This window comes from Adiantum capillus-veneris, chromosome 8 (assembly GCF_014529385.1).
Source record: "Adiantum capillus-veneris isolate H3 chromosome 8, ASM1452938v2, whole genome shotgun sequence".
In the NCBI taxonomy this organism is placed as follows: domain Eukaryota; kingdom Viridiplantae; phylum Streptophyta; class Polypodiopsida; order Polypodiales; family Pteridaceae; genus Adiantum; species Adiantum capillus-veneris.
This window is the reverse complement of record NC_140938.1, coordinates 16372593-16444681: the sequence shown is the minus strand read 5'-3', so window position 1 is coordinate 16444681 and position 72089 is coordinate 16372593. Positions and strand designations below refer to the sequence as shown.

The following is a 72089-nucleotide window of genomic DNA, read 5'->3' as shown; positions in this document are numbered from 1 at the left end:
ATGGACAGTACTAAAGGCGCGCATAGAGACATGCACACCGGTTGTGCCTCTCTACGCGCGCCTATAGTATAGAGAGAGAGAGAGAGAGAGAGAGAGAGAGAGAGAGAGAGAGAGAGAGAGAGAGAGGCTCTTTGTGTTTGTTTGTGTGTGTGTGTGTGTCTGTGTGTTTGTGAGTGTGTGTGTGTCTCTGTGTGTGTCTGTGTGTGTATGTGTATGTTATATTTGTGTCTCTGTGTGTTTGTGTGTATGTTATATTTGTTTGTCTGTGTGTGTGTGTGTGTGTGTGTGTGTGTGTGTGTGTGTGTGATCAAAATGCACTTTGTAGAATTGTAACAATGGGTGTGTGTGCTCACTCTTATAGACCCGAAATTATGATCTCTAAGGCTAAGATGATGAAGAAAAAACCTATGTGATAGATGGAGGCCTTTTTAGAGATTTTTTGACATTTTCCTCTCAAAAAGCTCTCTAAAAGAGGAAAAAAGGGGCTTTTTACTAACGGCACGCGATGAGGCATTCCAAAATTTTGGAATGCCCCCTCGCGCGCCGTTAGTAAAATGTTCTTTTAGGGGTTTTTGACATTCTTTGCCTCTTTGGATGTTGGAGCTAAGCAATGGACATTCATTTCTAGGATATTTGGGCGTTCCGGACGCATTGACAGTATCAAAAGTTTCAAAATCTTCCACCACTTGATAGTTTTGTAACTTTTTGAATTCTAGTGATGACGTAAGCCGTATCAAATGCACCGCATCTACCTTCTGAAAAAGGTGCTCGCATTAAATGAAAGAGAGTGATCGTCTTCAAGGACCACTAGATTATTAAATGAGGAGAGGGACACCTTTTATATTTTTGTTAATATCAATCTATTTTTCTACGTAATGTAGGCTCTTCTCTCATTGGAGGAGCTTATTTTCCTCTCTCTTCCAAAAGGCCCTCCAAAAGACCTCCGAAATCTCCTAATGTTGCAAGGAAGGGGATGGACTCCCAGGGATTGATAACCATCTTGTCTACTCCAGTGGCTTGTACCATTACTCTTGCCGAGCTTCTTAGAATAAGACTTCACATGTGGACTACAATAGGAAAATGTCTAGAAAAACTTGGGATAAAGGATCCAAATTCGCAAATGCAGGAAGGAATCAAAGAATTAGAGAAACAACTAAACATGAAACCAGTACCCTTAAACAAGCTAGGAGAATATTGTGAAGGGAAAGATGGCAATACCATGCTCCCAGTTGAATTATAAGGTGTCACCACCATGGAAATTCTTGACAGTGGAGCTGGTGTAGCCATCACGACCAAGGATGTATGGAAGAAATGGGGGAAACCATCCTTGAGAACCACCAAGATGAAGTTGCAACTTGATGATGGTTATATGGAGGGACCCATAGGGCTCCTAGAAAAGGTAATTTTTACCTCTTGCAGAATTGAGTTATGAGCATACCTTTGCAATAGTGGACTTTGGCAAGAAGAATAACTACGACATAATACTTGAACGACCATTCATGTGACAATTAAAGATGGTCAAAGATGGGATATAATCATATATACTCAGACACATGGAAACCACTACGAGAGTAAACTTTAAAGACCATAGCTACAAAGATGTGGACCAAAGCCCGGTAGAGGAATTTGATTCTGCTACATTAGTAGGGTTGGAACTTCCAGCCTGGCTAGGTAAACCAAAGGAGTTATGGATGTGTGGGGCATCCAATTGTGGAAGCCTAAAATGGGAGGAATATATTCTAGAAAGAGTTATTGAGGATACGTAGTACATACCAGAACCTTTCCCAGAAGAGTCCTTGGAACCTTTAGAATGGACGCATATTCTAACAACATTAGCTGGAATGCTGTTACGGAGGTATCGACTACTAAGTTTTGCGACCAGGACGGTTATGATGTGTTTCCATACTACATGGTTGATTTAATAGACGTGACAAGGATAAACGAGTCTCAAGACAACCAAGAAAAACTAAACACAAGGAAGAGGTGAATGGGGAGTTGTTCTATGATTCTCTAGAGCATCTTGAACAAGATGACAATGCAAATAATGAATACTCTAACAACCACAATGAGCAAGAGGAAATGATACCAAATGTGAGCTTTTACAAATTTCCAAATCAAAAACCTAGACGTCAAGCACACTACAGGAAAAAGAAGGTAGCACACAAAGCAAGAGATAACCCAAGGCCTAAAATGAGGAACAATTTTTTTAAAAAATCTCTGGTAAAAGCTAAAGATTGTATTAAAAACAAAATATCATGCCAATTCTCTCGAGATCGAGACTCTAGGACAAGAGACATCACTAGGGACGTGAGAAAACAAACTTAGAAGTTGAATTCGGAAACTAAAAAAAAAAAAAAAGAGGAAACAAGACCGAAAAAAATAGGAGAACCAAAGTGGACCAAAGTTGTGCATAAAAAGAAGTACCAAGAGCTCAAGAAAACTTTGAGGGAAGTGTGGACAACTGAAACGGAAAGCGGAGGAGATGAAAAAGTCAAAAGTGACAACCATATGATTGTACCCTCCCATTACAAGAAATTCACTATTCAAGACCGGGGATAGTATTGACACATCCCAGATGAGAACGATAAGAGAAGGAGTCGTATGGTGGACCAAAGGATGCAAGGAAGATAGACCTAGTTGGACCTGGGGAGGAATTGCAACCCGTCTATATAGCAACCGATCAGAGTCAAGAAGAGGAAGAGGAGCTCGCCAACCTTCTTCGAGAATATAAGGATGTGTTTGCATGGTCCTAAAGGGAGTGGATCCTACAATATGTTATCATATGATCCCTTTAAAACCTGACGTGAAGCCTAGCAGACAAAGGCCATACACATACAATGACACCTTTGCTAAGCATATCAAGGAAGAAATCAATAAGCTAAAGGAAGCAGAGTTCATCTATGAGATAGAACGCACCAATTGGGTATCTCCAATTGTTGTGGTACCCAAAAAGAATGGTAAAGTCCGAGTGTGTGTCAATCTCAAAAAGTCAATGCAACCACGATAAGGGATAATTATCCCTCACGGATCACGGATCACGTCCTTGAACGAGTGTCAAGCAGACAACCAACTTGCAATTGCACCTGAGGACCAATATAAAACGGCATTTGCCACAGAATGGGACATATTTTCATATCAATTCATGCCATTTGAGTTGACGAATGCACCTGCAACATTTCAAAGATTGATGGCACATGCTTTCAAAGAATACTTGAGGATCTTCCTGGAAATCTATATGGATGACCTATGTGTACACTCTCTCCTAAGAGAGGAACATACAGAACACCTCAAAAAAGTATTTGGGAAATGCAAGACGTGTAGAATTTGTTTTAATCCAAAAAAGTGTGTTTTTATGGTCAAACAAGGATGAATCCTAGGACATATTGTCTCAAAAAATGGTATATCCATGGATTTGGATAAGATAAAAGTGATTATTGAAATGCCTAAACCAACCAATGCAAAGCAAGTACAGTGTTTTATGGGACACTGTGGTTATTATAGGAGGTTCATACACATGTGTGCAATCATCACCCAACCTCTGTATAGACTTATAATGATCTTTGAATGGTTGGATGAGTGTGAGAAATCATTTAAGAAATTAAAAGATGCCCTCATACCCGCTCCAATGCTAAAAGCACCTAATTGGAAAAAATATTTCACGTTCATATTGATGCGTCTGCATTTGCTATAGGATGTATTTTGGCTCAACCAGGAGGAGATGAAACTATGAATTTCCCAGTCTGCTATTCTAACCGACAATTCAACAGTGCTGAAAAGAACTACACCACCACTAAAAGAGAGAGGCTTGGAATGATTTATGCTGTTAAGAAATTTTGGCATTATCTCCTCTTAAATAGGTTTGTGTTTTTCATGGACCATTAAGCCCTCTTATACCTTGTCTACCAACCATGCAATACAGGGCGAATCTTAAGACGGTTCATCATATTGCTTGAGTTTGACTTTACTATAGTGGTTAAAAAGGGGAAGATGCATCTTTGAGAAGATCATCTTTCTAGATTGCCAAATGGAGAGGCTCTAGAGGGAGTGGATGATGATCTCCCAGATGCATATCTCTTCAATATAGAAATGGTACCTAAGTGGTCCCAAGAGATTGTAAGCCTACTATCACAAGATGTATAATTCAACAATACTGACCAAGATCAGAAAACGATGAACGATTCAGCAAGCTAAGAACTTTCAGTTGATTGGCGGACCTTTATATAATCTACGCTCCGACGGTATCCTACGAGTATGCATAAACCCAGAGGAATATGAAGCCTATTTGAAAGCACATAATCAGGATTTGACATTTCATTGCTAATCCACAAAAACTTTCAAACGCTTGAGACAATTGGGAGTGTATTGTCCAACTATACACGTTGATACTCATGATTATATAACTAGTTGTGCCAAATGCAGATTAAGCCCACCATTGGAACATGCAACACTATTTCAAATAACAGTTACACCAGAATGTAGTCAATACATTGTTGACTTCTTGGAGACGCAAACATTTCTTGAAAATACCACTAGAGCACGGCAGAGACCCATAGAAATAGAAGCTCGTGACTTCACTTTGATTGAAAATCATCTTTATAAATGAAAAAAGGATAACCAACTTAGGATGTGCGCGATAGAAAGCATGTACATTCCAATCCTGGAACAAGCACATGACGGAATAATTGGAGGCCATTTCTCAGGGGAAAAGACAACAAAAATTGTCCTCACCTCTGGAATATGGTGTCCAAAATTACATATGGATGCAAACAAATATACAAGACATTGTGACTCTTGTCAACACACCAAAGTGGCAATAAAATAGGATGAGATGCCCTTACAGCCAATGATGGGAGCTAGAGCTTTTGCTAAGTGGTAAATAGACTTTGTGGGACCAATTTCAACCCCCGCTTACAAGACACATGCCCAGTACATCATTGTGGCCAGGATTATCTCACTAAATGGGTCGAAGATAAAGCTACACAAAAAGCTGATGCCAAGACTACTGCACAATTTCTATATGAAAATGTCTTTGTTAGATGTGGTCCACCTATAGGAATTGTCAGTGATTGGGGCACACATTTTATAAATGAGATGGTTGAAAATCTTTTTGAGGAGTTCATGGCAGTTCATAATAAGTCTGCTCCGTACCATCCACAAGCTAATGGGCAAGCATAAGCTATGAATAAGACTCTATTTACAATCTTAACCAAAATAGTCTCAGAGTCAAGAACTGATTGGGATCAAAAGTAACATTTGACACTACGGGATTATAGAATTGCTTATAAAACCTCGATTGGAACAACACCGTACAATATGGTGTTCAATCTTAATGCTATATTGCCTATGGAATTCCTAATCCCAACACTAAAAGTAGCCAAACAACTAGAGTGGACTGACCATGAAATGTCTTCATGAATAGATGACTTTGAAAATCTAGATACATATCTAGGTAACAAGAGAGCATGCTCAAGAGTTATAGCGATGGCTCATGCATTCACTCGGGGGAGCTGGGTGGACATACCCTTGCTAGTGATCTGTGGGAGGTGATTCTGGCTCTGCTACACTGTGCGATTGGAGACTTCTGAGACGAGTTTCTAATTTTTACCTATTTTTAAAGAAAAAATTCACTTATTTTTGTTGTTTTTCTCTATTTTTTGTTGCATTTCTTATTTTCCTTTTAAAAAAATAAAAAAACAAAAAGCAAGAAAAATTATAAGAAAAATAGGATACAAGTACGAAGAATCTATGGTGTGGCACGAACTTCCAAAAGTCTAATTGAAGGTCATTTTTTCAAGATTCAAAATGATAATAGCTCGACTAGATGAGGACCAAACTTGACTTGTAGATTTATGGCATCAAAGCTACCAAATTCTGTGAAGAAGTCTCACCAAATACTCTACATGCAAAGTGATGGAAGCAAAGAGGCTTTTGGACATTGAAAGCATAAAAATCGCTAAAAGTCATCCAAATGTCATCACACTTCAGAACACAGCTTCTACATGGATTTTGCATCATGTCTTGCATCGTACATAGTCCCAAGCTTTACCCTATAGCCCAAGACAATAGTCAAAGCTTCATTCACACGACAAATGGCTAATAGCACAACAATAACAACATCGAATAGTTGGAGTGACACATCGAGTGTGTCTCAAGGGAGTATACATTCATGTGGGATTAGTCACATAACTAAAAAATCGTTTTTTCTTTTTTTTTGGCCTTATTCTTGTTGAATAACAATCAGATCTTGTTTTAGCCAATATTTTATCCTAACCTCAAAACTAATGCCTACAAAGTCCCAAATATATTGGACTTATCCAATGCTAACATTAGGGAAAATATGAACCCCAAAAGGGCCCTATAAGGTCAAAAATTCTTTTGAAATATACTCTCTATAACAATGAGAATAGGTGTGTGGCCACGGTCCCACCATTTTTTTGCATTTTTTGAATCGCCATAACAACCTAAGCATATTAACTTCAAATTTGTTGGACAATAGTGCATTTGGATTGCATTACCGAGATCTTTCCATAGACATGTTACATGATATATTTTTTAGGTACGTAAGTATGGGCTATCCATGCCCCCTCTTTTATGTCCTATTGTTGATTGAAATCTGATTGGTTGCTCTTAGAAGGCCCTTTTGGGGTTCATATTTTCATAATGATAACCTACTTTTTTCACCTACTAGAAGTCTAAAACTGGTAAACTCTTGTAGGGAAGGTCACATTTATGGTACGAATGGTCCAATACCCTTAAAAAATCATGGGGAACATGTCCACAAAGTTGCAAGTTAATTAGAGCTAAGATGTCCAAGCTAAGAGAAAAAAAATGAATTTTTTTCCCACCAAAGCTGATCACAAGCCCAACCTGGGTTTCAACTTGATAGCCACTTTGGCTAGAGCCTATAAGCCCTTTACGAGGTCAAAATTTACAAGAGGCTTAGAACTTGTGGTACAAAGCTCAAAGATTCTACACAACTACTATTGAGATCTTAGTATCTAGCCAATCCACTCAGGAATTTCATCATTTTTGTACTAGAGCCTATTCTTATAGTGTACATCAAGACCATGAGGTCCAAATCCAGAAAAAACTTCTATCCATCATAGATTTTTTTTGAATCTTACATGAATGAAATTTGTGCATTCTGCATGGATCATATAGTCATTTCAAGATAGCCAAAGAATCAACAAGCTAAATGGATGCATGAAAGCATAAAAAAAAGAAGGAATAGCTTTGAAAATATGCTAAAAATGCTATTGTGATGTGATGGTTATACAAGAGCTATGCAGAATGACACAGGAAGGAATGCTCAAGAAGTGGAGCCACAAGAAAAACTCTAGAGCAGTTACCGGCCTTCACTATCCTCAAGGGAACATAGAAATCTTGACAAGGGACTCTTAAATTTTAGACCTTGGATCATGAAAGGACGATATGAAATAGGAAGGGGGGGGGGGGGGGGGGGGGGTGTTGAAAGATTCCAACAAAAGATGCGTGCATTCTCCATTGAGGAATTGTTACGAGACTATTCTTAGATATTTACATGGATAACTTATGCATGCATTCTCTATTGAGCAATTGTTACGAGATTGGGCACCCTCTTGTTGTATGTGGTTGACTATAGATAGGATAGCTGGCATGTAATGCTTAATTACTATGTTGTCTTTTTATTTTTACTAATAGTGAGTTGATGCTATGTAGATTAGAACTCTAGGAGTTAAGAAGAAGGCGCCAGTGATAAATAATTCTCTCGGCCTTTCTCATTTGCATGTTGTTATAGTTAATTTTGCCAATAAGACAGTATAGCTTCCTTTTAAATAATCAATGAGATGTAGTTGATGCGTAGATAAATTCTTCTTCAAAGCATCAAGAGTATCGATGAGTAAGTCATCTTGTCAAGCGATAGGAGAGGCTTTGTGGCAAGGTGGTATGTGTCTAAATAGAGAGTGCATTGGTTGTTTTTCTAAGAACGTGGAATTTGAGGCTTTATCAATCTTGAGAAGTTTTTGGTGGGACTCCCCAAAATCACCGAACCAACCCCTCCACACACACACATACCTCATGGTTGACAGCTCCAAAAATCTTTCATGCAACACCAAAGTTGGTCGCCCAAGCCTTACTACACTTTTTCTTTTCTATGTCATCGCATGATACGGCCCCTACAAATGGGTACAAATTAGTTTTCTTCACACTCCATAGCCTTTCTTTCTCTACTCACTCTTGAATTCAACCCAAATTAATTTTTACACGTTTACACACTAAAAGAGGAAGGTGGCCATAAAGTGCTTCAACAAGCAATGGCCATAAAATCTTGAACATTGGTTGCTGCCTTTAACCCCTTTCAATTTAAATCCTTATGGAATAATTAATAAGCTCGTGCAACATCCTTTCTTTTGTTTTCGCCTTTAAGGACATAAGCCATAGAATTTAACATTTTCCCACATACAAGGTGTTGACTGGATATTATATGCTAAGTCTAAATATTGTTGGGTCTGAATTTGGAATGCTAACTATGAATATTACTGACTCTGAATATTTCTAACTCTGAATATTGTTGACTCTGAATATTACTGAGTCTGATATTTGGTCAGTCAGATATTTGCTAAGTCTAATTATTTGCTGACTTTGATTATTCATGAGTTTGATGTTTGCTGAGTCGATTATTTGCTCAGTCAAAACATTGTTGGGTCGGAATATTGCTAGGTATGAATATTTGCTGGGTCGAAATATTGTTAGGCCGGATTTCTGCTAGGTCGGATTTTGATGAGTCTGATATTCTATGCCAAGAACATTTTTGGGTTGGACAATTATAACCATCAGTTGGTACTTGTATTTGGACAAGTTCTGAGTAGAGGAATGCGAGAGAAGCCTTAGCCATGATGTTCTTTGCTCTATCTGATCTTTTCTCTATGTTCAGTTTGTTGACTCTGAAGTTATCTGAATGTGTCAACACCATATTAGAGAGTTTGAGACTTTAGAGACAATTTGGGAATCACCAATGTCTTAAAGATTTGGCCATATGGACAAATATCAAAATGTTTTTTAGTCCAACTTCTTTCACAAGGTAGTACTTGAAAAGATCTTCAAGCCATGCTCTCAAAACTTTGGCTAAGATTTGTCCATGTGGTCAAATCTTAACCTCGTTTTAAAGTGGGAATTGGGAAATTCCCAAATTCACTAATATGGTGTTTGTCTTTTGTTGAGTCTAATCATGGAGTGAGTATCTATTATCTATTTGAGAGCATGTGTGTGTGAGAGAGATTCTTGTGTTGCTGAGCCCCAATACATTTGGCGATCTCGTTGGGCCATTGAAGGTTTCGCCAACACATTTGGTGAACCTACTGCAATTGTTTGTGTGTTGTGTATGACATTCTTGTCTTGTTGATTACCTATTGTAATGGTATGTTTTGTGGGTTTGATTACCTTCTGTGTTAGCATTCAAGGTCGGTGTTTGTGTTTCACAAGAGTGATGATGCTATGAAAGAACCTATCCTGAAAGAGGAATTGTTAGACCAAGGAGCAAAAATTCAGGAGCAGCAGATCATTTTTTATTAGAAGCGTTCCTGCAGATCTAAAATTCAGATTTTGCTGCTATAAGTGCTGCATATTTAGGTTGCACAGATTCAACAAGGTGCTGTAGATTTAGCAAGGTGCTATAGATTTGGCAAGGTACTGCAGATTCAGGCTATGCAAAATGGCAAAAATTTGTATGATTTTGCAGAGCAAAAGAACAATTCATGAAATCAGACAGAGAAATATGATGTTGAATCTGATCTTGATAATCAGATCTGTCAAAGCAAACAAGCTCAAGAATGGTATCTTTTACTGATTTTTTCCAAACTTATAAATACATCACTAAACTAAAATATCCCAAGCAACCAATTAAATGGGCTATGCAAATCCCAGTACAACATCAATGGCTCTTTGTTTAGCAAATTTAATGGGTCTCGGATTTGTGTGGTGCACAGATCTTGAGGGCTAAACATGATTGTTGTATTTTAATGAAGTAAATGTTATGGGGTGTAAAAAGGAACAAGGAGAAATGTGAGGTTTGCATGAGTAAGAAGCATGAGGTGGATGATTGTCAAGGTCTAGTTGATGAGTTCTCAAAGAGAGATGCTTGTAAGAAGTGGTGCATGGTGGATTTGTGCACAAAACTTCATAACATTAGCCGCAAATTGCAAAAGGCAACTTCCTATAACAAAATGGAAAGAGCCTTAGAGAAGTTAGATGATTTTGAAGATGACTTGGAAAATGGATATGAATGGCTAGATGATCATAAAGGGGATAGGAAAAATTCAACTTTTGTTGAGAGATGTGTGTTTTAAAGCTGATGAGATAGTAGAAGTAGATTCTTACAGGATGGACTATCAGATATGGATGGTGGACTATCATAATTCATGATTTTATGTGCTACAAATTTTTGGAGTTGCAAACTTGGCAAAGAAGAATACATTACAGGATGTTCAGGTGGACTTAAAGATTGGATTAGGTGGAATGTTCCTTTGACAAGACGATGATATTATTTTGAAAAATATGGAGGATGCTCTGATTTTGGAAATATGGAGTTGGAAAATTTTCAATGGAATGACAGAAAGTTCACAATGCAAAAAGGTAGCAATACATCAGATCCTTAAAAAATGGAAAGTCAATCAGTTGCAGTAGTGGGTATCTCATAAATCTATAGAGGAGCATTTTGTAAATGGAAAGGCAGTAGAATTTCAAAAAGGATGTTCCGTTGGAGTTTGTGTGGAAGTTTTTCACCAAGTTGAAATTGTTTCCTATACTTCATCTTTGGAGTAGAGGATTTCTCATTCAACTTTGGTTCCATAAGTTCATTTTGTATGATCTAATTTGGATGTATTTGTATTTGAGAGGTTCCCTACCTTGGCATGTTGTCAAAAGTGGACAACAATGATATGGGATTGCACATGTAAGGTGGAAAAACATTCAAATTTTGAAGAGACGTCAGAACAAGGACATGTTGTTGCAAAGGACAATGGAATGGCTGTCAAGATGTCTGCAGATGTGCAAGAGTGCATTGATATGCAACGAATTCATCTAGAGAGTTAAATGCAGCAGCATACACAGGTTGTGCAAGAAATTCCAACATCAGAGTGAAGTGGCAAAAGTTAAAATTTCACTTGGCATGTTTAAGGAGTGGATGCAAACATTGGAGGCCAAAGTACAACTTGAGTTGGAGCAACTAGATAGTAAGAACAAAGAGTTGCAGGTCCAAAATCGAAATCTTGACCAAAGGATTCAACCATTGTTGGAGCTAGAAAAATAGGCATTAGGTCACGAAGATGCATATGTAAATGGTGTTTTGATGTTTGAAGAAGATCTTTCAATTGTAAAGCAGAAAATGGTAGAGAGCATGCAAGAAGTTTGGAAGGTCATTGAGGTCCATGAGTATCAAGCCAAAGAATTGGGGAATGTTTGGGTGATGTTTAGTTTCTATCTATGATGTATTTTGTGTACCTTGGTTTAAGTACCAGTCACTACACTTTGCTTCATATGAAGATCCTAATATTGAGTTTGTCATAGTGCCCTAGCATTGAGTTTGTCATAGTGCTGTATGGTGTATTTGTATATCTTGGATTAGGTTTCAGGAAGTATACTTTATGCTATATATTAACTAGGGATTTTTGGGAAAATATGATAAGGCATTTGACTTTGATCAAGGGATGTGTGGATCGGGGTCGAATTTCTACGAAATCCACCATCGGGACGTGCCATGTGTTGACTGGATATTATATGCTAAGTCTGAATATTGTTGGGTCTGAATTTGGAATGCTAACTCTAAATTTTACTAAATCTGAATATTGCTAACTCTGAATATTACTGACTCCGAATATTGATGACTCTGAATATTACTTAGTCTGATATTTGGTCAGTCAGATATTTGCTAAGTTTGATTATTTGATGACTTTGATTATTGATGAGTCTGATGTTTGCTGAGTTGGGTTATTTGCTGAATTAGAACATTGCTGGGTCAGAATATTGCTAGGTCTAAATATTTGCTGGGTCGAAATATTGCTAGGTTGGATTTTGATGAGTCTGACATTCTATGCCAAGAACATCTTTGGGTTGGACAATTATAACCATCAAATGGTACTTGTATTTGGACAAGTTCTGACTAGGGGAATGTGAGAGAAACTTTAGCCATGGTGTTCTTTGCTCTATCTGATCTTTTCTCTATGTTCTATTTGTTTGCTGACTATGAATTTATTTGAATATGTCTTTTGTTGAGTCTAATCATGGAGTGAGTGTCTATTCTCTGTTTGAAAGCATGTGTGTGAGAGAGATTATTGTGTTGTTGAACCCCAACAAGGAAAACTTCTCTTGGCCGGCGACTTTGGGGAGTCTCACCAAAAACTTCTCAAGCATGACAAAGCCTCAAATTCCACGTTCTTAGGAAGACACACTCTTTATTCAGACAAACATACCACCCTGCCACAAAGACTCTCCCATCGCTTGACAAGATGACTTACTCATAGAAACTCTTGACGCTTTGAAGAAGATATATATATATATATATATATATATATATATATATATATATATATATATATATATATATATATATATATATATATATATATATATATATATATATATATATGCTTCAAAGGCCTATCACTAATTATTACAAGGGATCTGTCATAATAACTAATATCTAATTCTCCTAAATTATATTCTCATGTTAAACTGAACATTTAATATGGGGAAGTGCAAGGGGAGAAAAAGCTAGAATATTGGTTAAGCTGGCAGACCGGCCACAGTAGGGATCCAAAGGAGGGAAAATAGGGATCCAAAGGGGGGGCCATCTGCAAAAGAGCAATGTGCAACAATGGGCTCTAAAGACCCTAAGGTTCAACCCATTAAGAATTCCAAAATGCTAAGGTTCCAAAATTCAAATGTTGTGTCCAAAGGTAAAAGCTTATGAAAATTGGATGTTTTGTGTGTGTACAGAGTCTTCGATGAGTCCTACATAGGAGGGGGCGAGCCCTAGAAGTAGGGGATGAGAGAGAAACACACACACACACACACACACACACACACACACACACACTCACAAGCTTCCTTTACACAAAGGGAATGAGGGACACATGTCAGCTCCCTAGCCCAGATGCTCACAAGGTGTACTCAAATCCTATCGGATGTCCATGGAGGTGGACCAATGAGAATTAGGCTAGAGTAAATCTAGTTTAATAAATATGAAAGCACTTAATAAAAGAACCAATAAGAAATAAGCTCTCTAGAAGACTATTGGACAATCTCCCAAGGGGTCCAATGAGCATTCAATAGCCCAATGGTTTTCCTGATTCCTATTGGCCAGGAGACAAAGGGGGACACATGTTAGAAGGGCTATCACTTATGCTGCTTAATTTTCATTGGCTAATAAGCTGGGAGAGGTCCAATGGGGTGTCAACATGAGTAAAATGCAAGAGGGGTCAACCAAGAGAGAGAGGGGGCTGAATTTGTCGTCATTAATACACACACACACACTCACACAAGCTCATGTGTGAAACAAGAAGACTCTCTCTCTCCTTCTCAAGCTTTAATGGAAAGATTATCACCCACTCCAATCTTGTGAGAAGGGAGGCCTACACCAACAACTCTTGGCTTTGTGATGCAAATCCAACCAAGAGCCAAGCTTCAATGCATGCTCATACCCTTTACCATGCTAATTACTAAGCTATGCTATGCTAATATGATTGATTATGTGAGGAGATGTACATCTTTCTCGTAAGACTACTCCTTCCTCTCAATCTACTCTCATACCCCGCTAGCTCTCACCATCTTTGAAGGTGTGTGAGGTCTTGGGTCTGAGATCGTGAGGGAATTCATGTTGTGTTTTATAAGTGTCTTGCTTAGTGCTTGAAGCTTCCATCTTCATTGCACTAGCTAGTATTGAAGGAACACAAAGAATTGTATTGTAAAATGTCTCTCTTGATGGGAGAAACCTATAATACAAAGCCTTTTGGATGGGGGACCGGCTCCATGTAAATCTCGGTCCTCAATTATTGTCAATAGCTTAATTTCTCTCTCTTTTGAAGTATTTCTCATGCCTATCTAATAAGGTGTTATGATTTTTGTTGCTCTCTCCACCCAAGCAATCTTGTTATGCTCATTAAAAATCTATTCTAATGAAATGCTGACTATGTTCATGCTAATTTCTGCTACACACAAGTTACTAGGCCATTAAATGTTACATTGGTATCAGAGCACAAGGTTTCTCTTTTCTTGCTCAAGAAGGGAGGTTCTCAAGCTAGATATAAATGGTTGGTACTATTAATTGCAATTGACTAAGTAGAATAGGGATTTTTCAGCCTTGTAGTGCACTGCCTTCGTGCAGATAACGGGGCATCACCGTTAAGAGCTATGGTCTTAATAGCGTACTTCTAAGGGGCTTGCCTACAGCTAACCACTATTGAGCTATTAGAATCTTTTGACAGGAGCCGGTGCTCTTTTGGTGTTGAAAGACCCTCTCTTCTATTCCTTGCAATTAATGGTATTCGAGCCACGGGTACAGTAGCTTGAGTGCTTTTTCTAAAGGGGTAAAGAGGAGTAGCAACTAGCGCTTGAAGTGCCAAAGTACACCTAAAAAGTTTACACCTAAAAGTTTTTAGAATGGATGACAATAGTAAAGAGAGTGAAATTAATGTTGATAGGTTTGATTTTGCTAATGAGCAGGCTACTAATGATGCCCCTATGCTTGTTAACTACCTTGTTTCTAGGCTTCAACAAGCCATGGGAAATCCATCCCTCCAAAGTGAAGTGCAATGGCAGCTTCGTGCTCATTGGATTCTCAAAATTCCCCATCATGACGAGAGAGTACCTAGGAAGCCTCCTTGCAAGACTTCCAAAAGAGCCCTCTCTCCGATTCGAGAAGAAGAAGAGGATCCATACGAAGGGCTCAAAAATTTTCTTCTTGATGATGCATCTCCTTTTCAAAGGAGAACTCAAGATCACCCACCGAAGGAACGAAATAAGTGAGTCTCTTGCCACCTTGATGGAGATGGCTCCATGAAGACGGCGGGCTAAATGCTCTCCATCACCTCGTAAACGGAGAAGACCATCGCACACTTCTCCACACCATAATTCAAAGTGGGATGACAAAAAGCAAGAGAAGAAAAAGGCGAGAAAGAGGACACCCTCTTCTCCATCTTCTTCATCCTCTTCCTCTTATGAAGAAAGTGATGGTGCGGACAAAGAGAACCAAGCAAGCCTTGAAAATATTGTTTCATAATCTTTACCCAGTTCTTCCATACATCCTCATCCCATAGAATCTTGTGCCGATTCGTTTTGATAAAATCCCTTGTGAAGTATGTTCTCTGTGGTCTCAAAAACGGCCTGCAAAATTAGAAATTCCAACATTCATTATTATGACAAGACATGCCAGGATTGATCTTGATTTTCTTTAAATACGCTAACTTGTGAAGTTAAGGCTCAAACTTAAGTTCAAGCCTTGCTTGTTAGGTTAAATTGTTTGTTTATATTCCCACATACATCAATGCAAATTTTAAAATACATGGGAATATGTAAGTGAAGCTCAAACTATATATTTTGCATTCATATCATAGGTATCCACAAATCACCTCACTCCTTCTTTTGTTAATCCAAACTTCTTATTAACCTTTATTGTTGGGGTAGTATTTTTTGTCTTGAGTGGACATTCCAAGAGCATCTAGCATGAAGACTCGGTCTTCTACTATGATGTAATTGTTGGTACATTGGAAGCCTCCATTCCTAAAACAACAAAAAAATAACAATTTAAAAACTTAAACATGGAGCACAGGCTTTAAGCTAAACAATATACTGGCATGTGCAGGAAAGTCCCAAACTTATGTTTTGATCCAAAAGGTGTTGTTCTATACCCTTTCTAGCCATGGGGATTTCATGAGGGTAGCCTTGCAAGTTAGTGCTCACTAGCATATTCAGGTGAGGCTCAAACCTAAGTTTGACCCTAAAATTGACGCTCTATGCCCTTGGTAGCCAAAAGGATATCATGAGGCTAGCCATACATGTCAGTGATACACTAGCATATGGAAGGGAACTCAAAATTAATTTCAAGCTTAAAAGTGATGCTCTATGTCCTTGGTAGTCACAAGAATGTCATGAGGCTAGCGTTTAATGATACTTCTACACTCGCATATGCAATTAAGGCTTGAACTTAAGTACAAGCCTAAAGGTGTTATTTTCTACCCTTGATAGCCACAAGGATGTCATGAGGCAAGCCTTTCATCTTAGTGCCACACTAGCATATGTAGAAGAAGCTAAAACTTAAGTTTGATCTTGAAGGTGTTTTTCATGCCCTTGGTAGCCACAAGGATATCATACAGTTAGCTTGTGTGATAGTACTACACTAGCATATATAGACAAGCCTCTATGCCCTTGGTAGCCACAAGGATGTCATGAGGTTAGCCTTGCATGATAGTGCTACATCAACATATGCAAATGATCCTCTTTTTCCCTCAATAGCCACAAGGATGTCATGAGGCTAGCCTTGCACACTAATTCTTCACTAGCATATGCAATGCATTCTCAAACTTATGTTTGACAGTAAAGCAATCAATCTATGCCCTTGGTAGCCACAAGGATTTCATGAGACTAGCCTTGCATATAAACAAGGCTAGAGCTTAATTTTGATTTGCTTTCCCTTGGTAGCCACAAGGATATCATGAGGCTCCTCTTAGCTGCTAGACATACAGTACCATATGAAATTGAAGATCGAACTTAAGTTTGAGTCTAAAGGTATTGTTCTATGCCCTTGGTAGCAACAAGGATGTCATCAGACTAGCCTTGTACGATAGTGGTATTCTAGCATATGCAGGTGAGATTGAAACCTAAGTTTGAGCCTCTTTTCCTTGGTAGCCAAAAGAATATGATGAGACTAGCCTTTCACCCTACTGATACACTCGCATATGCAGTTGAGGCTTGAACTTAAGTTTGAGCCTAAAGGTGTTACTCTATGCGCTTGGCAGCCACAAGGATGTCATGAGTCTAGCTTTGCCTCTTAGTGCTATAGTAGCATATGTTGATGAGGCTCAAATTTATGTTTGAGCCTAAAGGTTTTGTTCTATGATCTTGGTAGCAACAAGTGCTACACTAGTATGTATGGTACGTAAGGCTCAAACTTAAATTTGAGCTTCTTGGTAGCCACAAGGATCTAATGAGGCTAGTCTATCATGGTAGTGCTACACTAGCATATGTTGTTGAGGCTAGAGATTAAGTTCAAGCCTCAACCTTGAAGGTGTTATTCTAATCCCTTGGTAGCTACAAAGTTTTCATGAGGCTAGCCTTGCACCCTATTGCTACCATAGCATATGCAAGCAAGGCTTGAACTTAAGTTTGAGCCTAAAGGTGTTGCTCTATGCCCTTGGTAGTTGTCTCAAGGATGTCATGAGACTAGCATTGCACTCTTGTGCTACACTAGCATATGCAATGGAGGCTCAAAATAAGTTCAAACCTAAAGTTTTAATCTATGCCCTTTGTTTCCACAAGGATGTCATAAAGCTAGCCATGATAATGTCATGAAGCTACTCTTGCATGTTAGTGCTACACTCGTGTATACAAGAAAGGCTTGAAATTTTAAGTTTGAACCTCCTGTCTTTGGTAGCCATAAGGCTTTCATGAGGCCCATCATATGCACTTGAGGTGTGAACTTAAGTTCAAGCTTAGAGGTGTTGTTCTATGTCCTTGGTAGTCACACAATGATGTCATGAGGCTAGCCTTGCACAACAGTGTTGTACTAGCATATGAAGGTGACATGCAAACATCTTGCTCTCCTTGGTAGCCACAAAGATATCATGAGTTTAGCCTTGCAGCTTACTAATAGACTAGCACATGTATTGAGTCTCAACCTTGAGCTCAAGCCTAAAAGTGTTATTCTATGTCCCTAGTAGCCTCAAGGATGTCACGAGGCTACCCTTGCACCCTAGTGCTACACTAGCATATGCCTGCCAGGCTCAAACTTAGGTTCAAGCCTAAAGGTGTTGTTCTATGCCCTTGGTCGCCACAAGAATCTCATTAGGCTCCCCTTGCATTGTAGGGATACACTAGCATATGTAGGCATGCTAGTGATACATTAGCATATGTCATGAGGCTTTCCTTGCATGGTAGTGATATACTAGCATATGTAGGGTAGGATCAAACTTAAGTTCGAGCCTCTTGCCATTGGTAGCCACAAGGATGTCATGATGATAGCCTTGCGTGATAGTACTATACTAGCATATGTAGGCAAGGCTTGAACTTGATTTTGAGCCTCTTGTCACTTGTCACCACAAGGATGTCATGAGGCTAGCCTTACATGGTAGTTCTTCATTAGCATATGCAACTAAGGATCCAACCTAATTTTGAGCATGAAGGTGTTACTCTACATGCCCTCTATAGCCATAAGGATTTCATGAGGTTAACCTTGCACACTAGTGCTACACAGACATATGCAAGTAGGGTTTGAACTTAAGTTTGAGCCTAAAGGTGTGGCTCTATGCCCTTGGTAGTAGCCTCAAGGATGTCATGAGGATAGCCTTGCATGTTAGTGGACCACTAGCATAGGAAGGAGAGGCTCAAATCTAAGTTGGATCCTCTTGCCATTGGTAGCCACAAGGATACCATGAGGCTACATCCTAGTGCTACACTAGCATATGTAGTTGAGGCTTGAACTTAAGTTTGAGCCTGAAGGTATTATTCTATGCCCATGGTAGCCACATGGATGTCATCAGGCTAGCCTTGCACCATAATGCTACATTAGAATATGTCGACGAGGCTAAAACTTAAGTTCAAGCCCAAATGTATTGTTCTATGATCCTAGTAAGAACAAGGATATCAAGAGGCTCACCTTGCATGGTAGTGCTACACTAGAATATGTAGGCAATGCTCAAAATGAAGTCAAGCCTCTTACCATTGGTAGTGACAAGTATTTCATGAGGCTAATCTTGCATGATAGTGCTACACTAGCATATGCAATTGAAGTTCGATTTAATTTTGAGCCTAAAGGTGTTATTCTATATCGTTGGTAGCCACAAGGATGTCATGAGGCTAGCCTTGCACTTTATAGCATATGCATGCGAGGATTAGACTTAAGTTTTAGCCTAAAGCGGTTGCTCTATGCCCTTGGTAGTAGCCTCAACAATGTCATGAGACTAACATTGCACCCTAGTGCTACACTAGCATATCCAATGTATGCTCAAACTTAAGTTCAAGCCTAGATGTGCTAATATGTGCCCTTGGTAGGCAGGAGGATGTCATGAATCTAGCCAGGAGGATATCATGAAGCTAGTCTTGCATGTTAGTGCTACACTAGCATACACATGTGAGGCTCAAACTTAAGTTCGAGTCTCTTGCCTTTGGTAGTCACAAGGATGTCATTATCACCTTCCTGAATGCTAGCCATACACTAGCATATGCTCTTAAGGGGCAAACTTAAGTTCAAACTTAAAGGTGTTGTTCTATGCCCTTGGTAGCCCACGGGAATTTCATGAGACTAGCCTTACAGAATAGTGTTGTATTAGCATATGCAGGGGACATTTGAGCTTCTTGTCCTCCTTGGTAGCCCACGGGGACATTTCATGAGACTAGCCTTACAGAATAGTGTTGTACCCTTGCACCCTACTAATACACAAGCATATGTAGTTTAGGCTCGAACTTGATTTTGAGCCTAAAGGTGTTATTCAATGCCTCTGGTAGCCACAAGGATGTCATGAGGCTAGCCTTGCAACCTACTAATACACAAGCATATGCAGTTTAGGCTCGAACTCAAGGTGTTATTCTATGTCTTTGGTAGCCACAAGGATGTCATGAGGCTAGCCTTGCACCCTAATGTTACACTACCATATGCGTATGAGGCTCAAACTTAAGTTCAAGCTTAAAGGTGTTGTTCTATGTCCTTGGTAGCCACAAGGATTTCATGAAGATGGCATTGCATGGTAGTGCTACACTAGCATTAGTAGGCAAGGCTCGAACTTAAGTTCGAGCCTTTTGCCATTGGTCCCCACAAGGGAAGCCTTGCATGGCTAGTGCTACACGACTATATGTAGTCAAGGCTCAAACGTAAGTCCGAGCCCGACGATGTTATTTTATATCCTTGATAGGCACAAAGATGTCATGAGGTTAAGTCAACCTTTTGCTAGCTGCAAGGAGTTCAAGAGACTAACCAAAGGTGAGAAGATGTTTGAGGGAAAATGTGCAAAAAAAGAGATAATCTTTCATGTTTCCTTGAGGAAATAAACATCGGTGTAACATGCATTTTGTGTTTTCCTAAAGCTCTAAATGGAGGTTCTTTTTTGCATGATGTACCCACATGCATGAAGGTTGGTGTTTGAATGATGTACGCTTATGCAAGAAGGTTGATGTTTGAATTATATATGCATATTTTTTGCTAAAAGCTTATTGTCTTGAATGTATGTGCACCAATGATGAACAAATGTATTTCAAGCTTCATTATTTTCGAGGCCGTATGTTGTTCTGTACTATAAATTCTTGAGGATAGTTGTTTGCATATAGGAACTAAACATTTCACCTACCCTTGGATGTCAAGCGTTCTTCTCTCGAAACATTGTGCTTGCATGCATATTTTCCCACCATGTGGCTAGCCTTTCCGTTCTATAAAAACAGTAAAAAAAGTTTACACAAAACTTACAAATGAAAACATACGTTTGTAGCCATCTGTATCCATGACGGCCTTGACGTTCAAATTTTGGTTCTCCAGCTTGAGCTCGAGGTTGAAGGTTGAGGTCCAAGTCCTAAAGCATGCATGCCTTATCTTGAACTCAGTGTTGAGTTCTAGGTTCAACTTGACTAAAGCTCGAACTTGACGTTGAGGTCCAATTGTCATGTTCCAATGCTTCAAGCGGGAGTCCAAAGCAAAGGCCAAGTGTGAATTTAAATGACTTCTATCCTAGCCTAAAGAAAACATAAAACAGAATGTATTAACGGGAAAACACACGTCACGCTGCAAAAAGTGCACTTTAATTTGAAATTCAAACATAACGCACGTCAAAGAAGACGGCAGGGGAATGGGGCATGCCGTCCCTAGATCCATGACTCTACAACTCCTAATGCGCAAGTATAGGTTGCGGCTCAACTCCCTCATAGCCATGATCTCCTCCTTCAGTCTCCCTCGTGCGCAAGTGTTGGAAACCTCCCTTTTTCCATACCCGTCTGCAGTAAGGGTGGGTGTTTTCTTCTCCTTCTTAAACAGAGCCATGAGGAGGGAGGAGCATGCATAAAACCACGGACAGCTGTAAAATCTAGGAACGGGATGTGCAAGCAGAAAGAATTCTTTGTTTGTTTGCTTTGCTTGGAGACAACCATACGTAGAGGGCATACTGATCTTGGACAAGCTGCTTCCTTTGCTCAATCTGCCGCCTTAGCTTACCTTGGAAATACCCTAACCGTTTTCACCCTTGAACCGTGCAGTCGGAAAATCTTGGCAGGTTGTCTGCATGGACCACATGACGCACGATAATAGAGGTTCATCCCATCGCTTGCACTTGTGCAATGCCCCAACACAGGTTTCCTCTCTCTAGCCATTGTTTCCCTACGCGCGCACAAAGGGAGCTGGGATTGTCGAAGTTGGACGGGGAGAAGGAGCTTATCTACAGACATCCACGCTACCATTAACATGAAGGAAGGGACTCTCAAAGCTGGACGAAGAGGGGGGAGCTACCTACCGTCATCCACGTCAGTAGTATGACGGGGCAGCTTGATAATACAATCTTGGCAGTCGAGACTAGATCGGGAGGAGGGTTCATTGAAGACCATATGTGCTTGTGGGTGCCGTGCAGGACTCTGATAGCTGGCTAAGAGCACTAGTACCATGCAGAAGAGATCTAATCAGGGTGAAGCTTCTCGTCAAAGTTTTTATTGGCTCAAGATCTTTGTCAACCTTGTTTGCCGGCCTTGTCGCCATCTCTTACGTGCACACGTGTTCTAAGTGGAACATGTCCCTTGGATTTACAGGGCTCTATGATGCTTCTCTCTCTCTCTCTCTCTCTCTCTCTCTCTCTCTCTCTCTCTCTCTCTCTCTCTCTAGCAACTAGAACTCAAGTTAGAGCTCCATGCCTTTATCAACCTAGCAACTCAAACTTAAGTTCGAGCCCCATGTCAATATCTACCTAGGAGCTCAAACTTATGTTTGAGCTCGAGGCCTTTATCTACCTAATCTACCTAGCATTTCGAACTTAAGTTTGAGCTCCATGTCTATATCTATCTATCAGCTCAGTTTAGCTCCATGCCTCAATCTAGCTTGAAGCCTAAGCTCCATGCCTTTTCTTCCTAGCAACTTGAGCTCCATCCCCATATCTACCTAGAAAAGGCCAAGGTTGTGGCATTAGGTAGTTTGAAATTAGATAGCTTAGTGGGTCATTCAAAGCCATTGCAATTTAAGTCATGTAAAAGTGATGGCATATCTTTTATATAGTCCAAAGTTCACTGTAAAAATATTAATTGGTTACCCGAAGTTGTATAGAGTTGTGAAAATGAAATCACCCAAGAAAACCCGAGATTCATGAAGGTGTCTCAAAAGTATTATCACCGTTTGACTACGTTAAACACAATGAGAAATTTGTGGAGGGATTAAAGAAGTATGTTAGTTGGTGGAAAGATCCCTGGTAGCAAGAGGAAGGAGACAAAAGTGAGTATGTTAGGTGGTCTCATAGGTGATTCAACCCGGTACTCATGTACTGGGAGAATCTTATGCAAGCTATGCAAACATCCGATGCAAGAGAACACACTTTCTTTGATGAATTTTTCTAAAGGAGTAAGTATATGTAAACAAGATCATTCTTTTAACCTTCCATTAAAAGATAATCAAGATGCAAGCCTTAATGTAATTGAGGGCCACTCTTACGGTCCAATGCACAAAAAAATTGTTGAGGAGCTCAACCCCACTCTGGATGTGGAAAAGGGAGACTGCGTAACCTTGTGATGAACATTATCCAACTTGGTTAGGAGTGACAACAACAGATTTTTATTAGAAAAATGAGTCAAAAAACTACCTACAAGTCAAGATATAATACTAGGTACCAATTTCAAAGGAAAAAAATGAAAGTGATGTGAAGGTTTACAAGGATTTTTTGGAACAAGTACTGATGAGAGAAAATAAATGATCCTCACTGCGGGGAAGAAAGTGAGTGCATCACTTGGGCATTGAAGACCAATGGCGCACGAATCATCCTTAAAAAATTTAAGATGCCAAACTAGGCAATAATCCTCAAGACCAAAATACAGTCAGACGGAACTTAATGAGCTGAGGCACCAAATTTAAACACAAATGAGGAGGAATGGTTGCTTAGCATTGACATTGTAGTTTTTAATCTTCTGACAATGTTTCAAGTTAGTAGACTCATAGCTAGACTCATTATCACATTATAATCTTTGAGAAATCTCATCAATATGAATGGTGTTCTTTTCATTTCAGTCACCCAAGCCTCTCTTGCAATGTACATTTCAATTGTTTTGGCAATGAAGGGTGTGTGGCTGGCAAACATTATTTTGGGTGCATGTGTATTTATAAACTATCGTGTGCAAACACACAGCTAGTGTATAGTAAGGTTGTTGACAACACACAATATTAGATCTTGTATAGAGTCATTGCATTCACTAAACATTATACCATAGCTAGCAACAACCTAGCACAAGGAAATCTCACCTCAACGCCATGTGACACAAAGAATTGTCCCAAATTTGTGCATTTTTCTCTATTTTCCTAAATATGTGTTTCCAGGTAATATTTCAAGTTCTAAGAGAGAATAAACTTTATGTTAATCGAAAGAAAAGTGAATTTTTCTTGCAAGAGATTCAATACATAGGTCATATTATCTCTCAAGATGGCATCCAAATGGATCCATCAAAGTTAGAGGTAATAAAAGGATGGCCTAAACCAAGGAATCTTCATGAACTAAGAAGCTTTATAGGTATGTGTGCATACTATAGACGCTTCATAAAAAAGTTCTCACATATTGTAAGACCATTACATGACCTAACAAAGAAAAACGTTAGGTATACATGGTCTGCCAAGGAGAACAATGCTTTCAAAAAGCTTATCTCTCAAGCTGTGCTTACACTACCAAATCTCTCAGAGCCATTTGAGGTCCAATGTGACGCTTGTGGTGATTGCCTTGGAGCTATTTTGCTCCAAGAAGGACATGCCATAGACTATGAAAGTCGAAGGCTCCACCATGTTGAGCAAGCTCTAGGCATATATGAAAAGGAACTCCTCGCAGCTCTGCATGCCTTAGACTCATGGAAGTACTATTTATTGGGGACTCCTTTCATTTTGCGAACGGATCACCAAAGTCTTAATTACTTCATGACGCAGACCAAGCTCTTCGACAAACAAAGGAGGTGGGCAAATTTCCTTTCGCAATTTCATTTTCATATTGCTCACATTGCTGGCAAGCATAATCAAGTAGCCGATGCACTCTCAAGACGGCCGAGACTGAACTTGGTTTCCATAGCAACTCACAATGATCTATCTTCTATGATAGATGAGTATGCTATTGATCCCGATTTTAGAGATGTGATTTCAGCCCTTGCATTAGGGAAGAAAGAGGAACCATTTACTTTACAAGATGGTTATCTTATCTATGGCAATAGACTATGCGTTACTAACTCACTACGTGAGAAAGTAATGTATGAATCTCATGCTCCTCCTTATGCGGGCCCTAGAGGGATTCGGTCTACCCTAAAGGGGATTGAAACATATTTCTATTGGCCTACCATGAAAGCAAACATACAAGAGTATGTTTCTAAATATGTGGTATGCCAAAAGACGAATTTTGATAGAGGCAAGCAACTTGGATTTCTTCAACCTTTGCCAATCCCTAATTCACCATGGGAGAGCCTATCCATGGATTTTGTCTTTGGATTGCCTAAGTCTATCCATGGGAATACAGGAATATGGATGATAGTAGAAAGTTTTAGTAAACAAGCTCATTTTATACCTGTCAAAAATACTATCAAAGCCCATCAAATGGCAACCCTCTTCTTATCACAAATCTTCAAGTACCATGGCTTGCCAAAGTCCATAGTGTCGGATAGAGATCCTAGAATGACCTGTAATTTTTGGAAGGGTCTCTTTGAGAATTTACAGACATGGCTAAACTTCTCTTTGGCCTATCACCCGCAAACGGATGGCCAAAGTGAAATAGCTAACCTAACAATTCTTGATCTACTAAAAGCCTATGTAACGGAAGTAGATCAAAGATCCCAATGGGAGAAGTACTTACCCTTAGTGGAGTATGCTTACAACAACACTGTACATACTTCCATGGAAAAATCACATTTTGAGGTAATTGAGGGAAGATCAAAAAGTCCCATGCTACTTAAGGTATACCAGAAGATCTTCGCTGCCTACAGACGAGTATAGCCGAGACATACAAGAATCTTTCCAAAAGTTTAAGGATGCTATCTCTATCTCACAGCAAAGGTAGAAGGTTGCTGCTGATAAGCACAGCACAACCCAAGCCTTTAAAGAAAATGATTGGGTCTGACTTAAATTTCCCAAGGCTCGATTAAGGCACACGACGGGCAAGAATCCTATGGGACACCAAAAGTACTATGCTAAGTTAGCAAAAAGGTACTATGGTCCCTTCTAGATTCTTGGACCAATCAATGAGATGGCCTATCAACTCAAGTTGCCCAACCATTGGCTCATACACAATGCTTTCCATGTGAGCCTACTAAAGCCTTACAAAGGAGAGCCACCTCAAGAACCAACTATTGAAGACCCACCGGAGATCGAGGACCAAGAAGAGGTGCTATAGCCCGAGTCCATTCTCCATCGACATGAAGACAAGGTACTAAAAGGCGGTAAGACTATCCAACAATATCTTATTAAGTTTAAGAATTATCCTTTTGAAGATGCTAGATGGATGCAAGCCATACAATTAAAGGATAACCTAAACCTTGTCAATGCTTACAATGCTTCCCTAGAGTGAGCAAATGTACAAATGTTTAAGATGAACAAAGTTTTTGTCTTATAAGAATTTCTTTTTCTTTATTGTGCACAAATGTGAAGTAGTATGCATGCTTAGAATCAAGTTTGCGGAGACGATGTCTCCCAAACACCAAGTAGAGCTTGTCACTCTACTCTAGAAGATTGATAGGACTAATGTGCAGACATGCTTGCAGCAGCTTATGCTCTCAAGCGCCAAATGGATTAGTCATCCATTTTCGAACGATGTCGTAGGGTAACATAGGGATCCTCTACCCGCTAGAAAAAGGACTAATAAATAGGCTTTATCTTCTCTACTCCATAGTTGAGGACGACCATGATTTCAAGAGAGAGGTAATGTCATAATAACTAATATCTAATTCTCCTAACTTATTTTCTCATGTTAAACTGAACATTTAATATAGGGAAGTGCAAGGGGAGAAAAAGCTAGAATATTGGTTAAGCTGGCAGACCGGCCACAGTAGGGATCCAAAGGAGGGAAAATAGGGATCCAAAGGGGGGACCATCTGCAAAAGAGCAATGTGCAACAATGGGTTCTAAAGACCCTAAGGTTCAGCCCATTAAGACTTCCAAAATGCTAAGGTTCCAAAATTCAAAGGTTGTGTCCAAAGGTCAAAGCTTAGGAAAATTGGATGTTTTGTGTGTACAAAAGTCTTCAATGAGTCCTACATAGGAGGGGGCGAGCTCTGGAAGTAGAGGATGAGAGAGAAACAAACAAACACACACTCACAAGCTTCCTTTACACAAAGGGAATGAGGGACAAATGCCCACAAGATGTACTCAAATCCTATCGGATGGCCATGGAGGTGGACCAATGAAAATCAGGCTAGAGTAAATCTAGTTTAATTAATTTAAAAGCACTTAATAAAAGAACCAATAAGAAAGAAGCTCTCTAGAAGACTATTGGACAGTCTCCCAAGGGGTCCAATGAGCATTCAACAGCCCAATGGCTTGCCTGATTCTTATTGGCCAGGAAACAAAGGGGTCCAATGAGAGTTTAGTTGCATTAATTAATTAACCAAATCTTTCACAAAAGGGGAAAGGGGGAAACATGTCAGAAGGCTATCACTTATGCTGCTTAATTTTCATTGGCTAAGCTGGGAGAGGTGCAATGGGGTGTCAGCATGAGTAAAATGCAAGAGGGGTCGACCAAGAGAGAGAGAGGGGGCTGAATTTCTCAAGTCATTAACACACACACACACACACACACACACACACACACACACACACACACACACACACACACAAACACACACACACACACAAGCTCATGTGTGAAGCAAGAAAACTCTCTCTCTTCTTCTCAAGCTTTAATGGAAAGCTTATCACCTACTCCAAGCTTGTGAGAAGGGAGGCCTACACCAACAACTCTTGGCTTTGTGATGCAAATCCAACCAAGAGCCAAGCTTCAATGCATGCTCATTGCCTTTACCTTGCTAATTACTAATCTATGCTATGCTAATATGAGTGATTATGTGAGGAGATGTACATCTTTCTTGTAAGACTACTCCTTCTTCCTCTCAATCTACTCTCATACCCCGCTAGCTCTCACCATCTTTGAAGGTGTGTGAGGTCTTGGGTCTGAGACCGTGAGGGAATTCATGTTGTGTTTTATAAGTGTTTTGCTTAGTGCTTGAAGCTTCCATCTTCATTGCACTAGCTAGTATTGAAGAAACACAAAGAATTGTATTGTAAAATGTCTCTCTTGATGGGAGAAACCTATAATACAAAGCCTTTTGGAGGGGGGACCGGCTCCATGTAAATCAAGTCCTCAACTGTTGTCAATAGCTTAATTTCTCTCTCTTTTGAAGTATTGTTCAGACCTATCTAACTAGGTGTTATGCTTTTTGTTGCTCTCTCCACCTAAGCACTCTTGCTAAGCTCATTAGGAATCTATTCTTATAAAATGCTCACTATGTTCATGCTAATTTCCGCTACACACAAGCTACTAGGCCATTAAATGTTACAAGAGCCATACTGACTTATTGGTAGGATTAATTATAACACTACGAAAATAAAAATGGTCAAGAAATTTATTTATTTTTGGTGCCTTCTTCTCAACTCCCAGAGTTCTAATCTACACAACATCAACTCACTATTAGGAAAAATAGCATAGTAATTAACCATTACATGCCAAGTATTCCAATTGTAGTTAACCACATACACCACGAGGGTGCCCAATCTCATAACAAGAATGAAATTATAGAACACTCAAAAAATATCTTTGAAACACAAAAGTTGCCATAATGCATAAGCACCTCCTTCAACATCTTCCACATTGTAGTACACAATCTTAGACAATAAAAATTGAATGGTAGACTTAGCTAGCTCATCTAGCTCTTCCCATTCTTCCACATCCATGTTCTTTGGTTTGACATCTTGAAAGTTTATGGCTCAACCTTCTTCCTTTGAACCAAGACATTCATGATTTTCTTCTTCCAATAAGAAAAGTTGTTTCCATCAAACTTTTCAATGTTAAGCAAAGCACTATCTGAAGAAGAAGCCATAATGCCACTAAATGGCAAGAATAATCATGAAAAAAGTTTGATAGAGTTTTAACTATAAATTGTGTAAAATGTCAATCCAAGTTTGGTAGAGTTTCAATTGTAAATTGAGAAAAATCTCAATCTACAAACCTAATAAAAGCCAAGAGAATGAACGGCGAGATAAAGCGATGTTCAACCACTTATAGCCATAAAAACCATGACAAAATTTTGGTAGAATTTTCCTTGTACGAGGAATAAAATCTCGATAAATCACCAGAATAAGAAGTATCTACTAGTATCTCGACAAGAAGAGTTAAGAATCATTGCATCTCCCGATGCATACATATCATGAATACATATATCAAGCACCTATGTCCACTCTATACATATCCTATGGCAAGGCTACAATAAGAAAAACTGTAGCTACCTAATCCATCTTGCACTCGGTAACACGGCCCTCAATGTTTGAAGGAAAATTCTCTTGTCACCATCTCTAAATTTCTCATTTAAACCTCCTTTTAATTTCATTGAAAAATCTTTATAATTAATGTTAACAGACAGTGGAACTTTCTGTTAATTGGATATGAGTACTATTTGGAACTACCAAAAGGATAATTGAATTTGAATATGTATATTAGAATTTTTAAAATCTTAAGATATACTAGAAGGTCTTATTTTGGCAATCAAAAAAGATAATATAATAAAACCTCAATAATCAGAGAATCCTCTTCAGAAGAATTTCAGTTCTCAAAATTGAAAAAACATTCTTTACTCACCATTTTGAGTCTTCAATGTGATGCATAGATGGGCCAAAAATAAAGGTTTTTAAAATAATATGAGTTTGTTAGCCTTCTTTGAAATATAACAAAGCATTGTCCTACAAACTGTTTCTTTAAGAGTATTCTTCACAATGTCTAGTCATATTACTATTTTTGGCCCTTCTAAATCACAAAATCTTGTCATTATGTCTGATAAAAGACATAATGAACTTTCCACTACTAATATTAGAAGTCATTTTGCACTAGACACATCAATGTTTAGCCTTCATCCTTTGACCCTGGCCGGTGGGCAGGTGAAGTTAGAGGCGTTTCCAACAAGCACTGGGAAGAAGGGTGTTTGCTTGATCACAAATACTGTTAGTTCTACAAAGTTTGAGAAAACAATCTTGGTGTTGGTAGCTCTGAGGCTACTATCCCCTTAGAGTTAGATCCAAATGAATCCTCAAAACCTATCACAAGTGTAATAGAAATGATCCTAGCATTGCCTAAACAGAGTTGATTGTTTTTCTTCCTTAATTAGATTAGAGAGATTGTCAAAGTTAATGAGATGCCTACTTATAATGATGGATATGTGGATTCTGAGCTTCCAGCTGTTGCAGGTGACTCTTCTAGAATGACATGGATGGAATAGTGACACGATAGTCATATGTGGACAAAGTATGTCATTTGTAGTTTGGATTCATTTATGGGTGTTGTGCAATTCAGCAGAGGGAGTTAACAAGCAACTAGATACCGGCCTGAATGGTAACAAAATGACTATCTCACAAGCATATAGTAATGGGGTAGTCAAACACGGACAAGTGGATAGATCCTCTACTACTCTAAAGAAGCCGTTGCCACAATAGGTGAAGGTCACGAAGGCTGTCACTATCGCGATTCCGCCAGCTTTGATAAAAAAACAACTAGCCATGCAAGCCTAGCTGAATCTTGTGTTTGGATTCAGTGGGAGAATCCCAAACAGATACAAGCTGACACAATGGATTCAAGGGCCACAAATCCTTGGGCATGGAGGAGCAATTGATAATACTACTTACCTAGCCAAGGGGTTCTTCTCACTTAGATTCAAGGAGGTATCCGACATTTCAAAGATTCTTGGTATGGGGTCCATTTCATTTAACATGACAACAATATGCGTTCCACCATGGGAGCCAATGTTCGACCTGGCAGAGTCCCTCGAGGGGATTCATCCTATCTGGGTCAAGTTTCTGGATCTGTTGAGTTAGCTCTGGGATAATATCAGGTTGTTGGACAGCCAGCTGGGCACCCCGTTGTTTGTCCCTAATAGGAGGGGTTTAGGAAGGTCCTCTAATTGAGTTTGTATAGGTTGGAATGTGGCTATGACACCTCCAGAAAGCATGGTGATCAATGTTGGGGCTCGACTTGTTATTATACCGCTTATCAACTTTGGGACTTACTTTGGGGCATGCTTCGAGTGCAACAAATTTGGGCACTTCGCCAAGGATTTCCCCATAATGACTAAAGCGAACTCCGAGCCTACAAGCCTAGCCCCTGGTGCAAGGAATATTAACCATGCCCTTGGTTGCAAGGAAAAATCAGAGGAAGAGGGTAAGAAACATGTTAAGAGTTGCAAAGGATTAAGGATAGGGGAGGAAAAAGAGGTTACGATGTGTGACAATGAAGGCTCCAAACTGCAAGAGAAGACTGTTGAGGTGCAGATCCTCACAGTGCAAAGCCCCGAACACCCCCACAAAGATAATCTATTTGTCTTTCTTGCACTTACACTTAAGCTTGTGACAGTAACAACTACGTTGACTATGAAGATCCCATGACTGAAGAGGGCCAAAAGGGTAATTTATAACACACTATTTTTAATTTTAATTTGTAGATTTTTTTTGAAGTTCCTTGAGCTCCTTAAATGATAACCCTCTTTAAGTAAAGATATTTGAAATACAAATGCTTTGAGAGGTCTATACCACGAAGGTCATCTAATTTAACAATTAGAAGTTTGCAATGAGAATGAAACTCTAGCAACCAAGAAGGTTAATATACAATTGCATCTCAACTCCCTTGGTCAACATATCATTGAGTCAAAGTTCTCAAAAGAGGTACATTAATTTTTGGAATCCCTCTCCACTTCATTAGTGACAAAAATGGTTCTTCCTCGAGGTGTTATTGGAATCATGAACCAAAGTTTTTTTTGGTGGATTGATGGGATATAGATGACTTGTAGAATAGAAGCTCAAAGTGAGTGACATGGGTATTACATGACAAACAAATAAATGTAAATAAGGTAATCACTCACCTGCCCACAATTGTGTGGCAAACTAAGTTGTCATACCTCCCCATGTGATGCACACTAGAGTCCACACCTAATTCTATTCTCATGCCATCTAGACACATTTGCAAACCACTTGCAATCAAAGATGAATGTATGAAAGGTTCTAAAATTGACCTTTAGTATCCTTTTAATAGTCCTACTGTAACTAGCTCCATCACTATTTGAGTCAATGTTCCCCATGACACCACAATCCATGGTGGTTCAACGCTCAACAATGTGGCATGTACAAAAGTGTCGACCCTTTGACCACATAGAGTTAAAGGAAAGACATTATAAAATAGAAAAAATGATACAATCAACTACAAAGATAAAATCAAGAAAAAAATAAATATTATGGTGTAAGTGTATGAGTAATCTACCTTTGATATGCAACTTCATACATACTCCCATTCTTTGTCGGTGATGTTCTCTCTGTGTACCTTTGCTTCGGTCATTCTCTCATGGATCTGTCAAGTCTCCCATTCCTTGGGTCAGTGAAGCATTAATACTTTGATTCTCTATAGTTCTTACTACAATGATTGGTGTAGGAAAGTACTTTGTGTTGTTTGTTAATCAAGATCACAGCCCTACCATTGAGCTATGTACATGAACCTCATATTGAGAGTAGAATTTTATAATTATATGTTGTGGTTCATCTATACTATATATAAAGCAAAGAGGGGTTCTGCCTCCCCCACCACGTGGCAGCTTTTCCTTGCTCTGGCAAGTGCTCTTTGCAGTCCGATGACACAGTGCACGAGAGAGAGAGAGAGAGAGAGAGAGAGAGAGAGAGAGAGAGAGAGAGAGAGAGAGAGAGAGAGAGGTTTCACCATTGGATGGTGCTCCTCACACCACCCACACCTCCCATCTCTTCTACTTTGATCCATGCTCTCGTCCTTGTACACTATAGTGCCTTGCTTCTTTTGTGCTTGCGTGTTGCACTCCTCTTACACCTACTCTTCACCTCCTCTATCTAGTGTCCTCCCAACTGTACTATCACCGACTTTGTGTCCACATATCTGAAATAAATCCACTGAAAACCCAAGGAAGAAACAATGTTTGCCATGCAAGTCAAGCATAGACAGAAAGAGCATAATGAGGAGTACTCAAAAGCGATGATTTTTTTTCATTTTTGATTGGACTAAAAGCTTGTGCTTAGAAGAAGGATTAGTACCAAGCCAATAGGACGATACACACAAATACCTCCATGTTATCCACTTGCAGCATTTCTCCCTTGCATATGCGACAGCTCACATCCTTCTCCGTCTATCTCATCTCAGCGACGTCCTAGAGCTCACGTGTTCCCATCTTCGATCAGCATGTGGGTTGACTTTTTCTTTTTTTAAATGTGACGTCTGCCTCTCTTTCTTTGACATTCACAATAGCCTCATTTACAGAGCATTTCACGTTTATGTGCAACTGAGTGTCAATGATCCCAAAACAAACACAAGGAAGGGAAAATTGGAGCATGCAAAAATGTCTTTTGATCAATTTGAGTTCACAAAATGCTTGCGCACTGCATCATCCTCAAAGGAAAAGCAATCAATTTTTTATAGGAAATTTCAGCCTCCAGGAAGAAGGTGGTGGCATCGTCAACCTCGAGCAACATGGATGTATCGGCAATACCTCCTATCACACCTATCAACATCACGAACTGCACAAGTTGGGCTAAGCGAGGTTGCTGAATTTAAGTGATAGAGATTTTGAGGTTGTAGAGGATAAAAAATGTGGCAAGCAGAATGGAAGAGGGGGAGGAGAAGCAATCCATTTTGGAAAGGCAGGCAAGCTTTCTATGGTAAGATTTTGCATTGGGGATGGAGAACCCCAGTAGCAGCTTGCAAATGCCTACCTACCAAAAGTGTAAGGCATAAAGGGATATGCCGATTTTGGCAAGAACATAGCTTTGTCCTCTAATGAAGAGGCTACGTTTGTAGGTTAGATGAGAGAACTTGGATCCTATATTATGACCTCTCTCTCTCTCTCTCTCTCTCTCTCTCTCTCTCTCCAACAACTATGTCTTTCATGGTCACTTCTCCTCCAGCCTACCCAAAGGCATTGCATGTAGATAGCGTTGGCATGTCTAAACGAACAAAATCTACATGGAAATGTCCGAGGTGGCACTATTGTACGTGGTAGAAATTGTTGTACTAGGTAGTAGATAAGTTTTATAATCTACTTATGTCAAAGACACTATCTTTTGGTGGAAAAGCATCTTTGTGTAAAGGCAACAGCTTTGTGCCCACATGCTAGGGAACACGAGAGCTTGTGTAATTGCTTCTAGATTAAAGTTCATCTTATGAAGAAGTAGGATAACATTTATTATTTTTTTACATACTTATTCAAAATCCTTCCTTGCGAGGGGAAGATGCTCATAAGCTTAAGATTAAACGAAGAAGCTCAATTCCCACCAAGTTTCTACCTTGCTCGATAGGAAGAAATACTGATGCAACTCATTGAGCTTATGGAAAATGGGTGATATGACCTATTTCTTCTCCTTTTCCAAGAGTGTGGATAATGCAAAACAAGGGCCAATAACTGCAAGCGTGGGGACTATCAAGGACTAAATAAGATCAATATGAAGAAGACATTGTGGTACTAAGGTTTTTGGATATGTTTAGAAGATTCAAGGGTCTTTTTATGTCCCTAAAACCAAGAAAATATCAAATAGGTGGCACAAATGTTTCATTAACAAGAATATTGTGAGATGCTGTCTAAGAAAGCCGAGAGGAAAGCCAAGGGGAATGGGTAAGGAAAGGGAAAGTCAAGCGTAAAAGACAAGTGGCAGCAAAGAAGGTGGGTAAAAGGTATGTATAGCTGTGGTCCAATCAATCTATTATGTATGTTCAAAAGAGATGTGGAATAGAAATCCACATGGTGCATGTGATAGTTTTACAAAAAAAAAATTATAATTCTTTGAAGATCAACCCTACTTACTTACTGCCCCACACCAAGATATCCCAATGCTTGAACACTCTTAGAGTAGTTCATTGAATTTCCAAACTTTCCACCCCACAAGTTTCTAATTTAAGCTTGATTCATAGAAGCCTACGTATATTTGTTAAGAACCTATGAGGAAGTGCTCACAATTGCATCATAACTAAGGGTCAATGATGTGAAGGTCTTGATTTGTCTATTGGAGCCTGGAGGATAGAGTCGAGCTCGTCTCAATGGAGCCCAATCCTATGGTTTTGCATTTGAGCCAAATGACCCTTTTGTGAAAAATTGAGAAATACAAAGTTGTTTATGAGGATGCAGCTTTTCCCTAGCCCCGTTGACATTATTCTCATGAAGAGATGATACAAACAATATCTATTCGATACATGGTCAACCATAGTACCTTCAACAAAGACACACTACCTCTATGCAAAGAGGGGAATGTAGTGCCCACACAAAAACAGCGTAACAAAAAAAGAAAGTGGCATTGGTTGCCATTGAGTCACCCAACCCATCACATGTGAGTCTTACCTCATAAATTCTATGCAACAAGAGGTGCAACTACACATAATGGAACAATTCATGTACATGTGATTGAAGTTTTCTTCATTTGTAGGTAGGTGTAGGTCTCTACAATTGTGGGCCTCAAATTAAGGAACTATTAAAAAATTAAAATAAGTCTATCCTACGCAGTATAGGTGGCACAAATGTTTCATTCACAAGAATATTGTGAGATTCTATCTGAGAAAGCCCATGGGAAGGCCAAAAAATGGACAAGGGAAGGGAAAATTGTTGTGAGTTTGGGCACTCTCTTGTTATATGTGGTTATCATTATACTTGGGATAGCTAGCATGTAATGGTTAATTACAGTGCTTTTTTAACATATATATACTAATAGTGAGATTGATGCTACGTAGACTAGAATTCTGGGAAGTGAGGAGAAGGCGCCAAAAAATATATATCGGCCATTTTTATTTGCACAATGTTTTAGCCATTTTTTCCAATAAGTCTATATGGTTTCATTTTAAATATCTAGTGCAAACTCACCTTATAAAGGTCCATGCAAGAAGTGATAGCCACCACCCATGGACTAAAGTGTAAAGAGGGGGCCTCAAATACTTGGCACCTAAAATAGTTTCATAATAAAATTAAATACTCAAGTCCACAAGAGGTGTTGTGGAGTTTGGGAGCTAGGATTTTAGGCCATTTTTGTGCAAGATTCTCCTCTCTCGCTCTTATGCTAAGCTGTGTGTGCAAAAATCATGTCTACATCTCCTTCTCTTACTTGATTTCACTATTTAGTCTATTGTGTGTGTGTGTGTGTGTGTGTGTGTGTGTGTGTGTGTGTGTGTGTGTGTCCTTGTCTGGTTGTGAGTACTTGGGTATTAGAGACATGGTGAGAGGTTGATGATTATGTTTGTGAGGAAAAGTGAATACTTGAAGCTCCCATTCTCTTGGTCTCCCACAAGTTGTATCAAAGCAAAGATTCATGGCAATTGGTACTTGATCTTCACGTTCTAAGGAGTAGTTTTTGAATTTGCAGCATTGGGTTCACAAATTAAAGCTCAATAGGAAAGTAATAAAAATATCAACCAACCAATTGCGCTTATCAATTGTCCAAATCTCTTATGTCAAGCACTTAATAAAGAGAAAAATTTTGTGGATTGTGAAGGAAAAAGTGCAAGGTCACAAGAAGAAGAAAGAGAAGAGAAAAAGAAAAAAGAAAAAGCATGCCATCATGGCTCACCTTCCACATCCACCCTCTATTGTTGAACAACTAACAAATTTGCAACAATCACTTTCATATGAGTGCATCCGAAGACAAGAATTAGAAGATAAGCTATTACACATTGCACGCGTTGAAATTGTACCCGCTCCTCCAAAGCAAAACAAAATTAGCATAAATGCTTTCACTTTCAAAGATTTTGATAGTGTTAAATATGCAAGCACTATTCTATCATGGGTTAGTCAATTAGACAACTATTTTTCATAACAAAGTTTTTCCTGAGTGTGTTATGATCACATGTGCATCAAATCACCTCACCAGTAGTGGTGCACTATGGTGGAATGTCACTAAACAGTACGATAGAAGACCTTGTACTTGGTATGCATTTAAAAAGTTCTCTCTATCCTATTTTTTACCCACACAATATTAAGCTAAAGCACTCCGCCAGTGGATTTGATTTTGTAAAGGTAAAAATGAAGATATACATGCTTACACCAATCATTTTTTAGAAACGGCCTCATTTAACTTCAAGCCATTAAACATGTCAGCCACACTGCAGAAAACTAAAACATACCTTAGCACTGCAAATTGGTGCTAAGGTAGGTGTGTTTGAGCTAGATTCATTGTCAAAAGCTATTAACTTGGTTCTCAATGTGGAGAAAAAGAAAGGTGGATATCAAGTCCACATTGATTAACCCATTAACACTAATTGTAACAAGAGAGTTCCTTTCTATCCTAACTTTGGCGGGAACAAGAAACAAAGCCATACCTTCTTTAACAGACGTAGATTTGACACTTTTGCTACACCTTTTTAGTTCCATGGCAGCAACGACAACCACATGCAACAGAGGGGCAATCAGATTCTTCTAACAATCAACGCCCTACTCAACATTCCAATGGGGAAAAAAGGAATTTTTTAAAATGTTTGGAGTTTTTTCGTCTGAAAGTCCCCCACTCATGAGCTTACAAGAAACTTTGTCGTACCTAATCTATTCTACCCAAAGTCTATAGTGCTAGCAAGCTAGTGTGCCCGTACCTGCTATGCCCTTATTGAGTGTGCCCATTCGTGTCGTCATTATTCCCATAGCCTCATTTGTAAAACTTTTTTGCTTACTACACCCCTTGTGGCATTTTGTAACTTTATGAATATTCTTAATGAAAAAGGTCCTTTTGGAGTAAATAGACATGTGCAACAGTCCAATATATTTTGCTTGGCCTTTATGCTTTCTCATTCGATACCTATTTGTGTTGTAGGGGAAGAGAAACAAGCATTAATTGCCTTGCATGATTTAAGTTTTGCCATTGAATGCAAAAAGCTACGGAAAAGGTGAATCGCCAAGGCCAAGCAGCTTAAAAGAGAAAAAAAATTGAGATTGAGAGGCACCTGGACCGCTACTATCTACGAATCTCACAAATATGGGCCTACTTGAATTTTGTTCATCCCTTTGGGGACGTTATTATTGCTGAGTGGTATCCTCTATCGGACCCAATATGGGTGCCAAAGCTTCTAGCATACGATAACTGGCTCTCATACTTGATTTGAATGGCCTCTTGATTACTGTTGTAGAGGGTCAGTATGGCGGACAACACCCTGCATATACATACTAAATGGTGAAGTACAATATCGATGCTCAACAGGCAGAGATAGCCACAAATTTTTGGATTGGTGCCTCCAATATTTCCATGTTTTTATAGATGAAGCTCTTTTGGCTAAACAAATTGGGTTTTGTCAAGATCTCCTTCACTTGCTTTTGGAATATTTTGCACTATTTTAGCCATAACTTTCTCATATGAACTCCAAATCTAGCGCTCAAATGGTCCATGGGTGGCGCTTGATGAGCTCTATCCAATGAGTACCCATGTTGAATAGTTTAGGTAAGATCTTCATGGTCTTTTTTAGGTTGCCCCTTTTCATATCCTTACACAGCCCTTTTTCATCCAAATTGGCCCTAATGTGTCATACAAAGTGAGCTTATATAGCCCACGGAACAAAAGACTAGATGCAACAATTTCATCACCAAAACTGAGATCATGGACTGTACATCTATCATCCACAAATTTGACTACAAGTCCAAGTCTAGCAAGTGAGGATACAGACAAGAGATTCTGCTTGATCCTAGGTACATAAAGTGCATCAACAAAGTGTGCAGGAACTGCCATTTGCAGCAATAAGCACAATCTTTCCAACTCCCTAAACCGGATAAGAGGCATTGTTGGCACAAGTGGCTGAATTCCCATGAGGGACAGACTCAAGAGAGGTGAACAATTCACGATGTGAGGTAATGTGCTTTGTAGCACCACTGTCGAAATACCACACATGTGAATCTGCAGCAATTGACAAGCATGCATCATGGACAACAGGATTGTAAGTGCACTCTGCGCTAAAAGCCCATTCTCCATCAACATCAGAAACACAATCGCCTTTCACAGAAGACTCAACAATGGCTACATTTGTAGTGGAGCCAGCATTTGCAGTGGAACCACCCTCTTTCTTCTTAGCCTCTTTGGCCTTCAGCTTAGGACACGACTTGATCAAATGATCATTAGATTTACAATAATGGCAACGCATTTTCTTTTTGCCCTTATTACCAGAATTTCCAGACAAATTGCTGCCAGCAGAAGCATTAGGAACACAAGTTTTGCCACTCGCAGCAGAACTATAAGAAGTGGCTGCATTGCTATTACCACCCTTTCTTTGAGAAGCAGTAAAAGCCTGTTCAACTGCACGCTATCTAGTCCTGTTTTTTTTTTTTGCAAAGTGACTTGCACAACAGAAATGTGCATAATGCATCAAAATTGACAACTTTTGGATTTCCTTGGGTCCCAAGTCTCCAAGTACTAGCAAAAGTCTGGTAAGGCATCAAGAACAGTCTGCACAAGGGAACTTTTTGAAATGACTTCACATGCAGAAATAAGTTGCTCATTGATATCCTTGACACCAGCAAGAAAAGTGTCCATATCATCTTCCTCATGCATAATCTTCGACTCTAGCTCTTTACGCAGCAAAGCAATTTTAGCCTCATTGCGGCTTGCATAAAGACCTGCTAGAATATCCCAAGCCTATTTTGCAGATTTTGTTGAATGGATGTGAGGAACAATGGTGCGCTACACAAACAACGCAATCAATGCATGAGCCTGCACATCCTTTACATCCCAACGAGCTTGTTCTGCCATAGGCAAAATAACTCTAATAGAAGCAATCCTTGCAGCAAGACCTACAACATCCTCAACATCGCCTGCATCCTCAGAAACAGGACGTACATCAATGCCCTGCACAATATTCCAGACGCCCTTTGACACAAGAACATGTTGCATCATGTAAGCCCACATAGGGTAATTGTCCCCATCCAACCTATCCTCAGCAGCAAACATCTTGAACACATCTATGTTGTTGTCAGCCATAATAAATGTTGCACCTCATGTGAAAACTACCCAAAAATAGGAGAAACGGAGCGGGAACAACACGTGCTATATAGCACAAACCGTAGAAGAATGTAAGGCACCTGTTATGCAGAAAACGGTACTCACAAAAAGTTTTCACAAAATGACGAAATAGCATGTGCAGACATGCCTGTAGTGGAAACGGAGGCCGAAATGAGCCCCAGTCAAAAATATTTGTCGACCTGCGAATGCTCACCAAACCTCACTGTAATTGGAGAAATTGATCAGGCGTGTGCTAGAGCAGCTGGTGACTAAGCGCGGGAGGACGTAACCTGCTCTGATACCAATTGTTGGAATTAGGGTTGCAGAGAAACGCACACAGCTTGGAGAAGACGAAGGAAGCTCAAGGCACACAATAGAGAGTGTGTTACTTAGTGTGCAATGGAAAGATAGATAGCCCTAGAGTGATGGGCGTATATACAATGCTCGGGGGAAAAAACCTCCTAAAGAGGGAAAAAATGCCCCGGCGGTCCTAGTGTGTTCACACACATCACTACCACATGTATATGGTAACATAACTGGTATGCTAGTTTGAAAACCTTATACTATGTGCTGGCTTAGGGTCCGCGGTTAGCATACCCAATATGCTAATTGGCACAACTAGAGTATACACTTGAGTAAGGTTGGTTTCCTAAACATGATAGTTGTGACAAGTTATTTAGCGTACCTACTATTTAGTATGCCCAGTATGCTAATTAGCATACCTGGCATGGTAGTTAGCATACAATATGCTATTATGCCCACATAAAATGTATGCTAGTTAGCATACCTAGTATTCTAATTAGCATACCTAGTATGCTAGTTAGCATAGAGTATGCTAGTTTACATCTTGAATGTGTATGCATCTAGTTGCTTGTAATACAATCCTTGCACAACATACAAACCTCTAACAATTACATTGCTCATTCATCGATGTACCCCTTCTCCACCTTCTCCCTTGCTGCAACACACTAGACTAGGTAGAAATCCACATCCTCAGCATTGGTTGAAGAATCTGGATTTACTGCAAATGTGTCACCAACACATAGAGCACTACTTAACGCATCATGATGGCCTTCGTACGTGAAGTCATCATAGCCAATCACTTCATCTACTGGAATGTCATCTGTTGGCTCAGAATCGGCCTCAACCTCATCAAGTAATGGCCTCAAAAGGTGATACTCCCAAGGTTGCTCGTGAGGTATGTTTATGCAGCAATTCCAACTTGAGTGCATGCATGCATCATAGAAGCATGTCAATGGTCTTATTTCAAGGGCAGTTGGATCCTGCAAGTTGTGACCAGTGAAGGCATGCAAAGAGAAGGTTTCTTTAACAATGACACAATTCCACTTTGACTTCCCCGTTCACATCCCCTAATTTGACCTCCCAGAACACACGGGCACATTTCCTATCTTTTGCACAATATGATGCAGGTGGTGCTCCCTTTGACAATTTGTTTGGCAATAAGAAACCACATCTACTGCACACTTTAGAATAGCTCCATTAGACTTCAACTATCCATGGGTCAGGGTTCTTTTCACAACAACTGCTCCTGCACCATCGTGCTCTCCCTTGCCATGCCCTGATCCAAAGAAGAACCAGTTCATCCTGATCCCTGTCAGTCCACCATATCTTGCAACAAAAAAAAAAGTTCTGGATCCCTTGAACTGCGAGGCCACAACATCAGACCACAGCCATTGTTGTTTAGGAGTCACACCCTCTTGCTGTAACCAATCATGGTGTAGCATAAAGCAATGTTGCACAGACAATATGTCATGCACCTTGTCATCTGATATGAAGAAGTGGATTGTTTTAACTACCTCCCCTTCTTTGCGGTAGTACGTTATGAGTACAAAAATGGTTACCTGACTAGAGTCCCAATGCATTGAATGAATCTCACTTTGAAGGCATAATTCTCTACAAAATCAACAACTGAAACAACCACGTCATCCAGAAACCTAAGTAGAAAATCCTTGAATTGTTTTGCTTGCCAAAGAGCTATATAGTTATGAGTGCTTAAGATCTTCAACTTGGTCTTCAAGAGTTGAAGGAACTCCCAGCACTGCATTTCTTTACGCAAAAAAAAATTATCTTTTTTTATTGTTTCCATGCTTGTCTTTTTCTTCTACATATGCAAATACTTTCACAATAATACTCTTCCCTGGCTTTGCTATCTCCAAGCAGCATAATTTCATCCTCTTCACTCCATATATCTTACAATCTCCCATCATACATTCCCTTCTATGGAAACATGCATCTGGTTGCTTTGGACAGAGAACTGACTCCCACAGTTGTGTGACACATTTGAACGTGAGATGTGACACCTCGCAACCCATGCTAATGTTGTCACCATTTTCACAGGAATTGCATACACAGTTGCAACCTGCTTCATGTAGCCCAAAAGCACGAGAGCACATGTGGTTCAATGCACCCTTTAAAAGGGACATTTGCACATGGTATTCACAACAGCATGTGTATCTATCCTTCAGCCGCCTACAAAAGAATGGCTTCAACATCTCAAACATTCTCATGCCAATCTTGCAATTTGGATGCTTCTCTTTGGACCTATAAAACAACTCAACCTACAATATCCATAAATGGTAAACTTATGCTCACAGAATGCTAGCTGCAATATACAAGATGTGTTGGCTTGCATACAGAATATGCTAACTATCATACTGGGTAAGCTAACTAGCATACCCAATATGCTAACTAGCATAGACAGTGTGCTGACCACCATACCCACCCGAAATGCTAACTAGCATACAAGGTATGTTAACGAGTCTTACCATACCCCGAGCGACATTTTCCGAGCGAACAGAGATCCGAGCAAACAAATTAAGAAAGTGAATCATAATACATGAAAATGAACTCAACAAGTTATAGTATTACAAACACTATCCCATTTGTTAATAACTAAACCCTACATCACAATTACTTGCCAATAATTCTCTAAATTCTTTAAGGAGTTGCTTTCGTCTCATCAATGACTTAATGTTTATCCATAACACAAATTATGTTGTCAAATCATTAATACAAGAGAATTCCATAAAAAATGGACAAAGTTTTCTTTGTAAAATGAAAAAAATTTCAAACTAACCATGGTCCATTGGACACCTCACATGAGGATTTCAAAATATTCACTTTCAAAATCATACAAGGAATGACATGTCCATTTGTCAATACTTAAACTCTAGATCATAAGCACTCGATAATAATTCTAGAATGTTATGTATTATCCATAATACAAATTATGTTGTCAAATCATTAATACAAGAGCCTTTCATAAAAAAAATTGGACAAAGCTTCCTTTGTAAAATGAAGAAAATTTCAAACTAACCATGGTCCAATGGACACCTCACATGAGGATTTCAAAATATTCACTTTCAAAATCATAGAAGGAATGATATGTCCATTTGTCAATACTTAAACTCTACATCATAAGCACTCGCTAATAATTCTTAGACTCTATGAAGAGTCGCATTCGTCATCAATGAAAACATTGCGTTTATGACGCGTTTCACATATACGAAAGTCGTATCTCAATTCCTTCACCATTCTTTGAGCCGATGCTTCTACATAAATCGGCAATGCACTTCCACAAACAAACAAAAGTATATGTAGTTATTATGCATGTAATCAAAATTTAATATATGGATCTAATAACATTAGACGTAATTCTTACACAAGATACATAAATGCCAAAAAGTGAAACACAACATAAAGATCAAAAACACAAAAGTAATGTCAATGTAGTAGGAGCGAAGTCTCACTAGTCATCATAAGGGTCGACACGCGATGGCATGTCACCCTCATCTTCAACATCTAGAGAGGTAGATGCCTCCTCTCGGCTTCGCTTTTTAGGGCAAAGCAATGGAACCACATAGTCTCTAATAAGAGACTCATCGGTGTCAAGCGCAACACATGCTCGTTCAGATGATAAGCATGCAGCCAAAACGAGAGTTGTAGCACACCCAATCTCCAAACAAATACCTCCACGTCGATAAATCAGCTCAACAAAAGCCTGGCTCCGCTGCATCTCACCCCGCCAAGGCATCCCTGATCCTGATCTAGCCAAGGAAGGCTCCGAAAAATGGTGTGTCATGAACGAATCTGAAGGCTGGAGACCCAAGCGAGAGAACATAGTGGTGCTCTCAGCCACAAAGCATGCTGGCTGCATCCCAATCCTGTGTACCATAAGTAGCATAGAGCACTGGCACTGCAAATCAAATTACAAAACCACAACATTGAAGAAACATTGAAGAAAGAGCCTCAAAAAAACTATACAATACTGAAGTGAAAACAATACCTGAATTCGACCAGATAAACTCTCAACATATCCATATGAACTATGATGGAGCACTATAATGCGACGATGTACCACCATCTGTGAAGCACGACAGAACCTCTCCACCCATCCAATAACCTCTCCTATTCATAGGTTCTTGTAAGAAAAAACTACCGATATTATGAAATAATATTAATGCAAGTAATCAAACACAACACAAATACCTGCAGTAGAAGCCATAATGAGCAGCCATCCAGAATCTACAAGTGTAGAAAAAGTCAAATGGATAGCAGATCGTACATGCTCCTCAGTGCAAATATCCCAACGAGATGGAGAAGAAGAACCAATATGCAATCCACCAAAAGGAAGATCCAAGAAGACAAAATCTGCAGCCCACGAAACAGACTTTCCCCCACGAGTGTATGGCACACCGCTTGAGCGAACTCGAGACATATGTTGATGCACAAGATTCCACGATGCATTGCGAGTACCCTCTCTATAGTTTGCAGCGATAGAAATGTAATCGCCAACAATAGTAATACATCGTGTATCAACAGGAAGCATTGGGTAACGCAAAGGAGAATCCAAAACATAGACAAATTGTATGCTCCTCCTAACAACAATCAAGCCCGAGGAGTCTGCAACAACATATTTATGATATGTGAACTTTTTCACAAAGTATTAATAAAAGTCGACAATAAAAATTTTGACACTTACCATGCTCTAGAACATCCTTCACAATAATGGTATCAACCACAGTCTCCATCCTCTCACTAGACAAGTGGACACCTTAAAAGACATATACAACAGTTTTGAACCTACAAGAATCAACAGCATGAAAATATAAAAGTTAAAGAATGACATAAGCATACCTGGTTGTCTCGCCTCTAAAGTAGCAGGTGGTGGTTGTCTCGCCTCTGCTGCTGCATCCCTAAGCATGGTTTCTCGAAGCTCTTTCTCTCTCTGATCAAGGATGTGACCCTGCACCATATCTAACGACCATGGACATGTATCTCTCTCCCATGTTGTCAAAGTGGGCATGCTAGGGGGATACATATATGTGTCCTTTGACGCAGTCTGTGCCCACTGTCTCACCACAAATGGGAGAGTTGGCAAGATCCCCTTTGAAACCAAAAGTGACAAAAACCTAACAAGAAACAAAAACATTGAACACATGACTCGATAGTGACATACAAAGCAAGATCAAAATTGTTACAAACCTGTAAGCCAATCGTTGAGCTGCCATTCGAAAATTATCAACTTTCTTGAGTGCTTGTTTCTCTACATCTTTGCTTTTGTCCTCCAAAGAAACCTCCAAAGGATAGAGAAAAGGCCTAGCTTCAAACTTAATTTCATCAAAGTAGAACCCCAATGTGCATTCATGTGGCAATGGTGCCCCTCCTGGCACATTTGAATTGTCCAAAACAAGTTGTGTTGCTCTCTCATAGACACGAGCAAGGTAGCCCTCTCTACGCAGCCAACTACAAATTTAAAAAAAGCAAAGTTGTTTTATTTAAACAAATATTATCTCTTAGACAAAGCAAGCCAAACATGAAATAACTAGTAAATCATACTCATTGTCGAAACAAATTATCTCCCTTCTTCAAACCAAAAGCAGTCCTTGTGATCCTATCAGACTCGAGTAATGAAACCCATTGGATTTTATTCTGCATAGGGGCATCATGGAGTGCAATCAAGTTTAGCTTCTCTAAAGTTGCCCAGCTGTCATGTCCCCATTTGAGTGACATAATCTTTGCCAACCAGTCTGTCCCAAGATTGGGATCCAAAATATTCAAGAGCTACAACACAATACAAAGAGCATGAAGTTTTACTTCACATCCATAACAACAATCAACACAATGACTATTGCTTGATTATTTGGTGAAGTGTACCTTTCCAATGTGTTCTTGATATTTATGTATTATCTCACGATGAATGCTCTTCTCCTCCTTCTTCACATCCTCTACAGGCATTCCTTGCTTGAGTTGAGTCAATCTAGACTCTTTCTCTTTAGTTATTTGAATCTAAAAAAGAAATCAATTTGTATAAGAGTTATTCAAATGACTTAAAAATAATTTGCAAGCAAAAAAAAAACAAAACTCACATCATAAACTAGCATGCCAAGGTAGCGTCATGTGAGTGGATATCAAGGTTCTGCACCTTTAGCATACTTTCTTCGCACAGATGCAATTAGTTTCTGGTCTTTGTCGGGGAGAGTTTTTAGGTAGCTTTCATGTTCAGCTGCGCATATGTGATTGGTGTTCACAATCTCATCCCGTATGTGAGTGGCCACCAAAGAATGCATGTTCATACTGCAAAAACCCATATTGATTTGTTTCCATAATAAAGTATTCAACAACAAGATATATGCTTTCGTAGATACTCACACATTCATTCGTTGCAAGCTACTCAGCAATGCAATCTCAGGAACCTTGGTGGGATCTATGATAGTACAAAGGACCCTACAACGTCTCTCGTTTGAGGTGGAAAACTTCTCTTTGATAGCTTCAGTCCATGCAAGCGTGCGATGGTTGCCCTCCCAAACATAAAACATGCGGTCTGATAGACCTGCAAACCTTGGTTGGCTTTTGAGCTCCAACTCATACTCCTCATTGATTTCTGTCCAAAGAGGATCCCACGTTTCCTTGATGTCATCTTCAAAACAAGAAACCAAAATTAGTGAATTCAAAAAGAATTTTTAAAATAGAAATTCACTTAACAAATTTAAGAAGCTTCAACTTACCTGTAGCAATGGTTTGCTCTCTCTTAAATGTCCAAAGTGAAACAATGAAAGCTCCCTTTTCTTGCATATATCCTTCCCTTGCAAAAGCTGTTTTTAATCCACCTAAATCATCTCTTAAACCTCTGACTCTAGCATATGGAATCAACCTACACAATGGTATAGGAGGACAGTTGAAGCAACTGAACATACGTGTGGTCTGAAGTACATTGGCACCTCTATGGATAAAAATATTTTGCTCCTCATCAATCTCTGCAGTTGTAGTTACCTCATCTCGCATTTCCCAAGGGATAATTTGAAGTTCGTTTTCTTCAGGAGCCAATGTGTCATCAATTTCGTGCATAGACCCTTGGTCAACATCCACAGAGTGAATCTCTTCCTCTTCAATGCCATGACACTCTGACATTTCTGTTACTGACACTGATGACACCTGTTCACTACTTTCAAGTGGTTTTGTAGACTTTTCTTTAATCTTCCACGAGATGGACTACAAATAAAATACACAATCAACATCTGAAAAAATTTGTACATTGCCTCTAAACATGAACTTTAACATGCATGTCTATAAGCAATGAAAACTTGCCTCTAAACATGAATGTTAACATGCATGTCTATAAGCAATGTTACATAGTCCATTGGAGGAGACAAAATATAAAGATTGAAGACAAAAAATAAATACTATCTCCAACAAAACATTTCTTGTAAAAATGCACGCTATAGAACCTTTTTTGTGCATAAAAATAAATTCTAGAAATACAACAATATATTTTGCTACTCTAATGAAACATTGGTTTTAAACATGCACGTTGACATGCAGATCTTTAAGTTGCCCTTCAATAAAATACACAATCAATCTTTGAAAATATTTGGACAGCACCTCCTTTGAATGTGGAACAAAATTTCAAAAAATATAATAATCCAATGGACACCTCACATGAGGGTTTCTTAATATTGAATGTAAAAAACAAAAATAATCTCTTTTGAAACATTAATCACTTTTCTCTAAACATGCATGTTAACATGCAGGTTTTTAGACACTAATTGACTTGAAAGCTTGGATGATTTGAAAGCTTTTTTTCATATGTAAACATCGTCTCTAGGCATTCACATTAACATGCAGGTCTCTTTAGACACTAAATGAAATTTAGCAAGCTACAAATATTCTCGTCAACGGGTAGTTCTAGAAGCAATTTGCTTTTGTAAAAATAGATACATTATTTTTTATACAATTTGCTTTTAGGCATGCACATCGACGGGCACCTCTACATGTATAATAATGACATCAAAAAAATGGTGAGAAAATGTACCTTACAGGAGGGCGTCCTTTACGCCCCGCCATTGCTCCTCTCCGATTTTTTGGTGATGTTGGCATGGAGATGCAAGCTTTGGGTCGATACTGGGATGACAGATGCTGTAACGCTCAGACTTCGCAGGTGCTTTCTCACCTGCATGTGCAACTCAGACTCATAACCATATTTTGAAAGCCTCAAGAGACCGAAATGAACCGTTTTCCAAAACCTTGAAACCATGACAGAGAAATCTTCACACATCAGAATAGTCAATTATATACATGTGTTTGTGTTTGTGTTTGTGTATATACATGTGTTTGTGTTTGTGTCCATTGACCTAAAGAAATAAAGGACTATTGAACGTTCTAAGATCAACTTGGTATCCAAACGTTCTAAGAATGCTGGAATTGTGTCCAGAATTCGTCATAAATACAAGGAGATCACAGAATAAATTCGGGCTCTCAAATTCCCCCTGGCTTTCCAGCTCTCCAATTCTTTGCTACTTTCAATTGAGAGGTCTTAGACATGAGCCACTGCCCTCTCAATTTCACCTCTTAATTAAACCCTCTTTCTGAGTGGCGCCTCCATCATACTTCAAATTCTGAGTGGCACCTCCATCATACTTCCAATGCTTTCTCTCTGAGTGGCGCCTCCATCATATTTCAAATTTTGCATATTTTCTTCACCACTTTAGCACCAATTCTCCTCCACTTCGTCAGAAGCAGAAAACCTCCCACCTCTGCATAGGCCTTGTGCATCAAGGATCCACCATTGTTTAAAGACTTAAAGAACAAATGACTTAAAGAACACTGCCACTGTCGCATAGGCCTTGTGCATCAAGGATCCACCATTGTTTTATTTCTTTGCTACCCAACTCCTCATTGATCAACTGAAACTACCCATTTTATCATCTGCGGACTACCCATTTTTGCTCTAAACTCCACAATTTTTACCTTGTTGGCACCCAGTAGGCATGCACCTCGGCTCCTAATCTGGAAGTGCAGAGTGTAGTGGGACGTTATAAGGGCCGGTCGACGTGCCTTGTCAAAGCGGGCCATCCCTTGCTACAGCTTCAGGAACTCTCAATCTATGAAAATCTGCATTTAAACGAGGTGGGACCATTGCCTGACGCTTGTCCTGCCCTGACAAGGTTACAACTAATGTCATGCTCGAAGCTAAAGCACACTAAGGAGGTTACTCACTCTTGATCTTAAGCTCTGCTATGGGCTGAGGACTGTACAGGGAAGCTTTTCCTGTCTCACAACTTTAAGAGAGCTGGACTTGCGTTATTGTGGCAATCTGAAGAGCATTCCATACCTAGACAACTTGCAGAACGTGGTAGAGATTGATACTGGTGGATGTTATTCCTTGACATATTTGAGCAGATCAGTAGAGCAGCAAATTAGTGCGAGCAGGCAGCAGCTTGAAGTGATGGAGGAGGAGTCTGACTTCGTCCTGCCCTTGTTGGGATGACGTAATAGACACAATCTTGAGTAAGTGTTCATGAATTGCTAATATTGTTGTCAACAAGCTAACTAATAAGCATGAATAATATATTCCTCAACCACTGTACCATTCCAATTTAAACATGGCGATTAATGCATGCAGGGATTCTCCTTTTGTGCATCTGCGATGCCTCAGACTTGAATTGGCCGCCTGCAAGTCTAGAAATGTCAATCGGTGCTTGAATGTAAGCGGTCTGCCGCTTCTCAAAGACCTGGACTTGACAGGTTTGGCGGGGGTGCGAAAGCTGACCCCTCTCGAGTACCCTACACTGCAACTTGCGGCACCTGTGTTATTATCACCCACCATGGAGTCTATTAAACTCAAAGTGCCCGCCTCTCAATCAGAGGGATCCACATCAAACAGAGATGTGGCGGAGGTCCTACATACTCCCAGAAGAGCGTATGCGACAAGGAGGTCCTTATCCAACAAAAGGATTCTCGAAAAGACAGGGTTCTCCACAGATAAGGTAGATACATCACAATCAAATAAGGAGGACAAAGAGATGTCACCAGAGTGCTTCTCCTGTACACCTTCAAAGCCGTCTTATTGGAGCTTTCTTTCTCTCTTAATTGAAACGCAATAAGTATTGAGCATCACGCATCATACCTCTTGCTCAGAATGACAGAGTTCGGACTGCAAGCCTTGCTCGAATCTTGCTCTCCACTGCGCTGCCAAGAACTGCGCTGGGTGAGCAACTTCCAAGAACTGCCGCGAATTTAGACCTGCGAATTTTCCGAGAACTCCCGATTTGAGACTGCTCCCAAAGAGCGCAAATTAATGTGCGCTCACTGCTCAGGAAGAGTACACTACAAAGGTGAAACAAATGCAGGAAGGCTAAAGGGTCTTTTGCCCTTTCCAGTCCCATAAGTAGAGTTAATTGGAGACTAAACTACAGCCGGCTTACCTAACAAGTGCTCTTAATTCGCTTACCTAACAAGTGCTCTTAAGTAATTATTACCAGTAATGTATTTTTTGCCTCTACAAAGAGTTAATTAGTGATTAATATTTGGTTTTTATTTGTACACCTGGCTCATTTGGCTTACATAACAAGTGCTCTTAAGTCATTCATAACCAGTAAGGTATTTTTTGCCTTACATAACAAGTGCAAAACGTAAACGTGCGCATAGTTTAGTTGCTCCGATCGAAACCTGCACCACTTTGCGCCCAAAGATCCGCTCCCAAAGACTGCACGTTAACATGCATGTTTAGAGTTGCTGTGACACCTGCTCCCAAAGTGCGTGCCTCTGTTGCAGATTTGAGAGCTGCTTTCAGAACTGCATGTTAATGTGCGCTCACATCAAGCTCTCCAGAGATCTTGTTAGACTAATTTTGAGTTGCTGTGACACCTGCTCCCAAAGTGCGTGCCTCTGCTGCAGATTTGAGAGCTGCTTCCAGAATTGCATGTTAATGTGCTCTCCTAGGAAATCCAGAGTGGAGTAGTGATTTTGAGTTGGTGGAGTAGTTATTTGTCTTGAACGACGTTTTTGGTGCATTCATTATTTTAATTTTTAATAATTTTCAATCATTAAATGTTCACACTGCTGATTTTTTAAAAGTTTATATTAAATCTAATTGTTTTTTTTTTAAATATGTTGAAAAGAAAATCGTCACTAATGTGTCTTGAATTGCGGACAGGATATGGAATAATCATTTATGGCAGCAGGATATAGACAGGATATGAACAGGATATGGAATAATCATTTATGGACAGGATATGCAATGTGCGATTCTACATTTATGGCAGCAGGATATAAAATAATCATTTGCATGAGAATCATGAAACGAGAATCATGAAACGTTTTTGTTGCAAAAAAAATTAAAGTTTATATTAAATCATTTTTATTTATTTTTGTAAACATTAAAAAACATATTTAGATTTGTTATAAAGGGATTCGTCATATTTGAAAACTGTTGTGTCATTCTAGTGGATTGCAGCTACAATGGGTCGTCAGATTACTGTCTATGGTCCAGTTCGTGGTCAAAAACTTTTGTTACTTCTTGAAAACAGATTCCATGAATTACCTTTGCAGTCAACGAGAGAAAGTTTTGGCTTGTTTACCAGTTCGTTTACTCTGCACCCATTAACATTGAATGGTGAACATGTAAAAATGGAATCCTCGAGGTCAAGTTCTGGTGAAGAGGTCTTTTTACTGGATCATGAAGTGTGCCAGTTTTTTAAAGTTCGAATAACAAACACTCATGAACGTCAAGGCTCCCCGGGAAGTGAAGCTTCTCCAATAGTTCTGGATATTGGTTAAAGTGATGTCACAAAGAATCAGACCAGTGTCATGGATATAATTCGATCAATGCCCAATAAAAACAATCTTCATTCTGCTTTGAAGAAGACTAATGAAATTGTTCAATGTAAGGAGATTCCTGCTCAATACGATGGATATGTTGCATTTGAATTGCCACCAACAAGCAACGACAATACAATGGTTGGCATGGAGCAGCTTCATGATTGTCATTTGTGGACAGAATATGTCACTTGTAGTAGTGATTGCTTTCCTGGTGCCATTCGCTTCAGTAGGTGTTCAGGTCATCTCCGTTGTGTCAATGATGCATGTCCTTTCTATTTGCGAGCAAGAGTTCATAATGAATCACAATGGCGTGGTCGTCTCTCTAAAGTTATTTCCATTGGAATATTGACACCTGAGCTGGGGACAATGGTTTGTGTCCATTGCAATCAAATGCCTTTTTCTGTTGCAACATGTCCTGCTGTTATTTATTACTGTTTGCCAAAAGATAAGCAAAGAGTTACTCGATGTGCTATTCATATGGGAGAGCATAAGCACCCTTGTGTTCAGGGAAAGAATAGGTCTGCTAAACAAATGATAGATTCGCTTCTGCAAACTAAAGCAAACCAAGATCCTTTCACAACTGCCAAGCAATTAGAACGTGTTGCTACCCAAGACGTGATATTAGATAAGCTTGTGATGGAAACTGCTGGCAAAAATGACTCTATTGAAGATGGAGAGTTTTCAGAATTTCTTGATACCATTACTCCTCTATCTAACAAGCGAAGAATAGAGAGGAGCTTAGAGATTGCCAAGAGGTCAAAGCATTTCAGTGCAAAAGGTTTGGAAGCTGTCCTAGACCTCAAGAGCAGGTGTAGGTATCATTTCATTCATAGTGTACTTTTTACTGGACAGCTTGGAGGTTCAGAGCAGCCACATGTGTTCAAAATGTCGATCATAGGTCCAGGGAGTGGAGTTGACTTGGTGAATAAGATGCGTCCAGGAGGAACTTTAGAGAAAATGTGGGTTCACTTTGATCATGTGCACCGTGTTCAAGGGTGGCCAACAATGTCTGCTCATGTCTACGACCCATTTGTGCGTGAATTAATGACAATTGCCACCTGTGAATTCACTGTTGAAAATAAATTTGCTCAAATAGAGTTTTGGAAAATGTTAAATAAAGTGGTGCAAGATCAAGGGTATGAAAAGCCAGAATTCAGAGGGTTTATGGCAGATGAAGCAAATGCAAATTGGATTGCTGTTCGGACTGTTTACTTTGGTGGGGCAAAAACAAAAATACCTTCCAAAGAACGATCATGTGGCTTTCATTGGGAGCAGTCCATGATTCGACATGCAGTGAAATGTATCCGTCCATCTTCACAAGAGGATCACAAAATCTTGTGCCGAAAATGGTGGAGTGCACCATCTGAGAATCAAGCAGACATTTGTAAAGAAGATCTACGCCAATTTTGGAAGGCAGGGCATGTTGTCGATGGAGAGATGGCTTGTTTAGAGACTTGGATGGCTTGGTGGGATGTAAGAGGACAACATTGGGGAGGGAGATTTGTAACACAGGATGAGTCTGGAATTTTTGTGCCCACAACAAACTTGTCTGAGGTTAAGCATGCAAGCATGCGTGCATCTATTGGTTACAAAGAGAAAATTAGCTTGTATGAGGCAGTTGGTGCAGACATGGCAATGGCAGTGCTACAAAGCGTCAAATACAATGCTTATCTAAAAGGTGTTAGGTCTGCTGGTCCTGGGATCGATGATCTCACAAAGCGATTTTTGGGCCGATCATCAACAACATCAGCTTCCAAATCCCTCATTGACTTGACACTCTTCAATGTCTGAGATGCGTTTTCAAAGCCCTGAAATGAATAGAGCTCCCTTGCGAGAGAAGAGTGTTAAGAAGAAGCGACCAACATTTGTTGATGCAGATGAGCTGCTTGATGAAGACAGTCATAGACCAGAATTTGTGACAGTTACAGAGCCGGTTGTAGGGCCAAATGTGCATCCAGAGACTAGTTGTGGAGTTGGCAAATATTGGCACGAGGTTAATGTTCCAAAGACACTTTGGGCTATAAGAAGAACTGAGCCTAGTCGAAAGATGACTTGCTTTGGGATGGTTGATAATCAGAGTGTTAGATGTGCACGATACATCAATGAAGGGAATGACGATGTCACACGTGGAACTGCTGCTCCATGCTTTTGGGGACGCAGAAAGTATCCTGCCTCTGGTTCAAATCCAAGTGGTTTAGTGGAAGGTTTTGTGTGGTTTTGCAACTCCAATAACATGCATACATGGTGGATACATGAAATGATTGTAGGGGCTCCAGGGCCAGCACCAAGTGTTTGGCTTGTAGCGTAGGGAACACAATTGTTGCCAGTTGAGGTGGAGCACTTGCAAGCAAATGGATTTTTCCTTCAATCGACAACAAAAGCTACCAATTTAGGTAGTGGTTTGCGATCAAGAAATAGTGTTCCCAGTGCCTTCCGTCCTAGGTATAGGGATGGGAAGATTGTTAAGTGGAGATCAAAGCTGACAAAAGATTTTCATACAAGGATTGCTTTGGGGAGCACACTTGAAGCAAAATTGGTGAAAGAAGTGATTATTGTGTGCAATGAAACACATGTTTTCTATGTCAATACAGAGGGGTCCAAGGCAAAGGGGATAACATACTCAGTGACAATCTCTGATTTTCCACGATGCACATGCGAGGACTTCCAAAAGAGAGAATAAAAAAAACAGACCTACGTGCCGTGCAAACACATGTACTATGTATTTCTTCATATTCTTGGGTTAGACTCACATGCCCATGAGTTCATGCACCAGGGTGCTTTATCCAAGGTAGAAATTTTTCAGGCTCTGGGGGGAACTAGGGCAGCTGTGCGTCCTTAGGATACTTACACAACATGATGTTCAAATTATATACTGCACACCGTTGCAGTATTTTTTTGTGGGCATTTACGTTAACTATCAATCACCATCCTAGGAGTTTTTAGGTTGCAATTTTGAAATTTTTGGGAAATGTCGAACGTAAGGCTTCGAACACATAAACTTTCCATGTATTTAATATATTGTTGTCGTTTTTTGTTGGCATTTGGATTTACTACCAGCTTCTATCCTGGAGTTGATAATTTTTGCATCTTTTGGCTTTGCCTTGTAAGCAATTGCGTGAGTTCAGTTCCTTAGTATGCTCTCGACTATATTTTGTTAAAAATTATAGGTCATCAATAGCAATGTGTTTAAATGTCTACACTGTTTTTGCATTCCTTACCAACAATCGTGGTAAGGGAGTTCATGGTTTTGAATATATTGGCTTTACCTTATACGACAACACAATTCTAAATCATATGGGTTTACCTCGTAAGAGGCACGGTAAACTATTAATTTATTTCCTTGGAAACTATTGGTCATCAACAAATATGTGTCTAAATGTTTTCAATGTCTTTGCTCGATTTAGTGCTCACTCAGATTTGTTTGTTGCAGTAGTTTTTTGTGGGCATTTACGTTAACTATCAATCACCATCTTAGGAGTTTTTAGGTTGCAATTTTGAATTTTTGGGATACGTCGAACATATAAAGCTTCGAACACATAAACTTTCCATGTATTTAGTATATTGTGGTCGTTTTTTGTTGGCATTTGGATTTACTATCAGCTTCTATCCTAGGAGTTGACAATTTTTGCATCTTTTGGCTTTACCTTGTAAGGAATTGCGTGAGTTCAGTTACTTAGTATGCTCTCAACTATATTTTCTTAAAAATTATAGGTCATCAATAGCACTGTGTTTGAATGTCTACATTGTCTTTGCATTCACTACCAACAACCGTGGTAAGAGAGTTCATGGTTTTGAATATATTGGCTTTACCTTATACGACAACATAGTTCTAAATCATATGGGTTTACCTCGTCAGAGGCACGATAAACTACCAATTTATTTCCTTGGAAACTATTGGTCATCAACAAATATGTGTCTAAATATTTTCAATGTCTTTGCTCGATTTAGTGCTCACTCGGATTTGCTCGCTATATGAATCCTTTGGGTTTTCTTTGGAAACTATTGGTCATCAACAAATATGTGTCTAAATGTTTTCAATGTCTTTGTATTTGTTTGCTCGGTTTAGTGCTCACTCGGAGATTGGGATTCTTCTATGTGAACAAGTAAACGTAGTATGCTAACTAGCATTTTTCAATAATCACTAGCATACAATGTGTGTTAGCTTGCATACCCAATATAGACTAGCATAGAAGGTATGCTAGTTAGCATACTGGTGTACTGGGTATGCTAACTAGCATATGCAATATGTTAACTAGCATAGACAGTGTTCTGACGAGCAAACTTAGAATGCTAACTAGCATACCAGGTATGTTAACAAGCATACCCAATATGCTAGTGAGCATCTTTGAATGATCACTAGCACTCAATGTGTGTTAGCTTGCATACCCAATATGCTAGCTAGCATACTCAGTATGCTAATTAGCATTAGCATACGCAGAATGCTAACTAGCATAACAGGTATGTTAACAAGCATATCCAGTATGCTAGTTAGCATCTTTGAATGATCACAAAGTGTGTTAACTTGCATACCCAATATGCTAACTAGCATACCGGGTATGCTAAGTAGCATAGACAATATTCTCACCAACAAACTTAGAATGCTAACTAGCATATCAGGTATGTTAACAAGCATACTCAATATGCTAGTGAGCATCTTTGAATGATCACTAGCATACTAAGTGTGTTAGCTTGCTTACCCAATATACTTATGAGCATGTTGGGTATGCTAACTAGCCTACCCATTATTTTAGTGAGAATCTTTGAATGATCACTAGCATACAATGTGTGTTAGCTTGCATACCCAATATGCTAGCTAGCATACCTTGTATGCTAGTTAGCATATTGGGTTTGTATTGGGTATGCTAACTAGCACAGACAGTGTTCCAACCAGCATACACAGAATGCTAACTAGCATACCAGTTATGTTAACAAGAATACCTAGTATGCTAGTGAGAATCTTTGAATGATCACTAGCATACAAAGTGTGTTAGTTTGCATACCCAATATGCTCGCTAGCATACCTGGTATGCTAACTAGCGTAGACTATTTTGACCAGCATACCTAGAATGCCTACTAGCATACCATGTATAACAAGCATACCCAATATGCTAATGAGCATCTTTCATGATCACTACCATACAAAGTGTGCTAGCTTACATACCTAATATGATACTGAGCATACTGGGTATGCTAACTAGTATATTAGGTATGCTAACTACCATAGACCAGAATTCAATTGGCTTGATCACCTAAGGCTCATCCAAAAGGTGCACATGGTGTCTTATATAGCTTTTCCTCCCCATTGTCTTCTGACAAATATCCTTCTTGTTGGGGGAAACGCGAGTCTCCTCTCTCCAAAATGTGTAGACCAATTCCTTAATTTCGTCTACGATAGGGCTAATGGTGTTTCTTGCGGCATGCAGCCAATGAGAACAATCCACCATTGATATCATGCTTCATCCGTGATTTTGCCTTGTACAAGGGGCGACGACCGACTTTAGGGACCCTTGAGATTTTTGCAATAGGCATGTTATCATGTGAATTCAACATCATCAACAACGCTGCATTCTTCAAAAATCACTCCTTGTTAGAACCTGGTTTCTTGACAATATCCAATGTGTTGTGGACATTGGAGACGGTTGAGTTATGTACAACAGCCTTCTCTGTTGAAGAATAATCATGGATATCCTGAACAACGGGATGTTCAGCGATTAGATTCCAAGTTTCCCGTTTCACTTATGTACCAAAACCTTTAGTCCTCCTCTTGAAAGCTATCACAATTTCGGAGGAGATTTTTCTTTTTCTCCTCATCAATGGGGGCATGATGTCCTCGTTCACCCTGCATCTGTTTCTGCTCCCTCTGTTTTCTCTTTCTTTCTCTCTCATATTTCCTGATCACAAAAAGAGATGGATCTTGAAAGTTGTGATTCATTACCTATAATGGCTCCCTTCTGCAAGTTTCTCTTGAGGACTACAAACATACATAAAACATTAATTACTTGAAATCACTTAAATGTCATATATGCCTGCATCATAAGCTAACATTGGAAATTTACTTACCATCATTGAATACGTTGTCTACATATCCAACATTGGGGCTAGTGAAAATATTGTTGTCTAGTTCTCCATAGTTCTATGAAGACGGGAGGAGAAGGGGAAAAATAGATAGGAGGGCAGAAAGTTCTATGAAGAAGTGTGTGTGTGTGTGTGTGTGTGTGTGTGTGTGTGTGTGTGTGTGTGTGTGTGTGAGAGAGAGAGAGAGAGAGAGAGAGAGAGAGAGAGAGAGAGACAGAAAGAGAGCATGGACAACTCATCGGCTTGGACAGTGTAGACCCGTTTAGAATACCTGCTAACGTTGGGGCTAGTGAAAATATTGTTGTCTAGTTCTCCATAGTTCTATGAAGACGGGAGGAGAAGGGGAAAAATAGATAGGAGGGCAGAAAGTTCTATGAAGAAGTGTGTGTGTGTGTGTGTGTGTGTGTGTGTGTGAGAGAGAGAGAGAGAGAGAGAGAGAGAGAGAGAGAAAAGAGAGAGACAGAGACAGAAAGAGAGCATGGACAACTCATCGGCTTGGACAGCGCAGACCCGTTTAGAATACCTGCTATATAATATATATATATATATATATATATATATATATATATATATATATATATATATATATATATATAGAGAGAGAGAGAGAGAGAGAGAGAGAGAGAGAGAGAGAGAGAGAGAGAGAGACCCTCTACAACCCTACGACTCCAAAAATCGAAAAAAAGGTCTCATCTGAACGGAGAATGATTGTTTATCGACATTTTAATTTGAAAATGGACATTGTCTTGGGTTTTCAACATATGTTAACAAGCACTAGTACCTAGCATTGTCCCAGACAACATTTTCAGACACACGTTAACATTCTTTCACCCAATTGCAAATCTAACCAACTAGTGATGGATATGCTTAGGAAGGTCCACAATCATATATCTACATCACATATGACCTTTCAAGACTTGTTACTGGTCAATGTAAAAGGTTGGATATTCCCTTGTGGAATATATGGAGAGGAATCAACATTTGGCATGTCTAGCTCCAAAGGAATAGTGTGTTATTCAGTGGCAACAACTCTCCACATATCTTTTGTCTCAAGCAGTACCTAATCCAAGTTGCCTCAAATCTCTGTAAATTGACTTGTGAAGCCCTTGAAGACACATCTTTCGTGATCTCTCGCCAACCCTACCCGCCATCTCATCTCCAAATACTAAATGAAGGTTGTTCTTTCAAGTTCTTAGCTTCGCAAATATGTAACTTGGAGCAACAATTGCAAGATTTCCATAATTTATTTATGAACACCGTAGTGTTTTCTCGTCTGGTGGCTATTGCCACTTCATTGATGGTAAGTGAAAAGTGCTTGTTAAAAATAAGAAGATGGGGTATGACTGGAGCCATTTCTTACATGAATTGCAATTATATAAAGTTCACAATAGAAGAGTTGATAAATAATACTCAAATCTTATGCTTAGACCATACATATAGCTAATTTCGGTATGCACCAAGGAAGCGAAGGCTCAATTGCGCATGAAATTGTCTTCTTAGTAACCTTTGGTAGATCAAATTAAGAGAGTTGCATGATTATTGAATTATGTGAGCTGTTAGGTGGGATTTGGCACCATTGTCATTTTAAAATATGAAGAGGAAATAGGTATGTGCTAAATATATATATTGTAAAGTTCAACCAGCAATATATTTTTTATAGTAAGAGCCATACGTGAGTAGCCCTCATAGCCAAAATGGCGTGAGTCTTCATGCTGATTGTCGTTGAATGTTACTAGTACGGTCGGCTGCCTTCGGCGGCCTCTCTCTCTCCCTCTTTATCGCGTGCAAAGGGCTTGTTTTTGTTTTGGACTTTAGCTTTCAGGTCGCAGATTGCGACACGTGTAAAGGGCTCCCCCTTTCGCCATATTATGTTAGTAGATATGCATGTTGATGGGTGGGTGTAGGCAAGCGCATGTTTCTCATTGAGTGCAAGCATCAGAGGATTTCTGCATTTACTTTGTGAGTTTTGTACCAGGTCTGGGTACAACAAGTACAAAAAACTGAAAAGAAAATAAAATAGTGGGTAGGGGTGGGGTGAAAGCTGATACAAAGGGAATAGGAAATAGAAAGGGTGAGTTGATACAATGGAGCTCTTTGACAATCGAGGCATCATATACATACACATCAGTATCCGAGACGGCTCCTATGTCGCGTCAGTATGGTATGGATCCTCTGTCGCAACAATCTGCGTCGATATCGAGAGGGGCCCCTCATCCGTGGGCGACGGGACCGCCCCAACTCCATCACCCAATCAAGCACTATGCCTCTGGTGTTGTTATGATGTGGGGGTTGCTCAAACTCCTCTATCTGTGACTGAAAGAAATATGTAATCTTTCATTGTCGTTGGATCTCTCTCATTGTGCCCCTCTTCAAGAGGTCCTCTCTGTGTTTGCGAGTCTCCAGTAAGTATAATCCAAGGCATCTCTAATCCTGGTATCTCATAGTATACTAGGCAGTGACATATGTAATGTAGCTCTGTCTCTGGCTCTATTTAGCACACCTGACAAATCCTAGACTCAAGAGATACTCCTCTAAATCTACCTGTCTCGATCTCTAGCTGATGTGAGGATGAGCGTATCTGACCAATAGCCCATCGTATCCCGTGGGATAGATGAGTATCCATGTATCCCAGTCTGATCACAAAACCATCTTCCGTGAGTTGGAGAAGATTCTCTCTATAGAAAGTCATCTTCGTACCTAGCTCATGTATAGGTTGTATCCATGTCCTCTGCGTATCCAACTGAATCAAGTCCTGTCTGATGAGCCTATTAATCTTTGCCCTAGTGAGGGAGATGGAGATGGACGGTGCATCCAAAGAGTACTGAAATGTGGGTAGCCGGTCCATACTAAAGCCATGGAACCGAAACCAAGACGCCATCTCTGCATACCAACATGATCTATCTCCCTGCAATGCCAGTTGCCGTGAAGACTCTAGTGCTAATCGAGCATATATGTCTCTAGAGAGAGCCTAAGTTCTATGCATAAATGAAAATGATTGAGTGAGTGCCTCCACTACCAATGGAGGAGCAGCGAGCTCCGCCCTAACAATGTCATGTGGTACTGAGGCCTTGGCCCTAATCATCCGAGAAATCGTAGACATCAAGGGCTTCTCCATACATCTCCATCCATCAGTACTGCCAGCTCTGCTATGATGATCAACTGAGGGGCCCCATATCTCCACTCCGTACAACATGGCCGAAGTGACCAAAGTGTCAAAGATCCAAAGCTTTGTCCGAGGTTCCTGGAACTGAACCTGCGAACATATCTTCTAAGTCTCCCCAGTGCTGCATAGGCTCTGGTCAATTGCGTATCTGTTGCATGCCTCAGGGAAAATACTGGACCATTGAAAATCGCCCCAAGATAAGTGTATGTATTTGCATACTCCACAGTCTCTCGACCATATGTAAAAGTGGGGGCGGACCTTCTTACCCACTGCACTGTGGTGTTAAACACCATTACCTTGGTCTTACCAAGGTTCATAGACAATCCACTGTCCCGTGAAAATACATGCAATGCATCCAAATGACATTGGAAACTGGAGAATCGGAGATCAGCACAATATCATCAGCATATAATAGGAACGGAATCCATGTCCGTGCAAGCTGAGCACCTCTATCACCCTCTATATGTACATAATTTGAAAACTCATCTACATATATCCCAAACAGAGTCGGAGATAGGGGACAACCCTGCTTCACCCCAATGGTGGAGTGAACCATGTCGGACATGCCCTGAGTAGTGCGTACTTGTCCTACCACTATCCTGTATGAAGCTAAGATCCCCCAGATCAGCTCTGTGAGCACCCCCATGTCTTGAAATTTGCGTATGAGTCTAGCTCGTGGCATTGTATGAAAGGCTTTTCCGAAATCCACAAAGCTACAATATATCCTCCTGCCATGGTGTCTACCCTCCTCAATAATGGCTCTGAGTGTCAAAATCTGGTCAAGAGTGGAGAAACCTCTACTGAACCCTGCCTGTCCTGCTGCCCGTATTCCCTTTCTCTCTGCCCATCCACTCAACTCATGCTCAAGAATTAATGCATATAGCCTAGCCAGAGTGTGACCAACCATGATGGTTCGGTAATTTCCGGGAAGCATAGGATCTCTCGACTTGAAGATAGGCACAATAGTGGACATACTCCAAGTCTTAGGGAAACCATCATACATGGCTCTATTAAACATCATAGCAAGAGGCTCTGCAAGCATATCTCTAGCATGGATAAAGTGTTCTGCTACCAGACCATCATGATCATGTGCTCTTCCTGTCTTCATCTTGTCAATGGCTTTCCTTACCCTCTCAAAAGTAAAGAAAGTACATGTTTCTGGGCATGTCTCTGGAGGGTCAGGCAAAGGTGGCTGCCCAGATGCTATATAGAGAGATGTAGCATATTCCCCCCATGTCTCTCTGGAAGTGATGGCTAGCGGTGGAGAGCGCTCATTGAAAAGACTCCATGCCTCACTAGAGTCCCGACTCATAAACAGCTAATACAGATCACGCTCTAATTGAGATAGGTAAGCCCTCTTCTTTCGTCTCACTAGGCGGCGGAAGATAATCCGTGACTGCCTATTTGTAGTAGTACCCACGAGCACCTCTCTCTGTAATCTAATCCTCGACTCTCTACACTCCTCATCATACCAATTGTTCTGAGGCATGCTCCCAAATCGTCTACGTGTAGGCTCGCTGTGGGGATATGCCTCTGATGCTGCATCATGTAGCGTCTCTGTCAGAATTTGGGTGAGCTCATGTAGTGGTCGTCCTGGCTCCTGAGTGCATAGCTGCATGTATATCTCATCAGTGTATACGTGATCCGTCTCCCTCGTGAAGGTATACCGAGTATATGTGGAGGGCTCTCCCAATGGAGCTGTGTTGAACTGGAACTATAGAGTGAAAGACAAAAGAGAGAGAGAGAGAGAGAGAGAGAGAATCCACGTATTCCATGAACTTTATTCACCTTCCTGGTCCAAATACAAGGTTATTTTTGTTATTTTGTGGTGATACTTTGTGAGACTACTTTGGAGTGGAATAGACGTAGACTTCAATTGCAAACATGTCCATACACATTCATATTTAAATCTATGCCTATGCCACGTATACATGCATATCTAATAGGAAAATGAGGAATGCTTGATTTGTTTGTGACAAATTAGCCCTTGATTGCTTGATTCTTTATCGTTTTGGTCCAAATACAAGTTATTTTTTGTTAGTTTGTGGTGAAACTATCTTGGAGTGGAAAATAGGTAGAATTCAACTGCAAACATGTGCATACACATTCGAATGTTTATGTTACATGTACATGCATATCTAATAGGGGAAACAGGAATGTTTGGCCTCTTTTAATGTGACAAAATTAGACTTTGATTGGTTGATTCTTTAGCGGACCAAAACAGGTGGAACAAGGGTATCGATCGGCCTATCACACTAGTTGAAACTAAGAAAGTAGTATATAAAATAGGAGTCTCTTCTAGGGGACCTAAACAGGTGGAACAAGGGTATCGATCGGCCTATCACACTAGTTGAAACTAAGAAAGTAGTATATAAAATAGGAGTCTCTTCTAGTCTTCATGTATTTTCAAAGCTTCAGTGCTTCAAGAATCGAGATTCGCTAAACTAACCGCCTTCTTATATTGTTTTCACCAAATATATCACTAAGTCTCAAAAATAAGACTTGTAAAATTTGTGACATAGACTAATAGTAACAAAAGGGCAAAATGAAAATATGGCCTTTCGAAGGGAAGGGTAAATACTTTCAAGCGCCACTCTTCTGTAAGAAGATAATGAGACCTTCAAATTCTACCATTAGAGAAACAAAGTCATCCTCTTCTCAACTATTTTTGTTTGTACGTGAGAATTGAAGAGTTATGTGAAGGCAAATAACCCTTCTCTTTCTCCAGCTTGAGTCTCAAATGCTACCTTCGTGAGCCAATTCTGCCATTTACAGACGAGTTAGCTTAACAAAGGCAACGTTCCCAGATGTCATGAAAACTTTTTGCAACACACCAAAGGGCCCACAAGGGGAGGTTCTTACCCCTTCTGGATACTAGCCATGAATCATGGTCGAGCAAGAGCCGTGTACTATCAGGCAAGAGCCACGCATAGGCATCACCATGGCCACCTAATTTATGCAACACATGCTAAGGAAATGGAGAGATCTTGTAGCAACCAACTAGGTACCTCATGCTCGAGTGACCCACCCCAAGGGGAGGATGCATTGTTCAAGGGCAAGAGTCCTATCAACGTGAACACCAAGTGAGCAGAGGGGATCCAACGGGGATTTGAACCCACGAGAGGCCAAAGCCTTTACCGTTGGACCGACTCTTTGGGGACCATGAAAACTCTACTTGCTTCATCGTGTGACACCTACCTTACTTGACACCATAGATTCTTCTCATTGCATTAATGACATTGCTCGTTTCTAATAAGAGCTAACTCACATGACACTTGACTACTTTCTTAGTTGATTAAATTAGAGAGAGAGAGAGAGAGAGAGAGAGAGAGAGAGAGAAAAAAGAAGAAGAAGAAGAGAATTTTAATGTGGTAAGAAACTATCTCAAGAGGCCTTGTGGGTCTATCCGACCAAGAGAGCTGAACTCAAGACTTGTTATCCAAGAGGGAGATGGCATAACCAGCCTACCACGCTTGGGTGATAGTAAGTAAGGTTTTACTGTTTTCCTCTTTTATATTAATGTGTGCCGCGCGCACCCGAGAGGGGGGCGGGGCGGGGCGGGGCGGGGCGCATCTACGCAAGAGACACCTAAACCTACAATATGCTTATGCCACAAATAAAACTAAACTTTGGAACGAGGAACCATTTATATATAACAATTTTTTACTAATAAACTTCGTTGCGTACATAACATGGCATATAGAATATAAAAGGCTGCTTTCTTTTACTACTAATAACCTGAGGTTGACTTGACGACTCCACAGGGTGGCTCCAAAAATTAATCCGAGTTCCCACCCTTCTAAGGGCATGGTCGCGCGAGGCTTAGTTATCATTCATTGACAACTATGCCAACCATGCACAGACAAAGCATTTAATGAATAACTAAGCCTCTTGCATGGTCACACAAGGCTAAAGTTAATCATTCATCCTCCCAACTACTATGCCAAATTCGGCATCTACTAACATACTATGGCGGAGAGGTTACAATGCCACGTGTCGACTTCTGCATGAGTTGACAAAAGACAAAAATAAATAAAATCTCACGAAATTTGCCTGCATTGGATGGCGGCTACAGGCCTTTCAAAACTTGCGCAGGCGCCTCTGGCTCTACAGCGCTTTCAAGTACACGAACCTCGGACCTACCTCGGTACCTCAAGGCTCACCTCATATGAGTTGCTAGCTTCCCTGCCCTCCGTGAAGTACAACAGAGAGAGAGAGAGAGAGAGAGAGAGGGAGAGAGAGAAGAAGACGCACAGAAGCTCGAAGCTAAGGTCTGTCTCCTCCTCCCCTCCCCCCCCCCCCCCCCCCCCCCCCTTTGACGCCACTGTGCACGGAGAGCAGTGTCTCTCCTCTGTCGCATGTTGCTTCGTCTCCTCTCTCGCATGCAGCTTCGTCTTCGTCTGCTGGTGTGAAATGCTTGATAGTAGCATGGCGGTTGAATGCAGTTGTGTTGCTTGATAGTGGTACTATGTGTGTGTGTGTGTGTGTGTGTGTGTGTGTGTGTGTGTGTGTGTGTGTGTGTGTGTGTGTGTGTGTGTGTGTGTGAGTGCCTCTGCCCGGTTGTAAGCATCACCCCCTGATGGCGAGGAGTCCCCGTCTCTCTCTCTCTCTCTCTCTCTCTCTCTCTCTCTCTCTCTCTCTCTCTCTCTCTCTCTCTCTCTCTCTCTCTCTCTCTCTCTCTCTCTCTCTCTCTCTCTCTCTCTCTCTCTCTCTCTCTCTCCATGAAGTTGTCAGCGTATATTCTGTGCCGCTTCTCAACGTGGCTTGAAGCTCTTAGCAACCCGACGCCTGCCTTGAAGCTCTCAACAACCCGACGCCTAAAGCTGATGCGCCTGCTCTTTCTCTCTCTCTCTCTCTCTCTCTCTCTCTCTCTCTCTCTCTCTCTCTCTCTCTCTCTCTCTCTCTCTCTCTCTCTCTCTCTCTCTCTCCAGGTGCTGACGGGCCTCCTCACTATCTCGCGAGTCGCAAGGGACCTAATCTCTCCTGGTTGCCGAGCACTATGGTAGCTGCAGAAAATCTCTCTCTCTCCTGTGTGGCACGAGAAGGAAACACAGTACGTTACTAATGCTGGCCATTGACAGCTTTTGTGCAATCCAAGGACATGCACCAGTCTGGAGGAGGCGAAATCTAAACCTACAGAGCTCGTGGGGAGAGAGAGAGTTGCAACTCGAGGCAAGCAGAAGAAAAAAATTGACCTCTACTTGGAGCCAGGCTATGCAAGGCAGGGAAGCGCCATGAAGGCTCAACTTGATGCCCATAACGAGCTTCGCCAAAGGCTGCAGCATTGCCTTCTTCTTCTTCTTATCTCTCTCTCTCTCTCTCTCTCTCTCTCTCTCTCTCTCTCTCTCTCTCTCTCTCTCTCTCTCTCTCTCTCTCTCTCTCTCTCTCTCTCTCTCTCTCTCTCTCTCTCTCTCTCTCTCCCGCCTAGCAAGCAGAGCTTCAAAAGTGAAATGCAAATGAAAATTGAATTAACAATATATTTTTATTCTTATTGCATATTCTTATTTTGTGTTCCATATTCTTATTGCAGACAGCAAGCGTGCAAGCCAGGCGGGTGGAGTGGAGGTGTGTTTGCAGCAGCTCAACCATTTAGGTCAACCAGGTACCTTTTTAATTCACTTAATTACTTGATTTGTTTATGTTTACTTACACAAGGAGAGAGAGAGAGAGAGAGAGAGAGAGAGAGAAATGAAATGAAATGAAATTGTTTATGAGACCAAAAGATTTCGTCGTGTAATGTTCACACATATGGGTCCATACACACACACACACACACACACACACAGACGAAGAAGAAGAAGAGAGTTTTAACGTTGTAGGAAACTATCCCAAGATATCTTAAAGATCTAGCAGACGAGGACTTGAACCCAAGACATGTTATTCTACAGGGAAATGGCATAACCAATCTACCACACTTGGGAGTCCACAAAGGTTATGACCATGTATGGCCACTGAGGAAAAAAAAACCATAAAGGTTATACATTTTTTGTCTTTTCATTAGCGCGCACACACACACACACACACACACACACAAGAAGTAGAGACTTTTAACGTTGTAGGACACAAAATTGTCCATAAGGCTTCACACACATAGAAATAAAACACACACATGCACAAAGACACATAGAGAAACAGAGAGATGAAAATGAAATGAAATGTTATATTAACGTCTTCAAAAGGCCAAAATCAACTATGAGTCCAAACTGTTACAAAACTGTGAATCTGATACCATGTCTAGGTGCTGAAAGACTAGGACAAAAATACTACTACTACTACTACTAGAATCCATCCTCATTTGCACTCGGAGCTATGTAGCCCCATAGCTACATAGCCGTCTGGATCTCCATAGCTGGTGTGCTTGACCAAGAGAGAAATAAAATGAAATGAAATGTTATGTTAATGTCTTCAAAAGGCCAAAATGACCTATGAGACCAGACGGTCACAATGTGTTGAATCTGATACAAAATGATCAAATGATAAAATGATAAGATAAAAGCAGACGAGGACTTGAACCCAAGACATGTCCACAAACCATGTATGGCCACCGAGAAAAAAAACCCATAAAGGTTATACATTTTTTGACTTTTCATTAGCGCGCTAATATAAAACTTTCTACTTCTGGGGTGTGTGTGTGTGTGTGCGCGACTTTTCATGAGTGCGCACACACGCACACATAGAGAGACAGAGAGATGAAAATGAAATGAGATGTTATATTGACGTCTTCAAAAGGCCAAAATCAACTATGAGTCCAAACTGTTACAAAACTGTGAATATTCCATGTCTGGGTTCTAAAAGACTAGAACAAAAATACTACTACTATTAATACTAGAATCCATCCTCATTTTCACTCTTTGTATCGAGAGAGTATGGCTCAAATCCTCTATTGTACTCTCTGCTATGTAGCCCCATAGCTACACAGCCATCTGGATCTCCATAGCTGCTGTGCTTGACCGAGAGAGAAATAAAATGGAATGAAATGTTATGTTAATGTCTTCAAAAGGCCAAAATGACCTATGAGACCAAAATCCTCTATTGTATTCTCTGCTATGTAGCCCCATAGCTACATAGCCATCTAGATCTCCATAGCTGCTGTGCTTGACCAAGAGAGAAATAAAATGAAATGAAATGTTATGTTAATGTCTTCAAAAGGCCAAAATGACCTATGAGACCAAAGGGTTACAATGTGTTGAGGACGAGGACTTGAACCCAAGACATGTTATTCTAGAGGGAAATGGCATAACCAATCTACCACACTTGGGACTCCACAAAGGTTATAACCATGTATGGCCACCGAGAAAAAAAACCCATAAAGATTATACATTTTGTGACTTTTCATTAGCGCGCACACACACATACCCCAGAAATAGAGAGTTTTAACGTTGTAGGACACAAATTTGTCCATACGGCTTCACACACATAGAAATAAAACACACATGCACAAAGACATATAGAGAGACAGAGAGATGAAAATGAAATGAGATGCTATATTAACTTCTTCAAAAGGCCAAAATCAACTATGAGTCCAAACTATTATAAAACTGTGAATCTGATTACATGTCTAGGTGCTAAAAGACTAGAGAAAAAATACTACTACTACTACTAGAATCCATCCTCGAGGGGGGGGGGGGGGAGAGAGAGAGAGAGAGAGAGAGAGAGAGAGAGAGAGAGAGAGAGAGAGAGAGAGAGAGAGAGAGAGAAGAAAAAGACTAAAGTGAATAAAATTATAGGGGAGTGACATAGGGACAGATAAATGTGAGTAACAATACCATCCAAAGATGTAGATTTTAATGTCATAGAGAGGCTTTCCAAAGATCTCGGGCTTCATGTAAATGCCTAGAGCAATTCCAATAGACCTTAGAGATTCTTGCGTAGTCTTGAAAATCAAGGCATGATACTCAAAAGGCAAGCCCAAAAGAGCCTTCATACTGAACCAAGATGGTATCTTTGTCTTCACCCTAATAAGCAAGAGATTTTTAGGATCCTATCTATGGAAGTATTAAAGGATCTATCTAATGATAGGCCCTCCAAATCATGCGGAGTGTGATAATTGTGGGAGGAGATGATGTCCCAAAGAGGCAAGGACTGATCTATTTTTCATATGATACGAACTAAGGGCTTCTCTCCTAATGCATTCACATATGCATTACATTTCAAAATAATCCATAGTTTGATCACCAAAAGGTGACCACATGGATAGAAGATCACATGAAACCATTATAGATTTCAAAAAGGGTTGGATAGAGAGAATAACACGTGTGATTGAAAGATCCAGTACTGCTTCCGAACCCTATAAATGTTAGATATAGATTGAAAGTGAGAGAGAGAGAGAGAGAGAGAGAGAGAGGGAGATGGAGAGGGATGGGAAACAGACCTAGAAACAGACTTATTTAAAGAGACATATTGTAAAGTCAAGTTTTGTGGATGAAGTCCTAGAGCAACTACACTTACAATGTCTCTCTTTTTTGTCTTAGGAACTTTATGGCACCTAGGGTATCTACTGAATGTTTTGGTCATGGATTGGAAGCGATGGAGATAGTAATGGATCATATAATGATTCACTACTCTCCGGAAAACAAAGCTGACTTCTTTCAAAGCATTGTTCGAGGTTTCTTTCCGGGTGTTACTATAGAAGAAGCTTGGAGAACCTACGACCGCACTTCCATGACTCGAGATGGGACACCCTTTCACCAGGTGTTTGTCAGAATCCAGAATGATCCCAGTCAATGGTTTCTCAACCTACGCCTTTTGTAGATTCGAGTAAAGATGGGATACTCAGATGCCCTCTACCTTGATTCTAAGTTAGGTTGTTGTTCTATATCTGAAGTTTATAGCAAAATTAATGCGCTAAAGAGCATTGTAGGACCTGATAAGATGGAGAATCATAAGGAGTCTATTTTCAAGCGTCCCAATGCTAAACGCTCTTTTCCTATTTTCAAATGTAGATGGGGTTGATCATGTATTGAGCAAAACTTTTATCTAGTGAACAAAAGTGATTCATGAGCATTTTGATTTGTTTTCCACTTCTCATGCAATCCTTTGTTGTTTTTCACATCTAGATAGAGATGATGTAGTTTTTTTATTCTAAAATAGCAAGCACTTAAAAAGTGAATATTCTACGAGGGTTACTTTTTAATTTACAAGCATTCAAATCTTCTCTTTGGTTGTCACATTTCTCTTTGCAACCACTGTAGTTTTTTGTGTACAGTAAAATGGAGATTAGTTGTGCCATCCCATTGGCTATTGCAACCAACGGCTTGATCTTCTGGGATAGCTGTAAGTGCATCAGCGGGTGAAGAGGAGATACTATCATCTCTTCCTACTATTCGCAATGTGCGTGCAGCAAAGAGAGCAGCTTAAAATGTCGAGTGGAATTCGAAGAGGCAAATTATTGAAACCTTGCTAGAGATCAAAGCCTCCTGCAATAGGATGGAGACAATGCAAACGAATGTCTCGGATGTGGTTGAAACTTTAAGCTCTGCATTGGAGATTGAAAGTGGGATACTATGGAAATTGCGAGAAGAGACAAAAGCATCAAACTTGCAAAGATTAGGGAGTGAGGCATGCATAAGAGAGAAACTTTCCAAAGTTGAGGATTATCAAAATATGATATTGGCATCTATTGAGAATCTTCGAAAAGAGTTTTCCCGGAGTCAACGTGAATCAAAAGGACGAATGCAAGACAGTAATCTATGACAAATCGTGTCAGGATTGAGATGTATCATCAACAAGCTCGGTGCTTTGACAAAGGTTCAAGGTTCAAGACTTTAAGATATCCGAGCTACCTCAAATAAATTAAGTGCTTTGGCTAGATTAGTTCGACCAAAGCAGCGTCAAGTTTCTCAACGACCTAATCCTACTAATTCTACTAATGGTAGAAATATGTAATGTTTTGTTGTATCTTCATCAAACTGTTCTCTTTAATTGATTCAAGCCGTTGTGTCAAATGTATTTAGTCCTACTTATGGTAGAAATATGTAATGTTATGCTGTATCTTCATCAAATTGTACTTTTTAATTGAGTCACTATCAATGTGTCAAATGTATTTAGGGTAGAGGATATAATTAGATGTCCCAGTTTATATTGATTTTTATTATGCATAAGAATAAGAATGTTCTTTTAGTGACAGACCAATTATATCAGGTATATTGTATTTATATGAGATCTATTTGCACCTGATTTCATAGATGGTATCTGGACCACGTATATTATCACCTGGTCATGCACTATGTAGTCGACTGTGTGATGATTCACGAAAGGCGAGGCGCCAAATAGCACGAGAGAGAACAAGGCATTCACTACAAAGTACTATTGAAACTTTATTGGAGTTCAATGAAAGGCAGAGCATGCATGATGTACATGAAGGAAACTCTGAATCCATGAATGTTAGGACAACAATGAATATAGTAGAGGGAAACTATTCTAAAGTAGAAAAGCATTGTTTGTCCATCGGCTTTGAATATCCAACATCTCTCCTTTTACATCACAAGTCTCTTGCACCAGTTCTATCCAAAAAGTGTGTGTTGCACAACTTAGGAAGCTTAGATTATATTTGCTCCAAATGTGGAGCAAAGGCCTGGAAGGACGAAGGAAAGACTATCCAAACATTTGTGGGTATATATTGTTGCTCTGATGGAAAAGTCCAATTACTTCCTTTGAATGAGCCACCAAATGAATTGAAAGATTTGATGAGCTCAACCACAACAAGAAGTAGACATTTCTTACAAAACATTCGAGGATATAATAATGCATTGGCATTTGTGTCTCTTGGTGCCCATATCGATGAGACTATTAATTATGGTGGCAGAGGTGTATACACTTTTAAGGTTCACGGCTCTGTCTATCATAGCATTGGTTCTTTAGCGCCAGCCGAAGGACAAAATGAAGTCCCACGCTTTGCACAATTATATTTTTTTGATATCGAACATGAGTTGAGCAACAGATTGCATCATGTTTCAAATTTAGATCGTAGTATTCTAGAGTGTTTACAAGTGATGATGCATAGAGTAAATCCTTATGCAAATGCTCTATGATCTGCTGCTTCTTTGTCTGGAGATGCTATTGTACCGAATATGAGGATGGTTATACATCTTTTGCCAGATACTTCTATCTTCAACATGCAAGCTCCGTAGCTGGGAGAGGGAA

At 39.9% G+C, this 72089-nt stretch overlaps 1 protein-coding gene and 1 pseudogene across 1 annotated transcript; one reads left to right on the top strand and one right to left on the bottom strand.

Annotated features, from left to right (window-relative positions):
* Positions 1-42901: 42901 nt before the first annotated feature.
* Positions 42902-46008, bottom strand: LOC147451727 (uncharacterized). Its single transcript, XM_086518809.1, has 14 exons — positions 45979-46008; positions 45767-45898; positions 45453-45673; positions 45325-45355; positions 45095-45113; positions 44970-45021; positions 44760-44797; positions 44592-44663; positions 44366-44512; positions 44099-44260; positions 43896-44017; positions 43782-43805; positions 43360-43442; positions 42902-43181 (listed from the first exon to the last, which is right to left on the bottom strand). Exons 1-14 carry the CDS (start codon positions 45991-45993, stop codon positions 43055-43057), a joined length of 1245 nt encoding a protein of 414 aa, XP_086374935.1. The 5' UTR covers positions 45994-46008; the 3' UTR covers positions 42902-43054.
* A 393-nt stretch (positions 46009-46401) lies between these two features.
* LOC147451726 (uncharacterized) lies at positions 46402-49727 on the top strand (annotated as a pseudogene).
* The last annotated feature ends 22362 nt before the right edge of the window (positions 49728-72089 follow it).

What these genes read in the sequence shown, in the direction of transcription:
- LOC147451727 (XM_086518809.1), bottom strand. An exon ending in CATTATGGCTTCTACTGCAG is followed by an intron (nt 44,018 to 44,098) that starts GTATTTGTGTTG and finishes ACCTATGAATAG; the next exon opens with GAGAGGTTATTGGATGGGTG. An exon ending in GTTTATCTGGTCGAATTCAG is followed by an intron (nt 43,806 to 43,895) that starts GTATTGTTTTCA and finishes TTTGATTTGCAG; the next exon opens with TGCCAGTGCTCTATGCTACT.